Source organism: Panthera onca, chromosome D3 (genome assembly GCF_046562875.1).
Source record: "Panthera onca isolate mPanOnc1 chromosome D3, mPanOnc1 haplotype 2, whole genome shotgun sequence".
NCBI classification, from domain to species: domain Eukaryota; kingdom Metazoa; phylum Chordata; class Mammalia; order Carnivora; family Felidae; genus Panthera; species Panthera onca.
The window spans coordinates 88,979,064-89,048,904 of NC_138350.1; the positions used below are offsets into that span (position 1 = coordinate 88,979,064).

At 49.6% G+C, this 69,841-nt stretch overlaps 2 protein-coding genes, 1 long non-coding RNA gene and 1 other non-coding gene across 5 annotated transcripts in view; 2 read left to right on the forward strand and 2 right to left on the reverse strand.

Annotated features, from left to right (window-relative positions):
- Positions 1-9,357: 9,357 nt before the first annotated feature.
- LOC132665070 (uncharacterized) lies at positions 9,358-18,265 on the reverse strand. Its single transcript, XR_009603948.3, has 5 exons — positions 17,303-18,265; positions 14,988-15,133; positions 10,985-11,106; positions 9,787-10,107; positions 9,358-9,709 (listed from the first exon to the last, which is right to left on the reverse strand). It is a non-coding gene; the product is annotated as an uncharacterized LOC132665070 (long non-coding RNA).
- A 3,035-nt stretch (positions 18,266-21,300) lies between these two features.
- On the forward strand, positions 21,301-41,014 carry CNDP2 (carnosine dipeptidase 2). Of its 2 annotated transcripts, XM_078435131.1 has the most exons (12): positions 21,301-21,387; positions 23,715-23,805; positions 25,662-25,805; positions 29,311-29,473; positions 31,927-32,015; positions 33,603-33,803; positions 34,863-34,947; positions 36,131-36,291; positions 38,087-38,251; positions 39,177-39,318; positions 39,498-39,645; positions 40,462-41,014. In XM_078435131.1, exons 2-12 carry the CDS (start codon positions 23,746-23,748, stop codon positions 40,529-40,531), a joined length of 1,428 nt encoding a protein of 475 aa, XP_078291257.1. In that variant the 5' UTR covers positions 21,301-21,387; positions 23,715-23,745; the 3' UTR covers positions 40,532-41,014. The 2 variants fall into 2 exon arrangements, with proteins under 2 accessions (XP_078291257.1, XP_078291256.1); XM_078435130.2 differs by lacking the exon at positions 21,301-21,387 and having other exon boundaries at positions 23,378-23,805.
- On the reverse strand, positions 26,902-26,972 carry TRNAG-GCC (transfer RNA glycine (anticodon GCC)). The gene has a single exon. It is a non-coding gene; the product is annotated as a tRNA-Gly (tRNA).
- Positions 41,015-50,309: 9,295 nt separating the features above from the next.
- Positions 50,310-69,841, forward strand: part of CNDP1 (carnosine dipeptidase 1) — a 31,783-nt gene continuing 12,251 nt past the window's right edge. Inside the window, exons 1-7 of the mRNA XM_060611859.3 lie at positions 50,310-52,433; positions 55,790-55,915; positions 59,196-59,345; positions 60,068-60,230; positions 60,921-61,009; positions 66,032-66,232; positions 68,902-68,986. Of these exons, the coding sequence (XP_060467842.3) occupies positions 55,832-55,915; positions 59,196-59,345; positions 60,068-60,230; positions 60,921-61,009; positions 66,032-66,232; positions 68,902-68,986 (772 nt within the window). The 5' untranslated portion in view covers positions 50,310-52,433; positions 55,790-55,831. The remainder of the gene's footprint in view (positions 52,434-55,789; positions 55,916-59,195; positions 59,346-60,067; positions 60,231-60,920; positions 61,010-66,031; positions 66,233-68,901; positions 68,987-69,841) is intronic.

Below are 69,841 nucleotides of genomic sequence, written 5' to 3' on the forward strand. Positions count from 1 at the left end.
TGGAAGAGAGCCTTCTGATAAAGCATGGTTGCCTCTGTGAAATCAGAAAACGGACTCTCTATAAAGCATGGATTGCGTCTGTTCTCACTGCAACCAACAGAGACGAGCAATATATTTTTTTAATGTTGCAAAAGCTGTATTTTACACGTTTGCCAAGGTATAGCATTACTCAGGATGAAAATCTCATAGACAAGTGCCAGTCAATGCAAGCAATCAAGTAATTCTAGGCAAAAAAAAAAAAAAAAAAAAAAAGGTGCCTTTCATCCATGCAGGCCAATTAGCTCAACACGGTCCTCACCTAACTCCCTCCCAGCCAGCCTTCCTCCCACACCCACGTCTCCCTTTCCAATCTCGCTGCCAGGCTCTTCTCATTCCATCACGTAAGTTTTTCCCTTATTCACTCACTTCTCCTGCCAAACGCACTTATCCTTCTCCCTTTGCAGATTGCGGTTGTAACGGGAAAGGTTTGCTGAGTTGTCTATAAGCCTTAGGTGCCCTTTCACATCGCTGCCGCTGTAGATTGTAAATTTCAAGAAGGCACTGGTTTTGTCTCCGCGGAGCTGGGCTGTTGCCCGTGTTTCCTGCTCCTCTGACATGAGTGGAGGGTGTGCATGTGAGGAAGGGAATTATCAGGGCAGGGAAGTCTCAGAGCGGGTCCAGGCCCCCCACGGCTCTGCTTCTATCCTATCGGAGGGACCCTCTCTGATCAACATTAACATTATGCTTGTCCCCTTACCGCGCAGATGACAGATTTCCAGGTGTCTTCTTTCTGTTTTTTCACGGCATGTAGCGTTCTCAGTACTCCTGACATTTTTGGCCATTCTCACGGCTTAGTCACTTTCAGTGCTAAACAATAGCCTCCTTTCTAGGAGGTAAAGAGTCTAGTTCTGTTGAACATTAGAACTCCAGGGTTCCTTCACAAACTCCCTCCCTTCTTGGCTCAAGGCAGCCTCTGACCAGAACATCTGCACTGAGGAGGGGGGTGTGATCTCTTTTCTCTGTAGTTTTTCAGTCTCCCTCCTCTCCCACTTGCAAATCAGGGTGGTTTGATTACCTCCTTTGCAATCCTTTCCAATCTTTTGCAATCCTTGCAAATCTTTTCATGTTTTTTTTTTTTCTAAACCTCCAGTCATTCTTGTTTAGAAGTGGTAGTAATGGGTTACCCGCATCTTGTTCCCACTTATTTATTTCCTGTAACTAAATCAAATGTTTTATTTGTGTAACTGAAGAAACTGTACAACTGTTACTGGGAGCTATAAGATATCCGGCTACAAGGAGGGCCTTGCTGGTAGTTACTTTGTAAACAGCACAGGGAACATAGTCAATAACATTGTAACAACGCTGTGTGGTGACAGATGGTAACTAGACTTACTGTGGCTTCCATTTTTGTAATGTATATAAATATGGAATAATTATCTTATACACCTGAAGCTAATACAATATTTATGTCAGTTACTCTTCAATTAAAAATAAATAAATCCAGAAAGCGCATGATAAAAATCAACTGTATAAGTCCTAACTGATACTAGCTTCTACTATGTTATTTTACAGTAGAATTGACTCTTGTGTGGGCATGTGTACCATTCTATGAATTTCAGCACGTGTATAGATTCGTATAGCCATATGTAGAGAGTAGTCCTATCATCCAAATCCTCCCCCTTCCGCACTCACCTCTCCCTTCCCCCCATCCCCTGGTAATCACGAAATTTTGTTCTTTTGAGAATCACTGAATCTAGCAGTATAGATTCATCACCAGAGTTTTGACTTTTTGAGAATGTCGTAGAAATGGAATCGTACATTGTTGAGACTGGCTTCTTTCACCCAACGTAATGTTTTTGAGATTCATGGAAGTCTTTGCGTGTATCAATAATTTATTCCTTTTTAGTGTTACTCGGTCATATTCCATTGTATAAATGTACCACAATTTGAATTGTTTCCAGTTTGGGGTGATTATGAACTGAGCTACTGTGAATAATCGTGTCCAAGATTTTGTGTGAACATACATCTTTATTTCTCTAGGAATTTCATACCCAGCAATGGGATGACTTAACTTTATCATAAACTGCCAGAGTGCCTTCTAGAGTGGCTGTACCATTTTACGACCCCACCAGCAATGGTGAGAGTCCCAGTTGCTCTGTATCCTCAGTAGACACTGCTGTTGTAAGTATTCCTTTATTCTAGCCATTCTGACAGGGTAAATTCCTTGCCTTCTCGGGATTTACAGTGTAAGACAACACCGGGATGAAGGGACACGCGAGGGCTTATAGGCAACGCATTGTGGTTTTGATTGGCATTTCTCTAGCATCTAATGATGTCGAACATCTTATTGTGTGTCACCCACGGATCCTCCTTAGTAAAGTGTCTGTTCATGTCTTTTGCCCATATTTTATTTGATTTTCTTACTGTTGAAGTTGACAGTTCTTTACACATTCCGGGTAAAAGTTCTTTACTGGATATGTGGTATATAAATATTATCTTTCAATAAAGAGCTTGCCTTTTTATTCTCCTAACACCTGGTCTCACTCTTTGAGTTAATTTTTTTTGAATAAATCCCGAGGATGAAGATCCCTTTTCTGCATACAGACATCCAATTGTTCTAATCCCATTTGCTGCAAGAGGCTATCCTGTCTCCATTGAACTGCTTTTCTACCATTGTCAAAAATTCACTTGGCCATGTTTATGTAGGTCTACTTTTAGACTCTATTCTGTTCCATTGATCTATGTGTTTACCCCTTTGTCAGGATACATTGTTGCGATAACTGTCCTACAGTGAGACATAAATTAGGGCACTGTGATTCCTCCAACATTATTCTTCTTTTTGAAATTTGCCTGGACTATTCTAATTCTTTTGTTTTCCATATAAATTTTAAAATTAGATTGTCTATATCTACAAAATAATCCTGCTGGGCTCTTGTTTGGAACTGCATTAAATCTGCAGATCATTTTGGGAAGAACTGACATCTTTACTGTTCTGAGATTTCGAATCCATGAACACAACCTCTTCACCATTTATTTGGGCATTCTTTGATGTCTTTCATCACATTTTTTAGTTTGCAGTATACAGATTCTATATTTTCAAAACACAGGTCCTATTTGCAGATTCTGTTGTTTCTACCCTTAAAAGGAATACTTCTTTTTGTTTCCTTTTTATTTATTTTATTTATTATTATTTTTTTTTTTTCATTCTCAAGTTAGTTAACATATAGTGTAATCTCGGCTTCAGGAGTAGAATCCAGTGATTGCTTTCTTATGTGTGACACCCAGTGCTCATCCTGAAAAGTGCCCTCCTTGATAGCCACCACCCATTTAACCATCCCCCACCCCCATCAACCCCCAGTTTGTTCTTTGTATTTAAGAGTCTCTTATGGTTTGCCTCCCTCTCTGTTTTGATCTTAGTTTTCCTTCCCTTCTCCTCTGTCCATCTCTTAAGTTTCTCGAGTTTCACATAGTTTCCTTTTTACAATGATGTATGTTGTTTTTCACAGATATCATTTATCAACTTGAGGTGCTTTTTAAAAATCATGAATTGATGTTGGTTTTATCAAAGGCTTTTCTCTGCACCTATTGATATGGTCACATAGCTTATCTCATTTGATCTCTTAATGCAGTAAATCAAATGTATAGATATGCAAATATCAAAGAATCTTTGAATTCCTCTGACTCCAGCTTGGTACGTGATCATAGCCTTTTATCTTTTTTTATGCGCAGTTGAATTCAGTTTAATATTTTGTTAGAACTTTTCATCTATAGTCATGGGTAAAATAAGGTTCTCATTTCCCTCTTATAAGCTGTTTTTATCTGGTTGGTTATCAAAGTTATACTGGCCCCGTAGGATGACTTGGACAGCATTTCCTCTGGAAGAGTTTGTGTAAGATCGGAATGATCTGGTTCTTGAAAATTTAGAAGGCTTCTGTAAAATCTTCTGGACCTGGTGTCCTCTTGTGTGAAGATTTTTAATTACACCTACATTTGTGTAGTAGTTATAGGACTATTGGGGCTTTATTTCTTCCTGAGTCACATGTAGTAGTAAGAGTTTCTAACAGCCCCTCTATCTACTCATGTCTTTCTTCTTTATCATTTATGACATTATCTATTTATAACTGTTCTTTTTCTTTAAGCGATCTACCAGAAGTTTGAAAATACCAACTGTTGTGGCCCCTGGATGGCTTAGTCAGTTAAGCATCAAACTCTTGATTTCAGCTCAGGTCATGATCTTAAAGTTTCTGGGATCAAGTCCCGCTGTTGGGCTCTGCACTGACAGTGCAGAGCCTGCTTGGGATTCTCTCTCTCCCTCTCTCTCTGTGCCTGTTGCCCTGCTTGTGCACGCTCTCTCTCAAATAAATAAATAAATAAATAAATAAATAAATAAATAACAGACCAGCTTTTAACTTGGCGAGTCTTCCTATTGCTTTGTTTTCTATCTGGCAATAAGTGGTCTTTTGTTATTTCCTTTTTTAGACTTTAGGGAGCTCTCTGTTTTCTCCTAACTTCTGAAGTTGGAAACTTAGCTCACTGATTTTTTTTGCTTGCTTTTTAAAAAAGATACAAGTATTTAAGGCCATAAATATATATATTTATAAAAACATAATATAAATATAAAGGCTCTGAAGCATTCTGTTAACACTACCCACAACCTTGGTGGGATAAATCCCACAATATAATATAATATAATATAATATAATATAATATAATATAATACCTCAATTATAAATCCCATATAATTGGTTTTATATATTACTAGATTTCATTGGCTGTTCTTTTGAGCATTTTTGTGTTAATGTACCAGCAGGCATATTGGTCTATAGTTTTCTTGTGATCTGTGTCTGGTTTTGGTATCAGAATAATACTGACTTCATAGAACAATATTTGGAGTATCTCCCGTTCTTCTGTTTTTTGGAAGAGCCATGAAGGAAGGTGTTAGCTTTTCTTTTAATGTATGGTTGAGTTCGTCAGTGAAGCTAACTGGGCCTGGGATTTTCTTTGTGGAAAGTTTTCAGATTACTAATGAAATTTCTTTACTTGTTATTGGTATATTCAGATCCTTCTCAGTGGTCTCTATCTACTTAGGAATTTATCCATTTAATACAGTTTGTCTATTTTTTTGGCATATGCTTGTTCATAGTATTCCCTTATCATCTTGCTTATTTCTGTAGAGTTGTTAGTGGTGACCTCTCCTTTATTCTTGATTTTAATAATTTGTATCAACTCCCTTTTTATCTTGGTCAGTCTAGCTTAAGATCTGTTGATTTTTACTAATCTTTCCAAAGAAGCTACTTTTGGCTTTGTTAATTTTCTCTATTGTTATTCAATTATTTATTTAATGTTTTGCTGTCTATTATTTCCTTTCTTCTGCTTGCTTTGGATTTCTCTTCTTATCTCTTAAGGTGGAAGATCAGGTTATGGATTTGAGGTCTTTCTTCTTTTTTAATATGGGAATTTATAGCTATTAATTTCTCTACAGTTACTGCTTTAGTTGCATCAAAAGTTTTTTTTTAAATTTTTTAATGTATATTTATTTTTGAGACAGAGAGAGACAGAGCATGAGCGAGGGAGGGATAGAGAGAGAGGGAGACACAGAATCCTAAGCAGCTCCAGGCTCTGAGCTGTCAGCACAGAGCCCGATGAGGGTCTCGAACTCACGGACCATGAGATCATGACCTGAGCTGAAGTCGGACGCTTAACCGACTGAGCCACCCAGGCGCCCCCGCATCTCATAAGTTTTGACATATTGTGTTTTTGTTTTAGTTCATCTCAGTGTATTTTCTTTATTTATTTTCTTAATGTTTATTTATTTTTGAGAGACAGAGTGTGAGCGGGGAGGGGCAGAGAGAGAGAGAAAGACACAGAATCTGAAGAGGCTCCAGGCTCTGAGCTGTCAACACAGAGCCCAACGTGGGGCTCGAACTCACAAGCCATGAGATCATGACCCGAGCCGAAGTCGGATGCTTAACCGACTAAGCCACCCAGGCGCCCCTCAGTGTATTTTCTAACTCATGATTTCTTCTTTGGCCAATTGATTACTAAAGAGTTTTTTGTTTAATGTCCACAGATTTGTGAGTTTCCCGAATTACTTATTGATTTCTTCTTATTTCATTCCGCTGTGGTCAGAGAACATACTTTGTATGATTTAGTACTTTTAAATGTACTGAGTCTTGTTTTATGTGTAACATGTTATATCCTTGGAGGGTTATATCCTGGAGAGAGTTCCACGTGTAATTGAGAAGGATACATTTTCTGCTGTCATTGGAGGGAGAGATCTATACATGTCTGTTCAGTGTAGTTGTTTTTCGGTGATATTCAAGTCTATATTTCTTTATTGATCATCTAGTTGTTCATCTATTATTGAAAGTGAAGTATTTATTTATTTTTTTTAATTTTTTTAATGTTTTTATTTATTTTTGAGACAGAGAGAGATGGAGCATGAGCAGGGGAGAGGCAGAGAAAGAGAGGGAGACACAGAATCTGAAGCAGGCTCCAGGCTCCAAGCTGTCAGCACAGAGCCCGACGCGGGGCTCGAACTCATGGAGTGTGAGATCATGACCTGAGCCGAAGTCGGACGCTCAACCGACTGAGCCACCCAGGCGCCCCAAAAGTGAAGTATTTAAGCCTTCAATAATTACTATTGAATTGTCTGTTTTTCCCTTCAACTCTGTGAGTTTTTGCTTCATGTATTTGGGGGCTCTATTGTTAGGTACACATATTCTTATTATAGTAGCAACATCTTCCTGATCATTTACTTCTTTTTAAAAAAAAAAAAAATTTTAGTCTGTGGGAGAGTACAAGCGAGAGAGGGGCAGAGAGAGGGGGACAGAGGATCTGAACCAGGCTCTGTGCTGGCAGGCTGATAGCCACAAGCCTGATGTAGGGTTCGAACTCATGAACTGTGAGATCATGCCCTCAGTGGAAGTCAGACGCTCAACTGACTGAGTCACCCAGGTGCCCCCCGATCATTTACTTGTTATTATTAAAACATGCCCTTCTTTGTCTCTAGTAACAATTTAAAATCTATTTTATCTAATATTGGTACACCCACTCCATCTCTCATTTGGCTATTGTTTGCATAGCTTTTTCAGTTCTTTTACTTTCAAGCTATTTATGTCTTTGACTCTAAAGTGTGTCTCTAGTGGACAGCGTATAGTTGGATGATATTTACATAACCATTCTGCAAATCTCTGTCTTTTGACTAGAGTGGTTAGTTCATTCACCTCAGTCCTTGGACTTCCTGGTTCTATCTACACTTACTCCCCAGTGATATCATCCATTCTTATGGCTTTCAATATGATCTATGTGCTGGTGACTAGACCTGAACTCCTCACCTGTTTATCTGTGTCCAGAAGGATAACTAATAGGCATCTCGCTCTTAACCTGTCAGTTAAGTGAAACTGAGCTCCTAATATTCCCTAACTATTCCTTCTGCAGATCTCTTCAACTCAGTTAATAGCAACTTCATTCTTGCCACTGCTCAGGCTAAATTCCTTGGTGTCATCCTTGACTTATGTCTTTCTCTTACCCCCAAATCTCATCCATCATCAAATCCCGTTGGCTGTGCCTCAACATATATCCAAGATTCGCTCACTTAGCATCGTCCTACTGCCACCACCAGGTCCATCCATAGCTCTACCTGCCACAATCTGTTCACCCAGCCTCTCCCTTGCCCTCCTGCAGCTCATTCTCAAGAACAGAGAGATATTTCTTTTCTCAAGATCCTCAATGGCTTTCCAGCTTGCTTACATTAAAAACCAAAGCCTTACCATATTTCACATGATCTGCCTTAATTACATCTCTGACCCCATCTCTTGATTCTCTTTCCCTTATATGCTCCATGGTAGTCCCTCTGGCCTCCTGCCATTCTCTGGATTCACTTCCACCTAAGGACCTTTGCACTTGCTGCTTCCACTCCTGGGTGCATGAGGCATTTTCTGTTGTCATTGCTGTATCCAGTGTCCAGATTAGTGCTTGGCGCACAGAGGACACCTGGTAAATATTTGTCGAGTAAATGAGCAGATGCACTGAGTCCTCGCTCAGCATGGGCTTGGTCCTGCCCTGATTTGACTCCTATGGATGTCTACATCATAGGTCTTAGGCAGTGAGGATCCCAAGGCAATGGCTGGGGCAGAAGCAGAGCTTCCATAGCGTTTCCGCTCACTTGTTCTCCCCCAGCCAACACCAGTCACCCTCTGTTTCAGCTACAGCCACTCTCACCCTGCTCCAACCCACGTGGGACACCAGTCTCCCAGGGGAATTGCAGTTGCCTATGTGCTGTCGTTTTGATTCATATAGCTTTCTTTCTACAACCCAAGGTTTGTTTATGGTAAGAAAGCCAAAAGCCCATGCTCAGTCTCATATTAGCAGGAACCAGAAACCCTCCACCTGCTAGCTGGTGTTTCAAGCCCTTATGGTTGTGTTACAGGGGATGGGAAAGTGCCACAGGTGGTGCACTGCAAAAGTCCACAGGGTGACTTTCACATGCATATGGCAGCCTCAGGAGGGAAAGGTCTTACTTGAGGACGGTTGTGATTTGACATTGGAATCCTAGAGGTATGGCATATCTCAAACGCTGATTTCTGTCATCAAGAGAAGTTTTTGTGAGCTCTTCAGAGATAATGTTCTTAGGGCTAGTGTCTCTCACCTACAGTTTACTTGGTTGGCTGATGCTTCCTCTGACTGCTTACGCTTTATCCTCTGCCCTTGTTCCGGGATCCCCTTCTCCAGATGGTTCTCTTGGGTAGATTCTCAAGATGATCCAGGCTGGTTCCCGGCTGCAGGGTCCACATCTGGCCCACAGGAAACTTTGGAAGCAGACCGTTCCCATCCCAGCCACTTCCTCTAGCTCTGCTGGAGCAGCCAGGGCTGTGGTGATTCAGCTGAGGTCATTAGACTCATGACAAACTTTTCAAGTGGCTCAAGGTTGTCAAGCTCCCACTGGGAAGCACCAATATCCAGCACCCCAACAGCTTACTCGAAAGAGCTTTTCATCAACTCCCTCTTCAATCTTTCTGAACAGTCTTGGCTTTGCCAGTGGCCTGGAGGTGACAGGGGAGAAGGGCTAATCTTGTCGGGACCCCTTTGGACACCTCCTGCACCGAGTTCTGCTTGGCTGGTGGAGCCCCCGCACCGGGGTGTCAGAATATCTGGACCTATTGTATTGTTCTTGTCTTTGAGCTTTCTGTCACAACTTTGAAGACCATAGGAAGAGTCGCATTTAACATCTGGTCACACATCTGAAACAAGACAGTTACCAACAAAAGGAGGATGGAAAAGAAAGGCTGAGTGTTTTTACTGGTGTGAGCAAAGTGAAAAAGAAGCCCGTGGCTAAGCCAAAACTCACTGTGCAGGAGCACAGACCCCCAAGTGTTGGTCTAAGACACTGCGAGGTTGGACTTTTCCAGATGGGTTTTCGATCGGAGTTTGTTCATTTCCCAGGAGATGAACATCACACATGTGGGAAGCTGAATAATGACACCCCCCAACAACAACAAAAATGCATCCACTTCCTAATCCCTGAAGCTTGTGGTCTATCACCCTTTACAGCAAAGGGGACTTTGCAGGTGTGATTAAGGAAGGTTCTTGGAAAAGGAAGAAGGGTCCACGAGCCAAGGAGCACAGGGGGCCTCCAGAAGCTGGAAAAGGCAAGGATGTGCATCCTCCCCAGAGTGCCTGGAAGGAACCACCCTGCTGACTCCTTTGTTGTAGACTTCCGATCTAAGGCCTGTAAGAGAGGGAACAGCTGCTGTTTAAAGTCACTAAGTTTTTGTGAGTTACAATAGTGACAGCAAGCTAACGCACACGTGTTTTACTTGCATGAAGGTAGGAGTATTCTCCAGGCACCCCCAGAAGTCAGAGAATGGACTGTACAGGTAGGACAGTGTTGGCATGCGGGTGCTGGGTGCAGGTGGGGGTTCAGCTGTGTCCTACGGATTTCCAGCGGACATGGAGGGAAACCTGAAGCACTTGAGTGTTGAGCAGAAACTCCGCCACCGGCAGGTTTAAGGATGAGTTCCTCGCGTCCACAAAACCAGCCTCCAATCCCTTTTCGTTTCTTTTTACAACACAGTGAATGGCGACACTTGAATTGTGAGTGACAACAACTGTTTACAGTTTGAAAACCTGCACAATAACCCATGAACAGATTGCGTGTTTGAACTCAACGCTTCATTGATCTTACCCCGTTTGCCCAACAGGAAACAAATGTTTTAAAGCAGAGTAAAACTTTGGCGTTCCCGGTAGCGTTTAACAATTGAACCCCATCTGTTCAACAAAAGCTTTAATTGGAAACTTGTTGTCTTTGGTTGTATTGAGGGAATTCTTTATCCAGCCGAAAGAAGTTCACATTAATGTTGCCCTGTGTCTCAGGTCTTAGCAGACCAGGATTACAGAACAAGGGCACATGTCCTCTTCGTATTTATTGGTGTGGCACAATCCCCCTGGTCTGCTCGATGCTATAAATTTGCCCACCTCACGGTGCCCCCAGTTACTTTTCAGTGTTTCTGATGGGGGCCCCACTCTGTCCGCTGCAGGCAGCGCGTGGGCCCCTCAGATCCAATACCTGTTGCCCGTAGAGCTCCCTGGCAAACCCACACGCATCATGAAGACAAGGTCTCCTCTGGGAGCTGATGTTGGCGGCTCGGTGCCGAGGTGCTGCTGGCCTTAAGGTACAGGCAGGAGAGTGGCTCCCCCCACCCTGCTCTGCAGCAGCACCTGTCCCCCTCCCCACAGGTGCTCAGACCCCACCCTCAGCCACCCCGCTCCGAGTCCTCCCTGCATCCCTCTGCGGGAACCTCGTACATGGCCCGAAGGAAGTGTGGCAAGGACAACCCCCTGGGGCCCATCCCCCCACCGTGACAGCTCCTCCCGATGACCCAAGCACACCACGTGGAAGAACTTGGGTCACATCAGTGGCCCTTGACACAGGGGCCCTGGGAACTTCAGGAATCTTGATGCTCAGGCTGTATCCCAGACAGGTTCTGCCAGAACCACGAGAGACCTGCAGGGAGATGACGTGGTTTTCACAACCGCCCAGGGGATTTTTCCATGAGCTGAGGTAGATCTCGAAGATCAGCAAGAACATGGGATTTCTGGCACGGATGGTTTCTTCAATTTTCTTTTCTGTAAAATTAAGTATGGTGAAAAGCTATATATATATATATACATATATATATATATATACATATATATATATATATATACACATATATGTATATAGATATATATTTTAATTAGACAGCATGATATAAATCACAAGGAGACAGCAGAAGCCTCTGGAATGAAGCCCCCATGTCTTCACGGAATGATCTGAGGCAGCAGCCGGGGCCCAGGGCTGCGTGAACGTTTTGCCTGGTGGTTCTGGGCAGCCCTACCATCCCTCATTAGCCCAGGCTGGTCCCCGTTTGTCAGACCTGAAGGTTTTGGGATTTGGATGTTCTGCTTAAGAAGACAGACACAAAATGACAAATCAAAGTTAGGTGCAAAAGTGGATGCTTACTTAAAAGTGGGAGAGGAGGCCTGAACAGTAAATTCCACGGTAAAGAACTTCTCCGACTGGGCTGGAAGATCCCATCATCAGTGGGCTCCGGGCGGTGCCGCTCAGCTAGGCACACGCTGAATGTGCGTCCATCCCTGTGTCCTTGTGTGTGGACAGCCAGTACGCTGGCCTTAAACCCTCGAGGAGGGACTCGCACGCTCTACTTTCGCTGGGTTCTAGAAAGCTTCCCCTGCACTCGCACGCGGCAGGGGATGGGAACCGCGGGCTGTGTGCCCCTCCGATAGGGCAGCGTGCAACTCCATCCGAGCGAAGCCGCCTGTATGCCTGTGCTTCAAAGACGTGCCCACACGCCGTGGGTGGGCCAGTTGTGCTGACGCTGGCTCTCAGGCAGCAGGTGCTCAGCCCCTGGGAGCCAGCTTGACAGCCAGGGACTTGCTTGAGCTCTCCTTCCTCAGTGTCTCATGTCCGTCAGGAGTCTTCTCCCACAACCTCATTCTTCTATTTTCCTTCCTTTTTCTTCTGCTTCCTTCTGGAAGTACTAGTAGATGCCAGAAACCGCTTGGGCACTGATCATCGGGTGTCTGGCTGACTCAGTGGTTGGATGTGCCAGGGTGAAGGGACCCATCAGGTGTAGTCGGCAGCAGCTTCCTTGGCCGGGGGTTGGGGGGAGGGCTGGAGAATGGATTTCTGTACCGTGCGCACAGAAGGTGACTGTGAGGTACACGTTTACCCGGTTGAGTCGTGTCCCCCCAGATTCCTGTCCACCTGGAATCTCGGGGCAGGGCGTGCCCTTATTTAGAAGTGGGGTTTTGCAGACATAATTAGGGGGAGTTTGTACTGAGTGGGTGGCGGTGTCCTTACGAGAGAGGAAGGGACACACAGAGGTGCACGTGGGGGCACAGGCCCAAGTTGGAGAGGCGCAGCGGCAGGCCAAGGAATGCCGAGGAACACCTGGAGCCAGCAGATGCTGCAAGAGGCAGGAAGGATCCTCCCCTAGAACCTTCAGAAGGGCCACGTCCCTGCTGCCGATGCCTTGATTGCAGTCTCCTGGCCTCCAGACCTCGAGACAATACACTCCTGCTGCTTGCGATCCACCTGGTTGGGGCACTTTGTTACAGCAGCCCCGGGAGACTCATATACGCGTGAATAAATTATTTGAAAACAAGGCCAAGAGTGGCCGGGTGCACATATACACATGGTACTGAGAGAGGCCAAACCCCCAGCCTGAGAGTTGGCACCACATGCTTTTTGACGTGGCCTTCGCTCCGCGATCGGAGGCGAGACTTAAAAGCAAACGGACGCAGGTGCAGTGACACGCTGATTGACCTTAGACCACCTCAAAGGACGCTGCGAGCCAGCCACCGTCTTGAAAACCCTACCTGAGGCCCCAGGAGGTGATGGATGTCCAAGTGCAGAGAATGCCATCGCACAGCTGAGCATTTCTCTGCGCATTTGGTTGTGTTGCCGCGTCCAGAGAAGAAACCGAGGTTTCCCGGCTGTGTTCACAGCTTTTGTGCAGCAAACACACAACGCACAGAAGCGCTCAGTGCGTTTGTCTTCCTCCGGGCTCGCCTAGCCTGCAGCCCGTGGACAGATTGCTATCACCTAAAACACACGGAACTCTTGATGTGTGCCGGAACGCCCAGCGGTCTCAGCTTTCCTTTGCTCAGCCAAGGGTTTTAACGCTGTTTATATTCTGAAACAGGATAGTTTTCTTTCCCCCACCTCTCTCTCTGTCACATAAAAGACCAGCCAGGAAAATAGCTGCAAACTGCCAGGGAAATGTAAACAAATGATGAATTTTTAAAGTCCCCCAATATACACTTTCCTCCTCAAATGAGAAAAGGAAAGGTACCAGGGGAGTCTGCTGATCACAGAAACGAAAATTGAAAACCTTCTCTCCTAGCCATCCTTAAGAAGAAACTGTACTGGCTTAGAAACAGGCGGAGACGTAAAGATCATCGACCACTAAATGCAACGTGTGAGAGTTCTTCTGGCAGAAACCTGCTGTGAGGTATCGGTAAATGGGTATAATTTTGGTGACCACACGTGTTTCTGTTATGTTTTTTACCCTTTATTTTAAATCTGCAGTAAGCCGCAACAAGTGTTGTATGCTTTTAATTAAACTCAGCATTTGGATCCTTTCTAAATAAGCAGTGCAAGATGAGGGGCGGGGAAGCAGGCTTAAACATTAAAAAGTTTTTTCTTGATTAATTATTAAATATAACCCTTAAATACTTGGGCACTTTTAAGTATCGGTGAGAGATGAATAGCGGTATTCTTGCAGCCGAGAGAGGCGATAAACCCTGAAGGCTCGTCGCCAGCTCAGAGGTGAGTCCTGACAAACTGTCCTCTTATAAAGGATGACAAATCCCAGTTAGCATTATTCATTGGCAAGCTCCGAGATCAGTTTGAAATTCTCACAGCACTTGGAAATTCACACACATTAGTCGAGTGGAAAAGATGTCAAGGACTAAAATGAAAAATAAATCATTTTTGTCCACGTCAGTGTTGTAGTAAAGGTGTTCGTGTAAGCAGAACCCCGGCCAGTGCACTTGATAACCAGTCCTCCTCGTCCCTTATTCCAGACCTTTCTACTGTGGTGTAATGTGACTGAGAGCCTCAGGCTGCCAAACCTCCCCTCTGGGCTGGCGTGGGGGTGGGCTGGCCCCGCCCAGGATCCATCTTACAGATCTCCAAACATTCTTCAGATTTCCCTTCAGATGATGGCTCATTGTGTGACCTCGACTCCCATTCCACGTTTTCAGACTTACCTACTTATAGTAAATACAGTAAGTACAGCTACAGTTTCCCTTTCTTGGACAAGTTAATGTTTTTCTCTGAAGTACAGAGAATGAAGGACTTTGTGAAGTCTGGAGTTAATAATACAAAGGCAATTAAAATACTTTTTGGACTGTTTCCACATCACTGCTATTGTGAATAATGTCCCATAAAAACATGGGAGCATAGGTATCTTTTCAAGATTCTGACTCCAATTCTTTTGGATAAATACCCAGAAGTCAGATTGCTGAATCCTATGGCGGTTCTATTTTTAATTTTTTGAAACAGCCTGAATATCCGTGGACAGAGGAGTAGATAGAGAGAATGTGGTACATACATACAATGGGATTAAACAAGGGAATCCTGCCATCTGCAACAACGTGGCTGAATCTTGAGGACATTATGCCGAGTGACGTAAGCCAGTCGCAGAAGGACAGGCACTGCCCAATTCCACTTACGTGAGCTGTCTAAAATAGTCGAACTCCCAGAAACAGAGGGGAGGCTGGTGGTTACCAGGGGCGAGGGGACAGGAGACGAGGGCACTGCCATCCGGTGGGTACGGGGTTTCCGTCACACAAGGTGAATGAGCTCTACAGGTCTGTCGTACGATACCACCCAGGGTTAACAGGGCTGGAGAGTGCACTGAATTTGTCAAGAGAGTGGGTCTTACGTTAAGTGTTCTTACCACAATAAAAAAAAAAAGTGGAAATTCTGTCAAAGTTACCTTTTTTTGTAACTGAGTCATAGCTGTTGTTTCAAAAACAGGCAAGAAATGCATGGCATCCGTTGTCTTTGAGCGTTTTGGTAAGAAACAAGGTGGTCCATCACAACCGTAGACGGAAGATACTTGTCTTCTTTGCTATCCCCACTCTACTCTCATAGCACATGATACATGTTGAAAAAAAGAAACAGAAAGGTAGCAGGACACAGAGGGCAAAGAAATTCTGTTCAGTGTTTGCTCTGAGGATCATACGGAAGCCTACTCTGTGGATGATTAAACATCACAAGTTTGGGGAATAGTCCTTTCTAATGAGGGTTTCTGCATTTTCCCCATATTTAATTAATGCAAGTAACCCAAAGGGAAGGTACCACGATTCAGTTTCCGACTAAATCTAAAGATCTGATCCAAAGATACCTGGAAACACAAAACCATTTGGAGGCTATGTGAATGCTGTCACACACCCAGTTGGTAACTGGCCATAGCATCTTAAAACCTGTTAAGGAATTGATAAGGGGGCTTCCCCCAACCCCCATTCTGTCCAAGGACCATGTGTAGGGCAAGAATTTTGTTTCTTTGAAATTTTGCAGGGACGGGAGGAGCTTGGTTTTTTTTTTTTTTTTTGGCTTGGATGGAATTGCCATGGCCTTAGATTGCCTACCAACACTTGTAACTTGCAAACGTAGAATTTTATGCATTTATTCAGAGGTCCAGCCTCAGATGTTGAGTAAGCAACTGTGAGATTGAGGCTCCAGCCTTTCCAGTAAACATACAATTTTGCTTGATGATGCAGGACTAGGGGGAGGGAGAGCATTTTCACTTTTCTTCCAAATCACTACAGCTGAAAACTACACCTGTTGGACAGCAACCCGAGGCAGGGGAGGAAAGAACAGAAGAAAGCAAGAATAGCTCTATCCATCCATTCGTCTCTTCACTCATCAAGTTCTTAGTGAGTGCCTACTGTGTGCCAGGTACTGGGCTTGTCAGTACCTGAAGCTCAAGTCCAACGCGCTTAGTTACGGCTTTGTGTTGGTATGACACAACCACGACTCCCAAAACACTTTTTTTTTTTTAATTTTTTTTTAACGTTTATTTATTTTTGAGACAGAGACAGAGCATGAACGGGGGAGGGTCAGAGAGAGGGAGACACAGAATCTGAAACAGGCTCCAGGCTCTGAGCAGTCGGCACAGAGCCCGACACGGGGCTCAAACTCACGGACTGCGAGATCATGACCTGAGCCGAAGTCGGTCGCTCAACCGACTGAGCCACCCAGGCGCCCCTCAAAACGTTCTTTCTGAAAGAGTTCTATGGCAAAGGTCTATGTGCTACTCTGACACGTTAACAAAATGTATCTCTGAAACACCAAGTATTAAAAAAGAAAATCTAGCATTAAGCTGACAAGGCTCCCTTTGCAGACACATGGCTGCCTAACCACATCTTTAGTAAAATAAATAAATAAATAAATAAATAAATAAGGCTAAAAATGCCTGCAGTAAAAGAGAGAACGCACTGTCCATGTTGCCCAGACACAACAGCAAAAGACAAAAAGCCAGAACTACAGAACTGTTAACCCCAGGCAGGGGTTACTTAGAGTCCCAGTCCCTACTAACTGTATGCCCCCCTGGGATCAGAGACAGCGAGACAGAAGCCGAATTATGAGAGAAACCGAACACTTCGCTCTCAGCCTTTCTGTCTCCTCGGCTCCCTGGTTCTTGTCACAAACAATGGGGTGTGGTACATGACAGACATACTAATCCTGAACGTGTCTTGCAGGGAATACAAGCATTTAGGGCTGGAAAAACAGACTGGCTGAGGCCAAGGGAATGAAAGCAGGGCGGGAGAGAGACTCTCGGAGGCCAGTTCTGGGGGAGGTTAGACTTGACCAGCTGCTTAGGGCTAAGGAAGTGGGAAGCCGTGTGGGTCATTTGTAGCTGCTCGCTGCTGGTCCCCTAGGATTCTACGTTCTTCTTTATGCCGTCCTGCGTGGCAGGTTCTCTCTTAATGCAGTTACCTTCTCCCAAGTGGCCTCCGTGCCCAGGAAAATCTCCGTTTTCTGGGGTGACGGGTGCTCCCACGGCTGTGTGTTTAGTTAAGCTTGGTTCCACAGAATCGAGTGAGGAGAACTATTCTGGAGAATAGGCTGTGACTCGTGCCGGGAACTGGAGCTTGTAGTAGTTGAAAGTAGCATCTAAAGCTTTTATGAGTGGGTCTGTAATCAATAGTAACTTTCAACATCTTGTATTCCCTAAATTCTCAGATAAGGCACAACATCATTTATCTTTCGGAAGTACACCCCACCTCTGGTCAACCGTCCACATACCTCTTTCCTTGTTTTTGTTTCACGGTGCCCCTGTTCCCCAAAAAATCCAGCAGAGAAGAAGAGAAAATTTATTTGCTTAGATCCTTGAGCTAAAATCAGATTCCTTGCTACAAAGCGATCTGCAAAGCATCCTTCACCCGAAAACAAATGGATTGCAGGGCCACCTGCTGGGCATTCCGAGCTGCGCACACCCTGGGTTCAAAGACCAGCTCATTTACTTAACAGCGAGCCAGGTAGTGGTCCTCAGACTGAGACACCCGGGGTCACAGGAGGACTTTTCAAGGAGGCCTCAGAGTTTTGAGGGCACCAATCCCCAGCTGCTCAAATTCTACACGTCCTCTCTCTTAGGGCGGATAGGACGGGACATTCCGGCAGGGAGCTGCCTGCTGTCCTGCTTCCCGCCTTTCCGCGCTCCTTTTAAGACAGTGTTGTAGACTGACTGTGTCCTCCCAAAACTCCTATATTGAGACCTAATCACCAGGGTGATTAGGTCATGAACGGGATTTGTGCCATCGTAAAAGAAGCCCACGAGGCTGCCTTACCCCTGCTACCGTGTGAGGACAGGGCGAGAAGACAGCTCTCTGTACAGAACCAGGAAGCAGGCTCTCGACCAGTCCCCAAATCTGACAGCACCGTGGTCTTGGACTTCCAGCCTCCCCAGCTGTGAGAAATAAATCTCTGTCATTTATAAGCCACCTAGTCTATGGTACTTGTAGCAGCCTGAACACCCCAAGACATTCAGTGCCAGGCATCATTCTAAGTGCTGTACGTTTAATTTTTAAAATTTTGTTAATGTTTATTTATATTTGAGAGAGAGAAAGGGAGAGAAAGACCCTGAGCAGGGGAGGGGCAGAGAGAGAGGAAGGCACAAAATTAGAAGCAGGCTCCAGGCTCGGAGCTGCCAGCACAGAGCCCGACACGAGGCTTGAACTCACAAGCTGTGAGATCATGACCTGAGCTGAAGTCGATGCTTAACCGACTGGGCCACGCAGGTGTCCCTAAGTGCTGTACATTTAACTCAAAAAGCCTCAAATGTCCCAAACTATGGGGCAATTTGAAATACCACCATATATTATTATTGGAGAATGCCTCCTTCATCAAGGATGCCTGTTGGCTACATAATTTGTATTATTTCAAGGGGAAGAAAATAGAAGGTCCACCTTCTGACAATTAACATTATATTTCCAAGTAAAAGAATTCCATATCAAGAGTAAATTCTGTATTTTCCTGACTTTTATTCAGATTTGTAAGAGAAACATTTTCATCAACGAACTTTGCCAAATGATTAGTAGGTACATAAATAATATTCACTTTTTACTTGGACTCAAACCCCTTCCTGGCTCTCATTTACCAATAGCTTTTTTTTTCTTTTATTTATCATGACCACATACCTATAAAAACTTTATGAACTTAATGTGTTTATATATTCTACTCTAAGTCCCCTTTTTGTTCTTTTTTTCACTGAACCCTGTCTCATTCAAGCAATAATCTCACTTATAGACACCTGAACTAATTTTTTAAAAGCCAAATAGATATGCTTAAATGATACATTTCTAATAAATTGCTTTTAATATCTAAAAATTCTTTGTCAAATGTATACAGCTGACCCTTGAAAAACATGGGTTTGAACTACATGGGTCCACTCATATGTGGACTTTTTCACATAAATACAGTATAGTTCTGTAAGTATATTTTTTTCTCTTCCTTATAATTTGCTTAACATTTTCTTTCTTCTTGATTACTTTATAGAATATATATACTTTACAGAATATAGATAGAGTATATAATACAAATAACATACAAAATGTTAACCAACTGTTTATGTTATCAGTAAGGCATCCGGTCAACAGTAGGCTATTAGTAATTAAGTATTTGGGGAGTCAAAACTTTTAAATGCGTTTTTGACTGCAAGGGGCATCAGTACCCCTAACACCTGTATTGTTCAAGGGTGAACTGTAATATATTTCCATGGTTTTTATGAGTCTATATGAATAATGATTGTAATGAGAATTTAATCCAGAAAAAAACTTTAACACTTAGAGATTTCTAGCTATAGAAAAGTAAATATTAATTTAAATTTCTATACATATTCTCTTGCAGAGAAGTGTAATAGGATCATCAATAAAAGACTATCAAATGTAAAAATGTTAGTTTGATGGTTAATATAAGAAATAACAAGTGTTGGTAAGGATTCAGAGGACAAGGAACCCAGCATGCACTATTGGTGGGAATATAAACTGGTGTAACATTGGTTAAAAAAAAAAAAAAAATTGGTGACATTGGTAAATTGGTACAAATTGGAAAACAGTATGGCGGTTCCTCAAAAAATGAAAAATAGACATGCCATACAATCCAGTAATTGCACTTCTGGGTATTTACCCAAAGAAAACAAAAACACTAACTTGAAGATATATATGCACCCCTTTGTTTATCGGAGCATTATCTACAATAGCCAAGATATGGAGGCAATCTAAGGGTCCATTGATAGATGAATGGATAAAAATGTGAGATATATACACAATGGGATATTCCCCAGCCATAAAAAAAAAAAAAAAAAGAATAAAATCTTGACATTCACAACAAACTGGATGGATCTATAGAGTATTATGCAAAGACAAAAACCTTATAATTTCACCTATACGTGGACAAACGAGCCAACAACAACAGCAAAAGAGTAACAGACTCATAAATATAGACACCAGAGTAGCGGTTGTGGGAGCACAAATTAGGTAAAGGGGATTAAGAGGCACAGACCTATAAACAAAATGAGTCATAGAGATGTAACCTACAGCTGAGTCAATAATATTGTAATAATTTTATATGATGACAGATGGTAATTACACACTGAGTATTTCGTAATGATTATAACTGTTGAATCACTGGTACACCTGAAACGAATCCATTATATGTCAAGACTGTACTTCAATTAAAAATGTTTTTAAGAAACACAAAGATTCAAGAAAAAAGAAATAGTTAAAAATAAATAATAGACTACCGAATATGGAAAAAATTTCCTCTTAAGATAAAAGCTGTTTGTACAGTATGACTGGACTGGGGGAGGAAGTGGAATCGGGACTTCTCAGTATTTAATTTTCCCTCATTTTTCGAACTTTAATCGACAAGAAGTTACAATTTGACAACACTCTGAGAGAGGATATAGACGGAAAATTTAAGGGAGAGGTCATTTTTTTTTTTTTTTAAGTATTTACATCTTTTGCAACTACTAAACTTGCTATTAAAAACAAGGGCACCTGGGTGGCTCAGTGGGCTCAGCCGGCAACTCTTGCTTTCTGCTGAGGTCTTGATCTAAGTAGTTAGTGGGCTGAGGCCCCGGGTTGGGCTCTGCTTGGGATTCTCTCTCTCTCTCCCAGAATAAATAAACTTTATAAACGGCAGACAAAATGTGGGAGGGTAGATTCTTTGCCAAGTTCTTGTGGGACCGCTCTCACGGAGACGATCACCACCACCTAGGGTCTCGGTATTTCAAAGGTAAGCACAGAAAAAGGGTGGGTCCTCCTGCGTCCACAGTCCCGAGACCACTGGATTTAAACACTGATACACCCCCCTCCCCCAGAAACAGGGCCGCTGGGGCCCTGCGGACCCAGGGCCCGGAGGCATCAAACGGCACCGCGTGTGACCGGGCACAGGCGCGCCGCCCCGAGCCTGAGCGTGGGGTGTACGCCGCTCCCGGGGCCTCAGAACCTCACCATCCACGCACCCGACCCCAGCCCAGCGGGCCCAAGCAAGGAGCAGGCAAGGAGTCGACCGCACGGCCGCAGCCCTCAGGGTCACAGCTCAGGAATTCCCCGCAGGTCTCCCAAATTGGGAGGCGGGGAGGGGCGGGGCGAAGCCGGTTCTCCAACAAGCCCGGTGATTGGTGGGTGGAGAGGCGTGGGGCGGGGCGACGCCAGCTCCCCTAGGAGCTCGGAGGTTGGTGGGCGGGACGGTGGAGGGGCGGGGCGACGCCGGCACTCCGGAAGAGGCCGGGGATTGGTGGGCGGGGCGGCGGGGCGGCGGGAGGCGGTTCCGCGCCGGGGGCGTGACTGGGCACGTGGTACGGAACCGGCGCTGCTGCAGCTGAGGGGGTAAGCGGTCTGGACGGGCCGGGCCGGGCGGTCCTCGGAGGGGGCGGATGGGTCGCGCCTCGGCGTGTGGGAGCAGGGACCGAGGTCCCCGGGGGAGTGGTGGCCGGGAGCCCCGGCTTGGAGAGGCCTGGCCCACCGCCTGGTGCGCGTGGCCAGTAGGGACCGGGAGAGAGGGTACCGCGGTTAAAAGAAGGCCCTCGCGGGGACCCGGCGCGCTGCGGGCGGCGGGCAAGACGCGCAGAAGACCGCTCAATCACTTCCTCCTGACGAGGCCCCCAAAAAACTCAAGGCTCTCTTTCTCCCCTGGAGCCTTTAGGTCGATGTTGCTGGCCGGCCGGGGCCCGGGGTCAGGGGTCCTTAGGGTCAGACTTTCAGGCGGGTGTGAGGCGGTCGGCTCAGTCTTGCTCTCGGCTTCAATTTCCCCATGTGCAAACTGGGGGTGGTCCTGTCCTCGGGCGGCCCCCCGCGGCATGGGCGGGGTCCCGGACGGTCATCCTCGTGCTGACCTGGTGTCACGAGCTGGAGAACATGAGAGACAAGGACTGGGACACATGTAGGTGTTGCCGGGTGGTTCCAGCTGCCACTAGCTTCATTGTTTAAGTGATGGCACTCCCCAGGAAAGTTAGAGATCCTGGCATTTATTTTGAAAGCATAATATTTTCTCTTGTTCACTCCCACACACAGCGCTTTTACCTTCACAAGTGGGGTTCAGCAGGGCATGTCAAAGGGGTCCCATCTTTAATGGTTTCCGGTCTGGATGGGGAAGAGGGGCAGGTTGGGACAGGAGCTCCTAGAACTGTGAGCGGGAGCGAGAAAATGGCCCTGGCCTGACCTCCTTTGACCAGATTGGGAATTCAGAGAAGCATTTGCTTTTCAGGCAGCCCTGGTGACTTGGCATGGAGAGCTGAACAATCTGATCTCTGTTCCGTCTTGGGTAAAAGTGCGACTTAGGCAGATGTATCTCTGCCTTAGCTGGAAGGTGGTTGTTCATTTTGACCGCAAAGAATATTAGTGAGAAGATCCCACAGTGAGCTTGGGGTTTCTGGTATTTCATAACCAGGAACCCAAATGAAAAGCACCCAGTGTAGCATATGGTCCTAGATAGCTTCCCAGTTTACATGATTGGTGACAGATAGATGGGAATTTCACTTGTTTATGCTCATGAAATGCCTCTCCAGCATTTGTGGACTGACTTGTGTTTCAGATCAAAGCCTCAGGGGCAGCAGTCTTAGGTGGCTGGGAGGTGTGTAAATATTTTATGTGCTGAGAACTACGTAGCTGGAGCTGGCCGTTCTGAAATCATAGAAATCATACAGCACAGCTGGGGCATCTTTCTGTTTGCTAAGCAGCCGCCAGGCCTCATGTCACGGTATAGAGTCACTGCCGTGTTTAGCAATCACTTTGGAATCCTCTACCAAGAAAAAACTACTCTTCGACTGCAGTGTGTCAGTACACAGGCATTTAGAACTACCTGGATGTGACAGGACCTCGTCACTACTGCTGCATTTCTGAGATATGTGGTGTGACTTGTGATGCTTCTGGCCAGTCTTGCCACTTGATGGAATTTGAAATGTCAGTTGAGGGAAGGCGAGGGAACCGATTTTGAAAGTCCCCAAACCAGAATCCTTTTGTTCCCTGCTCATTCCCATCTTTAGACGGCTGGTCAAGTGAGTTCCTTTCCCCTTTATGTGTTTGCGTGGCAGAGCAGGATGTGTTGGGTCTCACACATGAGAAGCTGGGTGTTGGAAAATGCACTCTGGAGGGGGGCTGAGTTCCATGGACGTTTCTTCATCAGGCCCGTGTGGAGGTTTCACATGTTGCCTTTGACCGTTTCTGGGCTCAGATTATCAACTTTTTAAATCGGACTTTCTTTGCCTTGGGTTTTGATTGTTGTGTTGTGGCTTTGTGACAGTAACAGGATGTGACACTTCTGCTGCAGTCTTTGGAGTGATTATTTTGTCTGTTGGTGGTAGTAAGTGGGAAGTTCAGTGCGTGCGTTAGAAAAATCTTAAGTGCTGATAAATCAGTGTTACTGGCAGCTGCCTACTTTTAATTTTCATCAGATTGTCTTCAACTCAGGCCCTTCCTTCAGTTAACTATCTGTTTTGGCCCACAATCTTGTGCACACGTTCCTTCTGAGAAAGGAACTGGGAGATCACCCCGAGCCTCTCACTGCTTGTGTGTGCACTGCAATCACTTCCTGGAGGCCTCGTGATGGCTGCGAGGGTGGAGTAGAACTTTATTGCCTCTTCGACCAGTGCCGTCCTGGCCCACTGCTCAGTCAGACCCGTCTACAGGCAGGACGGACAGGTTGTGCTTCCTTCCAGGAACCTGTAAGGCCCACGATTCGGTTGAAAGATGTCGGCCCTCACTACCCTGTTTAAGTATGTTGATGAAAATCAGGATCGCTACATTAAGGTGAGAGAATATTTATTGCAGTAAACGTTAAAATTAGGTTTAATCCAGTGGGGCTCAGAGAAACTGTCAAGAAGCAAATATAAGCTATGCCTTTTATTTATTTATTTACTTATTTATTTTGGTTTGTTTATTGAGGGAGAGAGAGAGCAAGCATGAGTGGGGGAGGGACAGAGAGAGGGAGAGAGAATCCCAAGCAGGCTCTGCACTGACAGCAAAGAGCCCACCTGACATGGGGCTTGAGCTCATGAGCCATGAGATCATGAGCTGAGCTGAAATCAAGAGTCGGATGCTTAACTGACTGAGCCCCCCAGGCACCCCGGAGCCATGCCATTTATATCAAGTATTAAAAATATATGTAGACACAGGTGCCTGGGGGGCTCAGTCAGTTAAGTGTCCAACTTCAGTTCAGGTCATGATCTCGCAGTTTGTGTGTTCGAACCCTGTGTCGGGCTGACAGCTCCCAGCCTGGAGCCTGCTTCAGATTCTGTGTCTCCCTCTCTGTCTGCCCCTCCCCTGCTTATGCTCTGTCTCTCAAAAATAAATGTTAAAAAAAAAATTTTTTTTTTTAAATTTTGTGTAGACAGAGTGAGACAAATACTGTGTGATCTCACATATATGTGGAATCTTAAAAAGTAGAATGTGGGGGCGCCTGGGTGGCGCAGTCGGTTAAGCGTCCGACTTCAGCCAGGTCACGATCTCGCGGTCCGTGAGTTCGAGCCCCGCGTCAGGCTCTGGGCTGATGGCTCGGAGCCTGGAGCCTGTTTCCGATTCTGTGTCTCCCTCTCTCTCTGCCCCTCCCCCATTCATGCTATGTCTCTCTCTGTCCCAAAAATAAATTAAAAAAAAAAAAAAAAAAAAAAAAAAAAAAAAAAGTAGAATGTGGAGAAACAAAGTGGAATGGTGGTTGCTGGGAGTTGGGGGGGGGGGGGGCGGGAATGGGGAGATACCAGTCAAAGGGATCAGGCTTCCAGTTATGAGATAAGTGGTTCCAGGGACTGAATGTACAGCAGGGTGACTGTAGTTAATAATACTGTGTTCTGTACTGAAAATTTGCTGGGAGCTTCCAGAGTTCTTGACACACACACACACACACACACACACACACAAATGGTAACCTAAAATGTATTATTTAGAGGTCTTCTCCTCTACCTTCTCATCACAGTATGCAAGTTACCCTTTAGTGTTTGACAGAAAGTCTTTATATATATATATGTTCGTAGAAGTAGAAGAGCTCATCCGACATTTTTGTTCAATCTCTACATGCAAATTCTTGTAGTAGATACAGACTAAAGAACTTTAACTTTTTTTTTTTGCATTTAGTCTGTTTTAAATGATTCAGTAATGTTATAAGTTCATCTGTTTCTTGACATGAATTTAAAGAATTGTGCTTTAAACTTATTCTTGGAAGACACATTTCAGATGAAATCTGTGGTTCTCATTCTAAAAATTATACTTTAAAGAATTTGGCCGTTGTCAGCGTGGATAATAAGCTGACCTGGACTGTGAAGATGTTGTTTCTGTATGTTTCAGCTTTAATTTTGTTAGACTCGGACATAAACTTACTTATGGAACTTTGTGCATTTTACATTCATCTCGTGCTTAATGGTTAAAAATACACATTCTGACATTTTTCTGCTATTAAGCTGTAGTTCGTGAAACAATACAGTTTTTAAAAATCTTAAACAAAAAACCAGTGAGGTAGCTCTTCTCTTTTACATGTAGCCGTCACGTTTAAATGGAGCGGCCACAGGTAGGAAGTCAACTTGGCGTCCTCGAAACCTGGCAAATCACGACTAACCTTTCTTCCTTAAGGGGCACCTTTTCACAGTCCCTTTTTGCTGATCGTCCCCAAACAGAAACTCGCGGAATGGGTGGCCATCCAGAGTGTATCTGCGTGGCCCGAGAAGAGAGGTGAAATCAGGCGGATGCTGGAGGTCGCTGCGGCGGACATCAAGCAGCTGGGGGGCTCTGTGGAACTGGCAGATATTGGGAAACAGAAGGTAAGGGGCCGGCACCTGGGAGTTACAGAACCCTGGGGAGCAGGTCTGCCTGAGGGGTTGGTAGGACTCAGCACATTCTGAAGCCATCTTGCTTCAGGTAATCTGCTTGTCTTTAAAACAAACGGGAAAGGCCCGATTTGGGTACTAAACTGTGTGATTCCCTCAGTTGGACTGGGGCAAAGCTTTTGTAACACTCGGCATTTCTCTCCAGGTGGCAGAGCTGTTGAGGTTACTTAGAAATACATTAATGTAATGGCCACTCTTAGAAGACAGTGGGGACCCCCCCCCCCGCAGCAGAAAGCAGCCTCCATTCAAACCAGGCAGTCACATGCTACCCACGTAGGTGTAGAAGTAACGAAGCTTCCCGCTCACCACACTGTGTCCCCTGGCATCCCAGGGGGTAGAAATGGCACTTTTTTAATGACTCGGTTCCTGAAAACGAGCACCTTTGTGTGGGGGCTGGGGGCCCGGCTGCATTTTTGTCAGGATTCTGACAGATGAAATCGGTTCGTTTTCTTCCTAACTTGAACAAACAGTCTCACTTCGTGGAACATTATTCCACTTTTTAGTTTCAGGTGATTTCAAGTCCCATGGTAATGCCATATTTCATAAGTTTGTAATATTCTTTTTTTTTTTATTTTTTTTTTTTACATTTTATTTTTGCTTTTTTTTTTACATTTATTTATTTTTAATAGACATAGAGAGACAGAGCACAAGTGGGGGAGGGGCAGAGAGAGAAGGAGACATAGAATCTGAAGCAGGCTCCAGGCTCCAAGCTGTCAGCACAGAGCCCGACGCGGGGCTTGAACTCACCAGCCGTGAGATGATGACCCGAGCCAAAGTCAGATGCCTAACAGACTGAGCCACCCAGGCGCCCCAGCATTTTATTTATTTTTGAGAGAGAGACAGACAGAGCACAAGTGGGGGAGGGGCAGAGAGAGAGAGGGAGACACACAATCCGAAGCGGGCCCCAGGCTCCGAACTGTCAGCACAGAGCCTGATGCGGGGCTCTAACCCGTGAACCGTGAGATCATGACCTGAGCTGAAGTCAGTTGCTTAACCAACTGAGCCACCCAGGTGCCCCAAAGATGAAGGCTGCATTGGCCGGGAATCGAACCTGGGCTTCCTGTGTGGCAGGCAAGAATTCTACCACTGAACCACCAATGCCCCGTTGTCATATTCTTTTATATTGCACAGTGTGACAGGGTTGGCTTTTCTCGGTTCTCTTGCTTGATGATCTAAGTGTCCAGTGGTATCATAATCTCGGGGTTTTGTGTGGACATTCAGCCCCGTCCGGTCTTTTCACAAATGGAAGAACCCAGAGGCCCAGATGGGCTGTGTCTCTTCAGGGAACCCGCAGTCAGGTCATGACAAAGGAGATTCACACGTGGGCCTCCTGATTCCCAGTCCAGTATCGTATCTTTGAGATTTCTTTTGACAACAGATGTAATAGTTGATTTAAGATACACTGCATCTTCCCAGCACTTTTCCCCACTTGTGAGAGGATAAATCAAGTTTCTTTGTGTTATTTTCTTTTAGAAGCATAATTGACCGCTCCCTTACCTTTTTTCCCAACATGTTAAAAAAAAATCTAGGTGGTGAATACTTTGTAAGGGTTGTTTCATTACAATAGATTGATTCTATTTAATGTTGGTGTTACAGCGCATTCCTAAAGAAAGGGTGTCCACAAAACACAAATGACTGCTACGCTCTTGAATTACATAAGACCTGTTTTTATCAAGGAACTGACAGATTGCACCACTGTTAGAAAAGTTCTCCATAGATTCTGGGGGCTTCTCTCCCCATGAGTCCACTGGGCAGCAGCGTTCTGTTTCTTAGGAAGCCAGGAGGCTTGGGGCGGGTCTGAAGGCGGAGTTGGATGTCTTGCGTACGTGCAGAAGCTGGAGCGTCCCCAGGCTTCTGGGGGAGAGGCGACGTTTGGAGGGAGCCCGGGTCCTAGTGCCGGACCTCAGAGCACGGGTCCCTGGCGGGTGAGGCTTGAGGGCGGGCACGGACGGTGGGAAGGGCCGACGTGGGGCTCTTTGGCATGGGGCTCGCTGCTGAGGCTGGCTCAGGCCACGTCACGTCGGGCCCGTCTGCTGCCTGGGCGGTAGGATGGGAAGGGTGCCTGGCCGGTAGCTGTGGGGGACCTGGTCACCGAGGGCCTGACCTCCCGACAGAAGTGCTCAGGAAATGGGACAGTCGTGGTCCCTGAGCAAGAAGTGGCGTGAGGGAAGAAGTGAACAAAGTGCACAGCACGGCGTGCGACCCGCTGGGTGCCGGTGCGGTGAGCCTGAGGGCTGGGAGCTGGACCCACGTGGTGGCTGTGGGGCTGGGGCAGGAGTGGGGAGACACGTGCGGTCCTTGTCGAAGCCTTCTGCCCAGGCAGGTTCTCTGGTAGAGGATAACGTGGTATCCCCGTAAACCCTGGACTGTGTTTCTCAGCCAGACTTTATTCTTTCACGTTCTGGGAAGTTAGGGACATCCCGACAGAGTTTGCAACTTGCAACATGAATTTCGGTATAAATTTATCTATGGGCCCAAATGGCATCCTTGAGAATGGTAAACTATTGAGCATTTCAGCTATACTGAGTAGAAATTTATTTAGAGAAAATTTGTCATTTGAAAGTCATTATTTTTCTGAGGCCAGCTGAGGGCCGGATGCAACTAGTGTCACACGTCACGTGTGACCAGGGTGGTGAGTCTGAGGAACGATTCTTTGCCTCTCAGGGCTGTGGCTGTCCTTCCGTACTGGTGCGTGAACCCGGCCCTGGGGGCGGTTCATGTGGGTGAGCGACCTTGGTTCCCAGGCTGCGCATGGGTACTGCAGGGTCGCCAAGAGTTACGAGTTGAGAGTTGAGTATTTATGAGCGGGGTGCACTGGAAAGACAAAAAGACAAATCGTACAAGAATTCCAGCAGCCTGGCATGGTCCCCAAGGGATGTGTCCACTTAGTGCCGTGACTGATACCCTGTCCCCCGTTCTTGCGAGGCTGTGGGACACCGATTAGGCTTGGGAGGAAGCCGAGAGGGGGCTCCAGCTCCCACTGCCCGCGTTAATATGACTTGCTGTGAATTCCGTTCCCTTCTGTCCTGGTCTGCATCCTTTCCCGTGCATAACTGTGACCCACGTGCGGAATTTCAAACCTGTCTCCTGCTTGAAGATGGTAGTAGTTTTCATCCTTATTTTGGAAAATGATGAGCAAAGTTGTATCCCAAGCATGGCCTTCATAATATGTTTTGTCAATATAGACGTTTAAAAAAGTCAGCTTTGAAAAATTCACCAAACTCCCTGCGGTTGGTAAACATTATGTGGCCTAAGTGCTGTGGATTATGGGAAAGTAATTTGTTGTTAACTGATGCAGTTGAACAAGGTGTTCTTAAACTCTATAATGAAGGTTGATAAGAACAGGTAAAAATTCTCACGGTACTTTAATGGTATCTCCCATAAGCACCGAATTTTTGAAACAATGGCTGTCCTCTGTTGCTTCCTTCTCGTCTCTTAGCTCCCTGATGGGTCCGAGATACCACTTCCTCCCATTCTACTCGGCAAGCTGGGCTCCGACCCCCGGAAGAAAACCGTGTGTATTTATGGACATCTGGACGTGCAGCCGGCAGCCCTCGAGGACGGCTGGGATAGCGAACCCTTCACCCTGGTGGAACGCGACGGTGAGGGACGCTTTCCTCTAGCAGGGGAAGGGGAAGCATCTGGAGAAGCCTCTCTACTCTCTTGCCTCAGAAAGTAACTTGTTTTCTTTCCAGAGCAAGTCGTGTTCACATCACCTAGCAATTGGGTTCTGGAAGTTCCACACATGTGCACCAGTCATTGAAACATCAGAAAGCTTACCTGTCCTCGTGGAGAGGAGTATTTGTAGCCTGGGGTCTGTCGGACTTCTTCCCTTGCTGATATTTTCTCAGAAAACGTGTTCTGAATTCAGGCTTGCAGCCCTCAAAACCTGCAGTCTGATACCTAACCCGGCATGCGGCTGCTTCCCGGGTGTGTTTCAGCAGCTGTGCGCCGGGACAGTAGGGAAGCACTGGTCTCTGCCCAAGCCCTGCCTCCCGTGGCAAGGGACATAACAGTCACTCAGTGATAGTCAGTGGCTGCCGCCCCGGCCACGTGCCCACAGGCACTTGACCGTCTTTACCGAGGACCCACCTCAGGCCGGCCTCTTTCTTCTTGTCCCTGTCCAGTATAAAGGTTGTTCGTGCACTCATTCCTGAGCTTCCCTGTCTCCATACTTGGCCATCTCTGGCCAGAGGAAAAAGCCCTTTCGTTTGTACCTGGCCCCCTGGGGCCAAGTCCAGACCGTCTTTCATCAGAGCCCTTCTCACTGGATGCGTTAAGTTTCTGTTCAGACCTTTCCCCGGCTCAGCGTCAGCCGTGTTCATTACTGTGCACACTTGAGGAACCTTTTCACTTAGAGCAGCATCTCTGAGGGGACCCAGTTCCGCACGGCCGTCGCTCTCGCGGTGCAGTTGTGACTTGCTGTTCGGCTTCCCTCGAGCGTCAGACCCACACGTCTGCGGGCCGTTCCGCTTGCCACTGTCCGGAACACAATTCCGTGTCTTTGCTCTCCGGCCTGCCCTTCCCCCTTGTTCCCTCTGTCACCGTCTCCCCCGCCACACGCACCGGAAACCTGGCCAGTCCCCCCCCTGCTCGCACACGCCCCGGTGCCTGCTGGGCCTTCTCCCCGGCCACCGCTCTTCCCCTGTTGCACGCTCTCCCGTGGCTTGTTGACGTTGTGGGTCCTGCCCCCCTCTTCTTCCTGCCACGTGATGACCGCAGCGTGATGTGTCTGTCCCGACACCTCTCCGGAGACTCCGTGGCTCTTCGGCCTCCCCCCCGCCCCCCCCCCCCCCCCCCCCGTCTGCCCCTCATGGCTCCTCACCTGCGCCACGGGAACACCTGCTTGTGCATCGGCGCTGGCGTGTGAGGCCTCCCACTCGGCCTGTCCCCGGTTCTGACACACAGAGCGGCGCCCTCGGCGGAGTCCCGGGCGTGGGTGAAGCTGCACCAGCTCCTCACCTTGTGGTCAGCTGGTGGTGACCTGTGTCGCCTCGTCGGGGCCGGGGCCTGGAGGGAGGGAGCACGGCGCCTCCGTGCACCTCTGTCCAGCGCATTCTGGCTCGTCGGAGTGATGCAGTCAGTGCTTGTCGCGGGAACAAGGATGCTTTTCAGGAGGGCTCTGCGGCTGTTGCGAAAAGCCGGTTTAGTTGATAAAAAGAAATTCCCAGGGTGGTGATGGCTTGAAGCCTCACACCGCTTCGGGGTGGTCACGTTGAACGTGTCCAACATTAAAAGCAAGCCGAGGATGAGGAAGTCAGAGAACTGACTGCTCACCACAGACCAGGCCAGAGAGGGGCTGAGCCTCAGCCCGCCCTCGCTGGACTGCCGTCCTTCCTCTGTCCTGGTCTCCCTGTGCCGAGCTCTACACCGTGTGACAGGGGCAGGAGGAGGGTCTGAGCTTGATTCCCCAGTGTCCGTGGTGGCAGGCAGTGCCCAGCCCAGCCACCTCCCTCTGTAAGGGGTCCCAGGAGCGAGTGTGCAGTGGGGGGGGTGGGAGGTGGGGGGGGGGGGTGGGTCCTGTGACTGATTTCACGGAGGAGAGGCAATACTGTGTCCTCTGGTTTTCCAAGTGATGGCCTGGAGAAGTGAAGAGTAAACATGTTCCTTCCTTTACCAAATGAGGTTGAGGGAGACAGCTCTCTCTCGATGACGGTGCACCATGGGTCCTACATATGACCACTTCGCCTACCCTTACTGCTGCCCGGTGGTCGTGGAAGTAGATTTTAAGTAGCTGGCCGGCTGGTAGTGACCTCCTGGGGCTGGGCCCGCAGTCCACGCCCCGGGTCAGGAGGAACGTGAGCGCTAACTGCTGTGTCTGCGGAAGAAGGGGAGGGGAGCGTGGGGGCGTCCACGTGGCTTGCTCTTAGATCATAGCGAATCCTAATCTAATTTCGGATGGAGACGTGGGGCTCTTGATAGAACGAAAACAGGGCGCCTGGTTTGAAGAGGGGCTGCGTGTGGCGCGCGAAGATGGTATCGGATGAGCTCCAGAAACGCACTTTCTTTTCTACTTCATTGTGATTGTAACCGAATTTGCTGATTGCTGTTCTAGGCAAATTGTATGGGAGAGGCGCAACCGATGATAAGGGGCCGGTGGCCGGCTGGCTGAATGCCCTGGAAGCCTTCCAGAAAACGAATCAGGTACTTGAGCCATGTCTCACTGGCTCCGTCAGAGCGGTACAAAGCAGGGCTGTCTGTTTCTAGAACCGCCTGTGAAGATCAAAGGTCACCGGGATCGGAGAAAGCAAGGTTCCCCGAGACCGTATTAGCAGTTGGATCAGATTTAAGATTATAATTGTTTTCCAGCTTTAGGAATTGTTAATGGTTTTACAGTTGTTCAGAGGTCATACTCCTGATGACTCGGCAGGAATCCAGCCAGCACCTGAACTTTGAGTTTTCAGCTGTAGGTTCCATCTCTGAGAGGGCTCACCGACGGGCCGTGACTTGGGCTCCGTGGTCGTGGGCAACCCCTGTCTCTCTCAGGGTGGTTTTTATCTTCCTGAGAAATTTTTAGCTTTTGAAATATATTCCCTTAACTGTGAAATACCTTCTCCTTGTCTAAAGTTTAGAAAAGTAGAGAGGAAAAAGGTCCTAGAATCTCAGCTGTCCGAAGTTGTTTTTTTTGTTACTTTTTGATCTTTTCAGCTATTTTTAACCTAATCTCGATCAGTGTGTATAGAGCGTTCTTGCGGCTTGGTCTATCCCGTGTCATGATAAAACGAGAATAATGAGACAAGCATTTTTGTCAGAGGGTACAGTGGTAGATCTGGGAAGGGTCTGGGACTCCCCGGTCCCAGGTGTCATTTTGCACAGGAGGGAGCTGAGGCCCAGAGCCTCGGACTGGCTGGGCTCAGGGACTGGAAAGGCTCTCCTTCCTCCGGGGTCCTTCGGGATCTGGGGGTGACCGCGGGGAGCGTGGCCGTGTGCGGCCGCCGGAGCAGCGCCACTTAACAGTCGTTCCACCTGCCAACGTCCCAGGAAAGATTTCACTTGAGAGACAGAAGCAGGGGAAGCGAGGTAGCTGGTGCCGAGTGCTGTTTGGGGGCAGTTCTGAACCAGGACTCCACGGATTTGCATCCACGTGGGGCTCTGCCTTTTGTAGCCTGTGTGACCTTTGGCAGGTCACGTCACTCGGATGCCGCTTCATTTTCCCATCTGTGGAAGGGCCGCCTTCCTCACTGCACAGCGCTGGGGAGACCTGGAAAACTGGAGAGCAGGCGTCAGGGAGGCCACGTCTTACGGTTACCGTCCGCTCTTCGGGGAAAGGGCCTGTCAGCGTGTGGGGAGTGGGGGTCCTAGTGCAGAGCACCTGTGAATGGGAACAGCGCGTGGGTGGTGACTGGTGACTGACGCCGTGGAGACTGGTTTTCTGTGTGTCACGGCCTGTGTTGTAGAGAGCGCAGCTCAGGCTTCCCTGGAGACGCCTGCTTCACGCTGGGTGAGCGCAGACGTCCCCGGGAATAGGAAGTGTGGTCGCACTGTGGCATCCTCGGAAGGAGTCCTCCGGGTGGGGGTGGCTGGGTCCATGCTTGTCCCCCGACGGCCCGGCACCTGAGGGCGGAGGGTGGCTGCAGGGCACACACAGCCTGCCCGAGTGGTGGGTCTGGGGGAAGTTGAGTATTTGAGATTTGTGATTTCAAAGCGCTCGGTGACTTCGGCCTTTTGTGTCTAAGAAGAAACAGCGCCTGAGAGCTGAATGCCTCCTAGTGCTCGTTTTCCCGTCCACAGGAGATCCCGGTCAACGTCCGATTCTGTCTAGAGGGCATGGAGGAGTCGGGCTCGGAAGGCCTGGATGAGCTGATATTTTCGCGGAAGGACACATTCTTTAAAGACGTGGACTACGTGTGCATTTCTGACAACTACTGGCTGGGAAAGAAGAAGCCGTGCATCACATACGGTCTCAGGGGCATTTGCTACTTTTTCATTGAGGTATCGTGTAGAGCTCTACGTGTTCGTGGTGTTTCCTCCCAACCCGTAGGCCCCCTTGCCCTTGCGTAGCCCCCGGTGCGCGGGTCCCAGGAAGGGAGCCATGCGCGTGATGGAGGAGCACAGAGCCTTCTCGGCGTCTGGTGGTTAACGTGACGCGACTTGGCGCTTCTCCGGGCGCGGACGGCGCTCAGAAGTCAGTTTCACCCAGCTTGCAGCTAGGGGGTGTTTGCAGGATCGCCTCGGAGCGGTCGAGGAAAGATAACTGGTAGGTCGTTTAGGAAGATTGGCTCGTGCAGAGCATTTTAGAAAGACTTTGAAAAGTCAAGATGTCCCCTCAGGCCCTGCCTGGAACGGAGGTCTTGAGGGAACTGGGTCGTTTCACTAGACGCCGAAGCCGCCGAGGCCGCCGGGCGCAGGGGCGGGGCGGGCAGGCCCGGGCGGCTGAGCCCGGGTCCCATCGGCGGATGAGGTGCCTGGCACGCGGGGTGAACCGGTTCCCGTGAGGGAGCGTTTTGTGGGCCGAAGATGCCAGAGCGGCCGTCACCGCTGCCCTGAGCGCTTGGTCTCCCCAGACTGCTCCCCGGGCGGCCGGAGCAAGAACCCTCTGGCCGACAGCCAGATGCTCCCACCTCACCGCTTTACAGGTGTGGAGGCGCGGGCCTGGCGAGGCCTGAAACCTGCCCCTGCCCGCACGTTAGTGGGGGGGCGGGGGGGCGGCGGGCGGGGTCTGGTCCCGGTCCTCAGGCTCAAGGTCCTTGCCGCTGCCGTTCGTGTTGCTGTTCCCTTTCAGCAGAAAGGCGCGGGGTCCCCGCGAAGCCTCGGGAGAGGGCTCTGGGTGCTCAGGGAGCCGGCCGGCGGCGCTTCCCCCCACCCGTGGCCGACGTGGCCCGGAGCGCCGTCTTGTCCCGCTGCCGGAGGGTTGTCATTTGGGAAATGCCTTGCTTTGCCCCTGGCGGGAGCAGATCGCAGTCTTGAAAACTGTCGGGTCTCGTGACTGTCGCGGGCTGAGGATGAGCTCCCACCGAGCCGCAAGTGGAGGGGTCTCTGGTGTCCGTGCAGGTGGAGTGCAGCGACAAAGACCTGCATTCTGGCGTGTACGGAGGCTCGGTGCACGAGGCCATGACGGATCTCATCTTGCTGATGGGTGAGCACGGTTCCCGCCACTCCCTGCGGACGTGGGAGAGAAGTTGGAGGGGCCTTGTTTCCAGGCTGTCCCCAGCATTTGGGGCTTGTCACCACCCTTTATGGTCCACTCTCCTCTCTTTCCCTCTTGCTCCCTCCCGCTGCTCCCTGTTCCTTTAAAAGATGGACACGCTTCATTTCTGCCCCTGTCTCCCTTGACCCCCTCGAGTGTTGCCTGCCTGGCCCCTGAGACCCGACTGGGGCAGACCCTGGCTTCGCCAGGCCCTGCGGGAGCCGTCCCTGAGGATCACTTGACCATCCTTCCGCTGGACACGGCTGTGTTTCCCGCCCCTCGGAGGGCACCCCCTCAGCGTGTTTTGTATCTTAGCGGCCCAGCGAGGGCTCCTGTGCGCTCAGCTCTGTGGGAGCGGGGCCCAGCCCAGTCCTGGTGTCCTGCCAGTTTGAGGCTGGATGTGGCTTTGCCTCACCCATGATTCGGTTAAGTTCTGTCTCCTTCCCTGTCAGCCTCTCCTTCCTGGGACTAGAGTCTACTCTGTTCTACTTGTCTTCCTCCTCCTTTTTTATATACAATTTTTTTTAAGTTTTTAAATTTATTTTGAGAGGGAGAGACAGTGTGAGCAGGGGAGGGGCAGAGGAGAGGGGGAGAGAGGGAGAATCTTAAGCAGGTTCTGAGCTGTCAGCGCAGAGCCTAACGTGGGGCTCGAACTCACAAACCATGAGATCAGACCTGAGCTGAAGCCCAGAGTCGGACGTTCACCCGCCTGAGCCCCCCAGGCGCCCCTGCTTGTCTTCCTCCTTAGCTTGGGAGCAGCTAGTTTCTTGTGTAACATGTATTAAAAAAGAAATGTTGGCTAGCGTAGTGGCTTTTACAGGGAGCCTGCTGGAGGCAGTCTGCTCCGTGTGTATCCTGGTCTGTGACTGTGGACGCGTCACCTGCCCTTCGGCGTCTCGGTGTCCTTGTGTTAAAATGGGAAGGTGATGCTGCTCACCTCACTGGGTTGTTGAGCTATTTAAACTATCGATGATCACACGTGCCTAGATGGTGCTTGAGCGCTCCCTCATACGTGCCCGGAAGACGGTCCTCCTCGGCCCGTGGCTGGGCGGACAGGCTCCCGCGGCGAGCACCGCCCTGTGGGAGCTGCCTGCCTGCCTGCCGAGCGCTCCTCCTCTGTGTGCCCTTCCAGGCTCTCTGATGGACAAGAAGGGAAAGATCCTCATCCCCGGCATCAGTGAGGCGGTGGCCCCCGTGACCGAGGAGGAGCTGGCACTCTACGACAAGATCGACTTTGACCTGGACGAGTACACCAGGGACGTGGGGGCAGAGACTCTGCTGCATGGGTGCAAGGTGCTGCCCCCAACCCCCCGCCGCCTCAGCCCATCCGTCCACAAGGCCTCCCGACATGCCCTGCCCAGGGGACCCCGGTGGGAAGGAGCCCGAGGTGCTGGCAAAGACCTGGACAGGTCCTTGTGTCCTGGAGCCCTCGGTTGGTGCAGATGCTGGAAAGCGGCACATTTTCGGGCTTGGAATTAGGAGGTTTTTAAAAAAGTCACACGATGGCTTTTGACGACTTAGGAGCTAGAGAATGTGCAGGGAGAACACATAGTGGCAGGGCTTTTGCCTTATTTGCATTTGTTGGATAATTTTTACCTCTGGGCCCAGGGATGACCCAAGGCATACCTGATAGCCGGGTGCCATGGTGGAAACCGTTTGCACAGAATGGTCACTTAACTCTTAGGAGAAAACCGTGTTACCATATTTCTTCTTAGTCGGGGTACGTCTGATTTAGCCAACGTGAGTTGGACTGCAGCAACAGACCCCGGGTTGTATGAGGAGTGTGGCCAGGCTCAGCCCATGAGTTTCACCTCTCCAGGAGACAGATGGGCGAGGGAGCGTCAAAGGGTGTGGAGGCCACTCCGAGGTCTGCAGCGTGGTGCGCCTGGGAGGGGTGAGGCCCGAGGGGTGAGCGGCAGAGCAGGGCACGGGCGAGGCAAGCTGTCTGGGGGGAGGGCTGACCAGAGGAGGATGGAGAAGGCCGGGCGAGCAGGCCTGTGATGTGCTGAGGAGCTCACTTGCTCTCCGGGAAGATGACGGACGCGGTGGTTTTGGGCAGAGGGACGGGCTGATCAGACCTCACTTGAGGGCAGACCGTGGCAGAGGCTCTATGGGTTTGGAGCTGGGGCCGTGGGGTGGGGAGACCAGTCGTGCTGCTGCAGGGGGGAGCCTGTAGCTGGTGTCGTGGGGACGGGAGGGGCGCAGAGGCACCTTGGGCACAGGCACCCCAGAGTCAGTGGGTCGGAGCGGAGGCGGGGCAGCTGGCGGTTGGGTCCTGAGGCCAGGGGACATTAGTCTGGGGGGGGGGGGGTGGTGAGCCTGGAAAAGTGGGGCTCTGAGCAGATTTCTGTTTCCTCCTGCCGCCTTCCGGTTAGTGTCTGTGTTTACGGAAGCGGTTTCCCTTAGGGCCAGGTATCACCTGGTCACAAACAGGAAGTCCACGCATTAGGTGGCTGTCACTGAGGAGCCCCGGGGACCCTGTCAGGTTCCTCTCTGCCAGGTGCTTGTTCAGGTGGCTGCGTGTCTGTGGTACCCGTCATACGTTTGGGAGATGGGGGCTGCTTTGTGCCAGTCCCCTTGGCAGAGGGACGATGTTTGTCTGTGGTCACTGGGCCCAGGAGACAGTGGACGGTCCTGGCTTTGCTCTCCAGTAGGAACCACAGCCGCATTCTGTGCCCTGTGGGCCCAGGGCCTCGGGGCTCACAGGTGGCCTGCGTCGTGCTGCCCTCCTCCTCCCGGTTCCTGATGCTTCTGATGTCTGTGGGACTACGGCTTACCCCTGAATTCTGCGGGGCTGGCGGGAACCCCGTGGCTCTTCTAGTCTGCGGCAGCACAGAGCCACGAGGAGGCATGGAGATGGCACCCTCGAGGCCGTTCAGAGTGGCACAGTCCCCTTGTGCTGTGTCACAGCGGGTACCAGAGCGCACTGGGGCGGGCTCACCCGTCAGCCCTCTAGGGTCTGTACCTCCCGCCTGTGATCGTGCCCACCCCAGGCTGGCCGGTGACTATGGGCGACTTCCAGATGACATTGGCGTTTCCTTCGTAAGTAGGCAGTGCTGTCACCTGCCCCACTTTGCTGTTTTTGCAGAAAGACATCCTGATGCACAGATGGCGGTACCCGTCCCTCTCCCTCCACGGGATTGAAGGCGCCTTTTCTGGGTCGGGGGCCAAGACTGTGATCCCTAGGAAAGTGGTGGGCAAGTTCTCCATCAGGCTCGTGCCGAACATGACTCCTGAAGTTGTGAGCGAGCAGGCATGTGAGGGAGCTGGGACGCCGGGAGGGGGGCTTCTGCCTCCGTGGACACTCTGGGGGTGAAGATTCCCAGTAGGGCGCTGAGCAGCTAAAGATACAAACTCCAGACCCACACTTCCTGCTTCTTGACTCTTGCCAGCTCTGTAATTACTGAATAAGCAGTTCAGAAACTGATGAAAGATTAAAGGCCATATAAAAAGCATCACGTGTGACCTTTGTCACTGCTGAGGCGTGCTAAAACCTGACCTCTGACCTCATCCTAAGGCTTCAGATCCGATGCCGACTGGGCCGAGTATGTTGGGTGAGGGATCCTCAGGAGCTGTGTCTGGGCTGTGGTGAGGAGCGGAAGGGCAAGATTCTGGAAGGGGAGAATTCCAGAGGGGGGCAGATTTGGGGAGTAGCGGCCCCACCTCATCCAGGAAGATTTCCTGCAGGTAATCTGTAGGAGGACTGAGGACTCCTCAGGACTGAGGACTGAGATTGCCATCGGGTGTTCCGCGGTCTCCACTTTTGGTCTAGATGTGATTATTATCATAAAGCAAACCAAGAGACTTCCTAAAGCCTTGATTTAAGTGTTATCATGTGGGAACATCTATGTAAAGGGTGAATTGCTTGAAATTAAAGCTTACCTTTTACCTTCAAATGGCTGGGTTTTGTTTCTTGATAAAATCCATTTTTTGCTATCACAGTTATGCTCAGCATTTAGCAGCAGAAAATGAGACCCACTGAGGCTCTTCGTAGACTAGTAGAGTCTACAGACTCTAGCACTGTAGACGTGTGCTAGGCTTATGTAGCCTAGCTGTGGACCTCTGTAGGCTTGTCATCGGCCCATCGTAGATTCACTGTAGACCACTGTAGAGTAAATCTCTAGCACCGGATCAGACGCCAGGCTAATAATACGTTGTGTCTCTCACTTGTGGTTCAGGTTACGAGCTACCTGACGAAGAAATTTGCTGAACTGCACAGCCCCAACAAGTTCAAGGTGTACATGGGCCACGGTGGGAAACCCTGGGTGTCGGACTTCAATCACCCTCATTACATGGCTGGGAGAAGAGCCCTGAAAACAGGTCAGACTTCTCTCTGGGGACGAAAGTAAGGGCCCCGAGGGGAGGCCGCGTGTGGGCGGGGCCCTGCCACCAGCCCACCTTGAGAGCGGGGCTGCCGGCTGCAGGCCGCACACAGGGTCCGGACCCTGCATCTGCGGTGGGCGCCCAGCCTCACCATCTCTCCTTCTGTTCTCCCCCAGTGTTTGGTGTCGAGCCGGACTTGACCAGGGAAGGTGGCAGTATTCCTGTGACTTTGACCTTTCAGGAAGCCACAGGGAAGAATGTTATGCTGCTGCCTGTGGGCTCAGCCGATGATGGCGCCCACTCCCAGAACGAGAAACTCAACAGGTGAGGCTCTGGGTCCTCGTCCTGAATCTGGGTTCGTGTCCTCATGGCTGCCTCCTCGCTCCCCGCCTCCTCCTGTCTTGTAGCAGAGCGGGAGGGGGCGGTTTCTGTGGCCCCCCGCCTGCAGGGGAGTGAATGCTTTGGGGGAGAGGCCGGGGGGGGGGGGGGGGGCGGGTTGCTCCTGGAGGTGGTGGGTCTTCCCCAGGAGGCTCAGCCAGTGGTGTGTGTTGATCTCAGGACTTCATCTCTGGCTCCTAAAGAACCTCCGCCCTTTTCCTGTTTGGAAAATCCCAGTGTCGTTGCCGGCTGTGCTCCTGAGCCCCTTTTATGTGTTCCTGGCTTATGCAGACGTGCCGGGGGCTCTTTTAGCCAACAGGGATGGAAGGTGGTCTCTGGGTTAGCGGCAGTGAGGAGCGCTCCAGGCAGGGATGACCCGTGGGCATTTCGGGGTAACGGGGGTGGGCTAGTCAGGGGCGAAAACAGAGGCGAGACCCTGCTCGGAGGGCAGAAGGAGGGGCCAGAGACCTGGGTGTCAGGGCACAAGTTGGAAGCCTCTTATCCAACACACAAAAGGAGGGGCTGTGATCAAAGTAAGGCTTTTCTTATCAAGTCCTGGGTGAGGCCCCCTATACTCTGTGAGGCCGGGCCAGGACTGGTCCCTAGAGGAGCGGTTGGACTGGACCCTGCACTCGAGAACCAGGTTCTAGAGGCCAGCGGAACTAAAAACCAGGGCAGGACGGTGGGCGTCCCAGAAAATGCCGTGTGCGCGCCTGGACCTCTGGACACCAGCCGACACGATGGCTTGTTCTTCTCCGTTAGGCTTAACTACATAGAAGGAACCAAGATGCTGGCTGCGTACCTGTATGAGGTGTCTCAGCTGGAGAAGTGAGACGGCCCGTCTTCCCCGGAGCACTGCCGGAAGAGTCCCACCCTCTGCCCCCGCCCCGTGCTCTCTTCTGATCGCTCAGGAGAGCAAAGCCCATCTCTCTCCTTTCCCTCTTGTCAGTAACAGACTGGATGACAGCTGAGTTCTCAGAGGTGGTCAGCGTGAGGGGCTCTGGAAAATAGCCAAGATCTGAAAGCACACGTTCTGTGGGAGGTTCTGGTTGGCATCCAGTTGGGCTGAACAGAGGTCTGGGTGCTTTCTGTCCCATCTCTGCTTCCTGACTCAGGCTCGTGCACACTCAGGATATTAATCGGGGGGCCACCCTTTCCGATCCCTCGCTGTTGTGCGGTTCTGTCCTTTCTCGAGACCTTAAACCGTGACTAGTGTTTCCTGTCTTCTCTTCATTATGATTCCTCAAAACCTAAGCCTAAGTGGAAGGATTCGTTGTTCTCAGTATGTGCTGCTAAATAAAAAGTAAAAACGAAACGTCTGGGAGAGTCCCTGCCCCTGCCCTCACTCGCAGAGCACGCCGTCCTGTGCAGGGGGTGTGGGTGGCTATGTGGGCTCATGGTGGGGGGAGGGGCTCCTCGCCCACCCACACGAGGAGAGCGGACTGGTGACACCAGATATGGTTCGTTGAGCCCCGCGGCCTCTCTCACCCTCACTCCTTGGGTTCTCCTCCACAGAGCCCTCGGGTCCGGGCCCCCCCCGCCCCCCTGTTCATCTTCTCCCGGCCCACCCATAGCCCTCTGCGAGGCTTGTCCGAGGACAGCCTCTGAGGCCACTCACTCACCGTGGACACTTGTGCGGCTCGGCCCTCTGAGCCACCTCGCTCCGGGCCTTTGCGCTTTAGCTCTGGTTTCTAGTCGGGGGGTAGAGCCCCATGTGGTGCGGAGGGGATGGCGTTCATCAGTGAGCATTCCAGAAGTTGTTCTGCATCTGGGGAGGCCTCTGAACTGCAGAAATCCAAAGCTTGTCCGTACTGTCTTACTCTACCAACAAAAACACAACCGCCTGGCTGGTCTCCCATAGAAAAAGCTAGCACTTACAGGGCCCCATCCTTGACCCGGAAGGCCACGAGCTGAGAGGAGCTCCTCAGACCTGAACCTGAAGGGACTGGAGCGTCTCCGCGTCACGGAGGGAAGGTCAAGTTCAGTCTGCCCGTTCCTTGCAGTAACAGTGTCAGGAGAAGATGACAGACGTGTCAGAATCCTTACCACGTGTATTAGTGAGGACATAGGCCGGGCAACTGGGACCAGAGGCTTCGCCACGACGACCGTGTCCACGTTTGTCCTCGTAAGGTCTGCGCGGGTAGGCCGGGCTGCTGGCAGCTCTTCTGTCATTGGGGGCCCGCTTCCCGCGGCTCTGTCCCGTCACTGCCCCTGGTGGCTGCTCCGGTGCCCCCCGCACTTCAGCCTGGGCTTTCAGGCACAATCCAGAGTTCGCCCGTGTTCCTTCCACGTGCCTCTGACTCTCGGGAGGGGTCACGTGGCCACTTGTAACTGCACCAGGGCCGGGAAATGTGCCTGCTGAAATTCCCGTCACTCCGTAGGCGTGCCATCACATTTGTCCCAAGGAAATCAGAAAAATAGACTGCGTGGCATCAGATAGAGGAAGGATCCGTGGGGCACACTTTGTTAACTCAGTTCTCTGAGGGGACTTTAACATCTGCATCAGTCCCTGCGGCTTCAGGGAGCCTGCTGTGTGGGCATCCTGTGGATGAAGCAAGCCTCATCCAACGTTGTTCACGCCTTCCTTTCTTTTCCTTTGCACCGTTTCCCATCAACACGTGACTGTGGGCCGACTCGGACAGTCAGTGGAGCCTGGTACCGTCCGTGACCAGGTTCACAGTCAGCATCATAAATCACCTGCATCTAGGAGAACCTGTCAATCTGTCGTAAGACAACAGCCCCTATATGGAGTGATGCATAGAAAGATGGTTTGCAGAATTCCACTGACCTGTGTTTGAAATGGCCTTGGTGGACAGGCTGCTTCAATGTGCAGCTTGAACAGTTATTTAGTAAGAAGAGAAGTTCCTTGGAGTAACAGATGCTCATGGCCAAAGCCTGCTTGAAAGGGAACAGTGTGGACGTTGAGCCAGATGTGTGGTGCAGATGGTCCTGTGGCCCCAACCGTGCGTGGGGAGAGATCAGGGACCAACCTTGGCCAGGACAACCCTTGGAGATTTGGATTCACGGTCTGGTGTGTTTGGAAAGATCTCTCAGGGCGCCTGGGTGGCTCAGTCCGCTAAGCGTCCGACTTCGACTCAGGTCATGATCTCACGGTCCGTGAATGTGAGGCCCATATCAGGCTCTGTGCTGACAGCTCAGAGCCTGGAGCCTGCTTTGGATTCTGTGTCTCCCTTTCTCTTTGCCCCTCCCTTGCTCACGCTCTGTCTCTCTCTCTCAAAAATAAATAAACATTAAAAAAATAAAAAGAAAGATCTCTTGAGGTGGTTTGGAGACATAGCCTGTTAGCGGTTGTATTGTGTCCCCCTGCAAAATTCTTACAGTGGAGTCCTAATTCCCATTACCTCAGAACTTGACCTTATTAGGAAATAGGGTCTTCGCAGATGCAATTATGACAATGCCATACTGGAGTAGGCGGGCCCTAATCCCATGGGACTGATGACCTTATGAAAGAGGGACATTTGGACACAGACACGCACACAGGGAGAAGGGCATGTGCAGGTAAGGGCAGAGATTGGATGATGTGTTTGCAAGATGAGGAACACCAGCCACCAGCAAGGAGCAGAAGCTGAGAGGCCGGGAAGATTTTCTCCCTTCCAGCCCTTAGAAGGAACCGACTGTGCCCACACCTTGATCTTGGACTCCCAACCTCTGGAACTGGGGGAGAACAGGTTTCTCTTGTTGCATCCACCGGCCTATGGAACCTCCTTGTGGCAGCCCGAGCAGGCTACCTCGGGGCCCGCGATGCTGGTCTAGCTCATATGTAACATTCCTCCTGGGGGCCTGTGATGACAGAGCAGGGGCTCCCATACCTGCCCAACGTCGTAGGATGTGTTCCCTGCCTCTGTGTCAGCTCTGCTGGCCTTGGGCACACGCACTTGCTCCCGCTCACAGGTCAGCCCCTCCACACGTACGCGGTGAAGCACCTGTTTTGTCATGCTGCCTGAGCTGCCCTGATGGCCTTCAGGAACGTCAGATGACTTCCGGGCCCCTACTTCATCCCTTTATCTGTGCGCATGAGATGCCTTGTTCCTTCCTCTGCCTTCGGATTGAATGAATATCTCTGAAGCATCTTTGTTTTCCAAATGTGAATCGGTCCACTATGCCAGCCTTGTCTTTTATGGGGGTGGTGGTGGGAGCACAGCCAGGCAGTTTGCAGAGAGATCGCTAGTTTGGGCAGCTGAGGGCCTTGAGGAGACCTTCTCTTCCCCTTTCCTTTGAGGTCCAGGGGAATTTCTAGAGGCTGCGGAACTCCAGCCCAATGGATCCCAAACTAGGAAGAATGGAGAGTAGACCTCCGACATCCGGAGTCTAGGGGACAGGGTGCCGGACTGCGTTTGTCTAAGGAGAGCGTGTGCCGTGCCGGTGTGCCAGGTGGGCAGGGCAGATGCCCGGGTGGCCCTTGAGATGAGCCACTTCAGGTGTGCTAGACGCTCATCGTCTCCACCTGACGGGGGTGAGATCTGCAGGATTTTCCAGTAGTTTCTGCAGTGCCTGGAATGCAGTTGTGCTGCGTGAGTGGTGGAGTCGGGTGTGGACTTGAGGCCCCCACGGCTGCTCCGGGCAGGCGAGCTAGGACATACGACAGCGTGCTTGTCCATATTCGCTTTTTCTTCCACAAAAACCAATATTTGTAATAAAACCACAGAGCAGAACTTCTGTTGAATGCAGAAAGCAAGGTACAACTTCGAGGGAGGATGTGGATAATCCTCACCAAACCCTGACATTTGGTGACATCTGGTGACATTTCTCACCAAACCCTGAACTCTCCCGCACCCCACCAACATTCGTGTGCATAGTTCTGGGGCGGAGGCCCAGGAATCTGCATTTCAGGTGGTAATTCAGTGATTTTTGGTATATTCACAGATATGTGCAAATATCACCACAGCTGATTTTAGGATATTTTCATGACCTCATAAAAGAAATCCTGTACCCTTATCAATCTCTTCCTATTCCCCAGTGCCCACCTCCAGCCCCAAGGAACCCTTCATCTATTCACATCTCTTCTAGGGCTCCCTGTGGTGCAGGCAGTCAGCTACTTAACAAGAAGCATTTCTAAGGAAAGAAAAGTTTATGATTAGGACAAACTCCAGACTCTGTTTTTTAGTCTAGAGGGAGATCAGTTGAGATTTTTCTGGATGTTGGGTTTGGAGCATCTTTAGATGGTGGAGTGGGTGTGAGTCTAGTGAATTCCTGCCTTGTGGTTGGTGTGACCGGTGATGGCCTTGGGTGTTCTGGTGAAGTTCCTGAGTGGCCCACCCGGCAGCAGACAAGAAAAGCTGTCCGTACATGAACCGGTGTAGTGATTTCTCTGAAGTTTGTATCAAGTTGTCCAGCTTCAGTTTCTAGGGCGTTGGGAAGAGAGGGAAGTTTTCCTTTTTAGCAATTCCAAGTCAGAAGGGTGGGAGAAAATTGGAAACATTAGTTTGGAGAGTTGTCGCCAGCTATCGGAGGAAACTGAAAAATTCAGGACCCAGCCTAGTTTATAGGTGGATAACAGAACCTCAAAGACAATGACTGGGTCTAGGATCTGATAATGAATGTGTTGCAGTTCTGTACTGAAACACAATATTCTCTCTACAGTCGCCCCCATTTCGGTCAAATGTGATCACAGTAGGATTAATGTGTTTGCAAAATGAGTCTAGTCCCATTACACTTGGCCGGATAATTTACGTAAGTGCAACAAGAATACTGACTGGTCACATAGGCTCTTTTTAAGTCTGCTTTACCGGAACTTTCAATGAAGAATCTCAGATTAGACTTTTGAAGTCTCTCTATACCGGGAAGCTAAGCCAAGGACTTGTCATCATTCTTTGCCTGTAATACCAACAGATCTGGGTGAATTCCTCTCTTCTGTGGTCCCCAATATATATTCTTATTAATTAATTTTTTTATTGAATTATAATTAACATACGGTGTTATTTTCAGGTCTACAACATAGTGATTCCCCAGTTCTAGACGTTACTCGTTGCTCATCGTAAGTGTGGTCACCAGACAACGTTATCGCGGTAATATTGGCTATATTCCCTATGCTGTACTTTTTCAACTCTGTCACTTACTTATTTTGTGCCTGGAAGTTTTTACCTCTTAATCCTCTTTATTTCACCCATCCCCTCCCAGCCTCTGGCAGCCACAAGTTCTCTGATTTTTAAGACTCTGTTTGTTTGTGCCTTTGTTTTACTTTTTAGATCCCACATGTAAGTGAAATCACATGGCACTCATATCTTAAGTTTCCTAAAATCTGCCAGAAAATATCCCTCCTTACTTACATGTACTTACATGTAAGGTTGGAAACCCTGTAAGCAAGGTACCAGGCTGGTTTTGGGGGGGCTTTATTGGTTAGATAAAGTCGACTTTAGTTCCTTAAAAGTGGTCATATCTGATTCTATATGCATATTATTCTCCAGTATGACATTCCAGTCAAGGCTTTGGTAATCAATGTTTTAAATTATATTTTCTTATAAGGACAATGCATTACTATTTAACATATGAGTTAGCATATATATATATGTATTATATAGAAATATTATATACATTGCATATGTGTGTGTGTGTGTGTGTGTGTGTGTATACAATTAAATTATATTGCCATGGAAATAAGAACACTCAATAAGAGTTTACAGATTCCAGAGGGATCAGGCAGGGAGAAAAGCATAAATGTTTTAATTCCTGTTTACAAAGATAATTTATCAGATTACTCTAAGTTATAGATAGCTTAAGAAGAGAAAAAAGGGGGCACCTGGGTGGCTCAGTCAGTTAAGCATTCAGCTTTGGCTCAGGTCACGATCTCACAGTTCGTGAGTTTGAGCCCCCAGGTTGGGCTCTGTGCTGACAGCTCAGAGCCTGGAGCCTGCTTCGGATTCTATGTTTCCTTCTCAGTCTGCCCCTCCCCTGCTCATGCTCTGTCTCTCTGTCTCAAAAATAAATAAAACATTAAAAAAAACCTTTTTTTAAGGAGAAAAAAAGGGCTTCCTTAAATCTTAAAGGAGCCAGTGATATTTCAAACAAAAAGTTTAAAAAATGACTATCATCATCATCGGTTTGTTCAGACCCATGTAGTTAACTTTTTGTTTTGCTTGATTCTGGGTTAGAGGTTTTGTGACCCCATCAGCCTTCTCTTATTCTGGAAATCCTTGCGCAATCACGTGGCAGGGTCTCAGGGCTCGAGGGACGCCACTGTGGAGTGTCCTTGCTACGGCAGATCACAGGTGTTCTGGGAGAAGGATCAGAGTGAGACAGCAACTTGTCTGAGGATGACAGAGACTTAAAAATGACCATGGGTAAACATGTGTTGAAAGCTCATTTTAAAATGAGTGAATTGACAAGGAAATTTGGTTATTTCTGAGGCACACAGCATTTTAAAGTAAACGTTGGAGGGGCTCCTGGGTAGCTCAGTCCATTAAGCCTCCTATCTCATGGTTCATGAGATTGAGCCCCGCATCAGGCTTTGCACTGACAGTGTGGAGCCTGCTTGGGATTCTCTTTCTCCCTCTCTCCCTGCTCCTCGCCTACTTGTTTTCTATCTCTCTCTCAAATCGATAAGCATGAAAAAAAAAAGTAAACATTGGTATTATGATGGATTATACATACAGTAAGAACATTGATAAATTTCTAGAAATCGTATACAACTTCTGAAATACTTGTATTAGTAACACACACCTGTACAAATACAACTTAAAGAAGGTTAAACATCACTTGTTTGACACTGCTTCTCCTGGAATCCAACATGTCCAGTGGGCCTAATTATAATTCAGTATCACTCCCAAATTTTTGATATTTTCCAGAGACCCTCTGGAAAAATTCCAATATTGGTTCTAGATCAAAAAGACTTCATGTAGAATTTGACTTTTGGAAGTTGTCAAAAATGTCCAAAGGTTTAAAACTTGATTAAATATGATCAGAGGTCACTGTGAAATAATACTTGGTTATCTATTCAACCAGAGTGACCGTTTAAAAATGTCAAGGGCAGACCATAAAGTTGCCTGGTTTGAAAAACAAAACAAAACCTTTAGTTCTTTTACTGTTGAGAAGATTCAACCTTCTTAAGTCATCAAAGACCTGATTATGACACCAGAAAGTACAGGGGGTTATTTTGACAAGGCACATAATCTTCATTTTGTAGGCAGATTATTCAACACGTAAAGAACAGTCTTCTGCAATAATCCAAGATAATTTTGTCCTTTTAATAGAGAAGGAATAATACATTCTAGTTTTATATAGGCACACTCTTGATATTAAAGCTCTTAAAAAAAACCCTTGTAATCAATTCATTTAATTTTAGCCAGTTTCCACACAACATAAGATTTTCTCTGTTACTCTCTTTTTCCCCCAGCTTTTGATACGTGTTTTCTTTTTATGTATTATTCTCCTGTGTTCTTTTTAAACATTTTTATTTATTTTTGAGAGACAGAGAGAGACAGAGCCAAGCGGGGTAGGGGTAGAAAGAGGGGGAGACACAGAATCCAAAGCAGGATCCAGGCTCTGAGCTGTCAGCACAGAGCCCGACGCGGGGCTTGAACCCACAAACCGTGAGATCATGACCTGAGCTGAAGTCGGATGCTTAACCAACTGAGCCACCCACGTGCCCAATTCTCCTGTTCTTTACATTTTGAAATAGCTTTTAGATAACCCCTAAACTAGGACAAAATTACTCTTTTCTTTTAATAAGGGCACATTTTCATTCGTTAAATACATTTTCTTACCCAAAACACGTAATACTTTCCTGTGTACTTTATGTACGGAGTTTATTTCTTTACCCTAATTATTCTTAGTTTCCCTTACCTACGTAGATTAGAACCTTTAAGCCTTGTAACTGTAATATCTAGGGAACACCAGGAAGTAAGCAGTTGTGAACTAGTTGTTACACACACATTCTGCAGTGGATTAACAACTTTGTGAAGACACCACTTCATAATTTCTACAGGCATATGCTCCCTCATAGTACAGGTTCCCTCCCAAATGTAGAACATATTTGCCAACGGACTCACACATCTTTTGTCTCTTTTGTCTGTAATAAGAAGCCAAAATAGATAAATTTATGTTTATAAGTGTTTCAGTATTCTATCTTAGAAATGGTCTGGATATTTAATGAATATCCATCATTTAACTTAGTATAACTTTAAGGTTTCCAGTTTCCAAAAAGATTTTGGAAACTTTGTAACCGGTCATATTTTATAAAACCTAGGCACTGTTTGGGTCACAGTGTGAGGACAGTGTGTGTGGGGGGGAGTGGACCGGTCTGACACTGTAGGGGCGCCTGCCCCGAGCTCCTGCCTGGGGGGGCCTGCTGGGGGCTTGCTTCTGGGGTAGAGCCTGAGCCCCCACCAGCTGTTCTAGTTCAGTCTCACTAATTCTGGGGAGGAGGCAGTGAAGGACAGGGACAGTCCCATTCCACCTCTCCAGCTCTGTGCACAGGACAGTAGGTAATTCCTACACTGCCGGGTGCAAGGGCCTCCTGTCCCCAGAGCACCTCTCCCTGCCACCCTGTAAGTCCTCAAGTGTCCTGTGTCTCAACTGCACTTTCAAGTGATTACAATCCTTCCCGTTCAGAAGAGTTCTGGTTGGAACAGAGGCGCCTTTTGGAATATGCGTGGCCCTGAAAAGGACCACATTCGGCTTTGGCAGCCACGGGCACATAAAGCTGGGGGTGCTGGTCCCTGTGTCCCCCTGAAGGAATGGGAGGCAGAGCACCCTGAGGAAGTGGGGAGCTTGTGAAAGAGAAGTAAGGGGGAGTGCACACGTTGGGGGGGAATGTGCACAGGTGGAGGGAGGTGGGGGGTGCACCCAGGTGGAGGGGGGAAGTTCGCACAGGTGGGGGGGGGGAGTGCACACAGATGGGGGGAGTGTGCACAGCTCGGGGGGAGTGAGCACGGGTGCGAGGGGTGCACACAGTCGGGGGAGTGACACAGGTGGAGGATGGGAGCGTACAAAGGTGCAGGGGGGGGGAGCGCACGCAGGTGGGGGAAGGACACGGGGGTGTACACGGGTGGTGGGGAGTGAGCACGGGTTGGGGGAGTGAGCACGGGTGTGGGGGGAGTGCACACAGGCGGAGCTTCCAAAGACAGTGAGGAGCTCCTTGAGTCGGCCGGCCGTACTAACAGACTCCAGCTTTACAGTTTACATCTTGTTGCCTGACTACACCCCTTGTGCTGCAGCCACCGGCCTCTGCAGGAGCTCTGGCCTGTGGCAATGACGGAGCCCAAAGCCCCTACTGACACTGCACCTTGATTTATGTCCCGAGCTCACGGTGCTGGGCCCACAGTTATTAATGTATCCCGTGTACTGGGCTTGGAGGCTGAGGGTAGGTAGGATATGGATGTTCATGCCTTTTAAGGCGCAGTGATCAGAGCACAGGGCTTTTCAGGGAGCTTTCTCTCCACGTTAACCCCGCCCTCCCCGGATTTGGGAAAGTTTCTGGTGAGTCTGCGGGGGGACACGCTGCATGTGAGGCTGGCATGGGGCCAGGCTGGGGAGATCTTCCTTCCGGGACGTGAAATCACTTAGGGACTTCTGATCAAGATTCATTATGCGTTCATTTTTCCTGTTTTTTTTTTTTTTTTTTTTAATGTTTATTTATTCTTGAGAGAGAGAGAGAGACAGAGTGTGCGCAGGGGAGGGGCAGAGAGAGAGGCAGACACAGAATCCGAAGCAGGCTCCATGCTCTGAGCCGTCGGCACAGAGCCGGAAGCGGGGCTCGAAGTCACGAACCTGTGAGACCATGACCTGAGCTGAAGTCAGATGCTGAACTGACTGAATCACGCAGGTTCCCCTCACTTTTTAAGCTCTCCCGTCCACTTCAAATACCCCAATTATATGTGCTTTAAAATTTAATTAATAGACTCAGAAATGTAATAAATATCCCTACTGAACAAAAACAAAACAAAACTTATAGTGGGGAGCAGGGGCTGAAGCTGCTGCTTTGCTGGACTCTGGGTCCCAAACAGGCTGCGGCATCTAAAAATGAGACTCCCGGGGAGTGACAGGGTCCCGAAGTGCCCAGGCACAGAGGGCAACCGGAGCCGGTGTCGTTGCAGAAGTCGAGGGACCGGCTGGGTGTCGCTGCTGGTGGCACACCCCAGCCCCACTGCACCCTGTCTGGGAATGCCGAGCCACCCCCGTAAGAGCTGGTCCTGGACCAGGCATCCCGAGCACCATGTGGGGGCCACCACAGCATCCCTAGGCAGAAATACTACAGAGAAGGAGGACGAAACAGCTGCCACTCAAGGCGAGCCTGCAGGTGAAAAGTCCTCAGGTGGCTAAGACTCATAATAAGAAAGATAGCCCACAGAATCTACTGGGAAGTGAGTTTATATCCTCAGAAATGGAAATAGTAGAACATGTTTAAAATGGATACAAACGATGTCTGTTTAAATTCTTCAAGAACTCAATGATCTCATGTGGGAGGCACCTAGGAGTCAAGAACAGATGGAGAGGAAGGAAGCACAACCTATTGGAGGTCCTGAAAATGAAAACTCGTCCTTGGAAAAACTCAGTGGTTCACGGAAGTGCATAAAGGGCCACAAAGAGGGAACCAGTCACCTGGAAAGCATGGCAGGGCTTTGTCCAAGAAGCTGAGCCAAGAGAAAAGAAGTAAAGAAGAAAAAAGAAAAGCTGAGAGAGCTTTTGGATGTACGACAGAGTGAAAGACTCCAACGCTAGTCCTTCTAGAAAAGGAATAACGGGAACGGCGGAGATGCGGAATCGGGGGGAGAGAAGAAGGGCTGGGTCTCCAGCTAAGGACGCCGAAGACTGAGCAGGTGAAGCCTTCCTTGTCTGGGAGAAGCCACTCTGCAGCTCCATACGGTGCAGAGTCACCGCACCGTGACTTCCGTCGTGGGACTTCCACGGGTACCTGCCTGTGGGAGAAACAGCCTCACCGTCTCTGTCCGCGGCGTCTGCCCTCGTGCTGTAAATGGCTGGCGTGTCTGCAGGTGTCGGCGGGCTTCTGGAAGCCGCGCAGAGCGGGCCTTCCTTCTGGCTGGTGCTTGGAGAGGCCCAGATCCCTGGCCAACCTGGAGGGAATAAGAAGGGTGACAAGAGTCCTGTCTGAAGTGACATCACAGGCGGGCGATGCCTGCTTTCTCCTTCCCTGCGGCCCACGTGGGGCGAAGACGGGAGGGAAGGAGAAAACACGCGCCCTTGGTGTCGGGAGCTCGGTTATCGGACAGGCTGTCTGCCATCCAGGAGGGAGCACTGTGCACAGAGCCTTGGGGCCGAAGAGGGCTGGATGCTGTGTACAGGAGCTCAGGCCTCCTGAGAGCACGGGGTCAGGGGCCCGCTTCCTGTTTGTCTCTGAGCCCTTGCTGTCTGCGATTACGCAGCTCCCCCTCGGGCGGTCTCTGGCCGAGGAACCCCAGTTCTTGGGACTTGCTGGGGAGTTCTGCTCCTTGAAACCAATTCCTTCCTCTTGGAGGGCCTCCAGGCTGCCCTCTGAAGGCCACGCCCCCTTCCAGCTCATTCCTCAAGGGACAATTGCTGTCAGAGTTAGTTAATCTCTGCCGGGATCACTTGGCTCAGTTCAATGCCGGCAGCGGCAGAAAAACCTGGGTTTTTGGTGGTTTTTTTTTTTTGGTGTGGGGGTTTATTTTTAATCCTGTCATGGTAAGACAAACTAGGTGAATAAAGCCTTCTTTTCTGTGTTGTAACAAATCCATCCAAGCAGACCCGGGGCAGAGGCAGGCCCTATAGAGCAATCGCGCGGGACGCCAGGAGACGTGGTGAGTAGAGTGCGTGTGTGCACGTTGGCCCCGCACTGAAGTTGCTCACAAGGGGAAGTAGGCCCTGCTGATGGGCCTTTGTGTCGTGGGAGGAAGCAAGCTTGGCCCAGGCTCTGTGGGCGGCAACAGTTTCCTTTTCTATCGTTTATTCTGTTCAACAGTCAGAATCAAACAAGGACAGCAAATGGGGAGGGGGTGGGTTTTATCCACATCCGCCCCCTCCCCAGCCCCCTCTCAGGGCTCCTGCTGCTTTTGAGGCAGGTGGGGGGGAGGGCCCTTGGTGAAGGCAGCCCTCGGCGATTTCCAGGCTGCCGTCGGCTAAGCGCACGATGACCCGGCTTTGTCCACTTGTTGGCGGAGCTGAGAGAGAGGAGAGTAGAAACAGGCCTGTGTCCTGTCCGGTGGGAAGCCAGGCCACAGCCTGGGAGGGGAGACATTCAGGAGGTGGGGCTGGATTGGGGCTGGGGGTGGTTACACCACAGACATGGGCATGACTTTGAGAAGTCTTAAAGGTAAAGTGTTTAAAAATAAGAGCACCGGGGTACTTGGAAATTTGTTCTAAGTCAAGGAACAACTAGCTGGAATCAGCAAGCAAGGCTTCCTCTGTGACGGGCCCCCGCAGCCCAGGGCTGGGCTACCTGCTCCCCGAAAGAAAACACCCCAGGGCTTTCCCAGCTCTACCCCCGACCCCATTCTTCAACTTCTCCTTCTCTAGCAACTTTTGTCCTTCTGCCAAGGCCAAAGTCAGGAATAGCCTTTCTAAATCTCCAGAATTTTGTTGGGTGATTAGTTCAAGGTCAAGCTTGACTATAACACAGGGAAGCAAACAGATAAAGGAACGTGAGAGACTCCAGAGAGGGGCAGAGGTACAGCCTGGGGTCGGCCCCAGATCTTAAAGGCAGGGTTGGTGCCCCGAGCCACTCCGTGGGCCTGATAGCAAAGGACAGCAGTGCTCCATGTGCTCCGCGGGGAGGGGGAGTGAAAGTGAAGTGGTGTAGACCCCTGTTGTCCGGGCCACATCACCAGGAGCAGTCTTTTGGGAAGGTCAGTCCTTGGCATACGGCTCCCATTGGGAAGGGGGTAGTTCCCCCTGGAAATGGAGATGTTCTCAGGCCTTACGGTCACAGTTCTCCCTCTTTGCCTGTGGCTCCCTTTTCTTCTTCAAAAATCCCTTTTTGTTTTTCATCAGAGAGGAGCATCGGATAATTTTTAATGGAAATTGAGTGGATAATAAAAGCTCAAATATTGGTTTAGGTGGAAAAAATAGCCTACTCCATTTCAAAGGGCTTTTCCTGGGTGCTCAGAGCTCCATCTTCCTGCCACTGTGGGTCTCAAGGAGTCCCTTCCTCCTGATTTATTTGCACCCTTCAGCTTTTGGCTCTGCCCCACAAGAGCCTAGCTGGATCCAGCTGTGTTCCCACCAGAATAGGAGGCAAAGGGAGCCCATGAACGGCCCACTGGCGCCACCTACTGGACAAAGTTCTTAATCCGTTCTTGACCGAGGACGGCTCACTGTCCCCTTGTTACCCACTACCTTGCTTCCTTTATGGACAATTCTCCTACTCAGTGGTATGCTGAATGAGTGCTTATACTTGTTGTTTCTACAACAGCTGTACTGTTTTGCACTATAACTTAATATCTTGCAATTCGCCCATTTAAATGGTGCAGTTACGTGGCTTTTGCATATTGACTTGTGCAGTCATTGTCACAATCCCAGAACCTGTTGTCATCACCCCAACAGAACCCTGCCCGTGAGCAGTCACTTCCCATCTCCCCTCATCCCCCCAGCCCTAGGCAGCCGGCAACGTGCTTTCTGTCTCAGGATTTGCCTATTCTGGACAATCTGTAGCGTTTTGCGTCTGGTTTCACCTAGCAAGGTGTTAAAGGCTCGTTCCTGTAGTAGCAGGTATCAGTACTCCATTTGTTTTTAGGGCTGAGCAACATATCTTGTCTGTATCACCCATCGATGGCCATTGGGATTATCTCCACCTTTCAGCTGTTACGGATAATGTTGCTATAAATGGTCATGTACGGGTTTTTGTGTGGACGTGTATTTTCATCTCTCCTGAGTGTATACCTAGGAGTGCAGTTGCTGGGTCATATGGCAACTGTTTAATCATCTGAGGGCCTGCCAGACTGCTTTCCACAGCAGCTGCCTCATTTTACGCCCCCACCGGCAGCACATGAAGGGTCTGGTTTCTTCACATTCTCCCCAACGCTTGTCATCATCTGACTTCTTGGGTTTAACCATCCTTGTGGGTGTGAATTGTGTTGCTATGGTTTGATTTGATTTTCATTTCCCCGATGGCTAATGATGGTGAGCATCTTTTCATGTGCTTGTTGGCCATTTGTGTATTTTCCTTGGAGAAATGTTTATTCAGATTCTTTGCCCATTTGTAAACCGGGTTAATCTGTATTTTATTACTGAGTTGTAGTTTCTTATATCGTAGACACAAGTCCTCACCTTGGCTGTGCTGGTGCCTGGAACCGTAGGCCGAGGATCTATTGTAAAAATGTACAAAAGTCCAGAAGGAAGAGCTGGTTTGGAAGAAGATGATTAGTTTAGTTCTGACCTGGTAGTCCTACCCTCATCCAGACCAGTCTTTCTGCTCTGTGCCCAGCCTGGAGCCCACCATCCGGGTGGAGGGACGGCTGCGGAGGGAGGAGGGGGGAGACTGGGGTCTCTAGCAGGTCCCACATTTACAGGCAAGGGAAGGAGGGACCCCTCATGGCTGGAAACAGAGAGGCCAGAGCAGTTCGCGGGGAAGACAAGAGATAGGGCCGGGGGGGCCTCCCAGGTGGAGGGTGGGGCTGACGGTGTCTAAGTGACGGCCAGGCCTTCGATGTCCTTACCGCATGGCTTGTAAGTTTCTTTTTAAGGGACTCTAACCTCAGGAGCGGATGGAAGGAACCCACAATGCCACACAGGATTTTAAAGAGTCCTTACAAAATTTTTTTTTTTCTAATAAACTGGTTGATCACACAAAAATGTTTTGTTTTTTTTTTTAAACTGAGTCACACTTCTCTCTCACACAAACACTGCCCTTGGCTGCTGCCTGGGATGCGGAGCACTGACTTGCCTTCACGGGAAGAGGGCCAACAGGGAAGACGGCATGTTACCGAACGTGTTCACTTGGTTTCTGTCTTATTAAAATTCTTCAGCGTTGAAAATGAAGTGATTTGGTGAAGATACAGCAAAAACTCTTCTTTCCTGTTCTACTACCTTTTGTTATTTTAGTCCAAATGACCGGGAGTAGCTGTGTTGGATAACATAAGCTTTCTTGAAGTATTTGAAAGGTCGAAGGTTCAAAATCTGGTATTTATCTTTGATGTCCCTCCCCTGTCGCCCGCTGCAGGTGACCTCTCTCCTGGCTTACGTGCTGCTGCTCGAGGGAGGCATGTTCTCTCCGTCCCCACCACCCTCCGGGCTGTTGGAGAGGGTCTTCCAGTTCATCGATCTCCACCAGAATGAGTTTGTACAGGTAGGAGGAACCACACACACGAAACGCTTAAATGGCATACCCTTTGGGTATCTGGGTGAGTGGTTATTTGCTGGGAGGTGTGGAATTTTCTTTTTTTTTTTTTTTTGCCTGACAACTTAATTCCATTTGAAATGCCCTTGAGTCTTCACTGAATTAAACTAAGAAATATTTGTGGGGCGCCTGCATGGCCCCGTTGGGTAATCATCCAACTTTGGCTCAGGTCACGACCTCACGGTCTGTGGGTCTGAGCCCCGTGTCGGGCTCTCCGCTGTCAGCGCGGAGCCTGGAGTCGGCTTCAGATCCTCTGTCCCCCTCCCTCTCTGCCCCTTCCCAGCTCGTGCTATCTCTCTCTCTCACGGCTGTCCGCGTAGTGCTGACACCTGCTGAACCCACGCTGACCCTGGACCGTCACCAGAGTGCCCATTCCTCCCTTACTGGGGCCCTTGCTGAGGTCCCTCCTCCTGCAGAGCCTCCCTGAGACTCATCCCCCCGTGACGCCATGCCAGGGTAATACCACCTGGCTGCAGCAAGCTTTAGGTCCAGAGTTCTGCCGAGGTCAATGTCAAAGCTGTTTTGTAGACCTTGTGCAATGTGCACTTTATCTTCTCCCTTAGAATCCTCTGCTCCATTCCTAACCCAGTACACGTGGTGCAGGGCATACATCTCGCGGAGAAGAGATGGAGTGGGAGGGGTGGAGAAAGGGGAGAGGGGGCCTGGGAGCAGAGAGGGTGGGGGCAGGCAAGGGCTGTAGCCACTGTCTCCCTGAAAGTCCCCTCCTCCTCCGCTGGGCCTCTGGCCCCTTGACGCGTGACAGCGTCCACCACGGCCCGGGAACTCTGTGACATCTCACGGGACTTTGTACCCGAGCCCGCACGCCATGTCTGACACACGACTCACGTTCAGTGTACGTATGCTGGATCCACCAGCCGGCGTTGGCCATATTCATGGGCGGACGGATGGGAAAAGCTCGTGTCTCGTGCCGACACGAAGGCTGAATGGCCAGGCCGCTGGCCCTACACTTGACCTTCATGGAATCCTTCCTCATACTCGTGTGTGTCTTTACTTCACATGAGGCCTCTTGGGTGTTTGAAACCCAACTGGGGACTCCGGTGTCGTTTGGAATTAACGGGGGGCAACGTGTGGTGGTTGACTTGGGTGTTTCAGCCCAAACTCTCCTTTCTGCAGCCTCCTCACACGTTCCCAGCCTGTCGCCTTTAGGGATTACTTGGCGGCCTCTGCTCTATAAATGTCAGTTTAAGAGTGCAAAACACGATATTCCTTCAGGTCCAGTTAATGTCTTCATACTAAAAATAAAAGTGCCACAACCGGGAAAGAGATCAAACTAAAATAAGGTGGGGAGTCCAAGAGCAGGCACCTAAAATACGCGTGGTTTTTGACAAAAACGGTGGCTGTCCCAATATCAGCAGCTCGGGCCCCAAGAGTGGAATGTGATTGATTATTATTTTTTTTAATTTTTAAAAATATTTGTTTATTTTAGAGAGAGATAGAGCATGAGTGGGGGAGGGGCAGAGAGGGAGGGAGACACCGAATCCGAAGCAGGCTCCAGGCTCCGAGCTGTCAGCACAGAGCCCGACGCGGGGCTCGAGCTCACGAGCCGTGAGATCATGACCTGAGCCGAAGTCGGACGCCCGGCTGAGCCACCCAGGCGCCCCTGTGATTGATTATTATTGATAATTCGATACTAGTTGGTATTGATTGGGTGCCTGTTAGGGCCCGGGCGCTGAGATAAGTCATGTGTCGTCATCTTCTCTGATCCTCGCGGAAAGGAATGCTTGTTGTCTTTTCGGCTTCCCTCTCTTGTGTGGCCAGATGTGTGCGTTTCCCACATGTCAAGCAACTATATAGCTCTCTGGACACCAAGGGCATCCACAGTCCAGCTCCCTCCCGACCCACCTGCCTGGCACGAGCATCACCCCCCTACCCCCACCGCCGACTGTGGGTGCCAGTCACGGGTAGTGAGCCCCCAGTTACCCACAGGTTCCATGTAGCTCCCGTGACTCCCGCTCGGGTCCCGTGGTTTGCTATAACAGCTCCAGAACTGAGGGAGACAGTTACTTACGGTTGCCGTATGTTATGTAATAAAGGACATGATAAAGGCTATGTGTGAGCAGCCAGGTGAAGAGGCACAGAGGGCACGGTCTGGAAGCACCTTCTGTCCCCCTGAGGTTGGGGTGCGCCTCGTTCCCGGGCCGCGGATGCAGTCGCCAACCTGGAAGACGTCTGAACCCTGTACTTTCAGGGACGCTTGCAGAGGCTTCTTCACGAAGGCAGGATCGATTGTGAACCAATGTCCAGCCCCTCCCTCCCCAGAGGATGTGGCTGGGGTCGGAAGCCCCAAGCTTCTAAACACAGCGTGGTCTTTCTGGGGACCAGCCCCATCCAGAAGCCCATTAGGACTGCCTCATTAGAACAAAATATGCTCCTGCCTCCCGAGAAATTCCAAGGGGGTTGGGAGCTCTCTTTCAGGAGCCCAGTCTCTGAACAAAAGATACTCCTGCACCGTCATCTCATAGGAAATTACCAAGGTTTTAGAGGCTCTGGTCAAGAGCCCAGGACAAAGGTCAAAATGTACATTTCTTATTGTGTGATGGTATCACATGCACAACTGCCCGCAGGTGGAGAGCACTGCCCTCCTCATGGGGATGAGGGCCATGTGCTGTCCCTCCAGCTCGAATGGGCAGAACCCGGTGCAGGAGGCAAGGCTGTCCGCCTGCGGAGGCCTGAGTTTAGGCCCCGGGATACACTGCCTACTGGGTTCCGGAGGTGCCGGGGGCTGACCACAACACCTATATGCCAAGGGTGCTCAGGGAGCCCTGCAGCCCAGCCGAGGCCACCGTGTGCTTGATCAGAGTGAGCAGCGAGGGCCGGGCGCCTCCGGGGCCTTGTGGGAGGCCCGGCGTCCTAGAGCAGAGTCACCAGACAGCTGCTCCAGGCTCTTACTAAACCAGAAGTGGTGGCTCAGGAGCCCTGCCGTGCACCCTGTGGATCCAAGGAGGACAGGTGCAGCTGTCTAGGAAGGCAACCCTGTGCCCAAGCTGTCCTGGCCTGTTCTTCCTTACACAGCAAACGTCTCTACCGGCCCGTCTGGCGGTTCATCTTGGGTGTTGCCTGTTTGCCAGCTCAGTGTGCAGGTCAGATGAAGAGTGCTAGAGATTTGGTGTCCCCTACAGCTGAGTGACGTCTCAGTGAGGAGCACCCCACCCAGAGCGGGTGTGGGTGACACTCCCCAGGCAAATCACCTTGTCGCCTTTCCTCACAGATACTTAAGGAGTGGGTGGCCGTAGAGAGTGACTCCGTTCAGCCCGTGCCCCACCTCAGGCAAGAGCTCTTCCGAATGATGGCCCTGGCTGCAGACAAGCTTCGGTGCCTGGGTGCCAGCGTGGACCCCGTGGACACGGGCTTTCAGCAGGTTGGATGGCCCCTCCCCCACCACGAGCGAGGCCACCTCCCTGGGCGTCAGCCATGGCTTCCCGCGGGGGTGGCAAGACTGGACCTGGCTTCGATCCTCCAGAAAAACACCCCTATAATCTTCAGGTCCGGTAAAGATGAAGAATTACATCTTGTCCCCGATGAGATGGTGTTACCGATCTCTCGTTGTGTCAGGACTGGGAAGGCCCCCCTCCGTATTCTATTCACATCCTTCACGTGTGGTTCCAGTTACTCCCAAACCGTCCTTTCCCTTACATCCAAATGTACCTTTCTCAAAGGACCCAGTCTTTCATCAGAGTTACGGCTTTTTGCTGCATCTCGGTCACAAATGGCAGTCCTCCCTCTAAGTGCCGTTGCACCCGCGTCAGCACTGACGAATCCCTGAATGGTCTGTTTTCCAGAACCATGTCCACTGGATTTAAGCCTTTGGAGTCTGAGTTCATACTGAAGAGCATGTTCGATTCAGCTGGCTGTCACCATGCATCTAAAAAAGTATTTTTCATTACGTTTTAGGTTTTAATTAAGTGGCTCATGGTACCCTTTTTTAAATGTAGATAAAGTGATGATCAGAAAAACTGTGTGGGCTCTACAGGAGACCATGGGTAGAAACAAAACAGGACTCCTACTCTCATGTCTGAATTTTCTGGACGAACTAGACAACATTTATTTATTTTTTTTATGTGACCTGTTTTTCTTCTGCAGCTGCCTGACGGTCAGACTCTCCCGATACCCCCCATCATCCTGGCCGAACTGGGAAATGATCCAAAAAAGCCCACCGTGTGCTTCTATGGCCACTTGGACGTGCAGCCTGCTAGACAGGAAGATGGCTGGCTCACAGACCCTTACACGCTGACGGAAGTGGATGGTCAGTGATGCATCAGTGTTGGGTTCTTTGTGGATAAGGGATTGCCTACAAGGCTTGGGGACTAAAGATGTGACTCCTATCCCCTGTCACCGTTAAGGATCAACAAAATGCTGCCAGTCTTATAGTCTACCAGTTGTCCAACAAGGCTGGCTGTTAGTCATTTGTGAAATAAACTACAGCTGTTCGTGTGATGCATGCTCTTGGGCGAGTTAACTCCCAAGATGGGGGTTCTTGGGAGGAAGGTAGTCGTCCGGGTCACACAGTTTCCTTTGTTAAAGTACTGAGTGAAATTATGTTTTTTAAAGAAAAGAAGAAAGGTTAACGGAGATACACACATACCCTGTTTTCATTCTCATGCGAATTATAAACTCTTGAAAGGAGAGGCTGTGTTACATGGCATTCCACAACAGGTCTGCAGGTTCTTTCCAGCAAGCTTGGATAAAATGGCTAATTCCTATTAAGGCCAGAGGGATTTGTATATTGCAAATTAGTTTGTATTATCTGACTAGCTGATGGCCATACTGTTTGTACAGAAGAAATCGGACATGGTGATCTCAAAGCAAGATTTGTGCCTGGAAAAATAGAAAGTACAGTTAAAATGATTACCCATAAAACTACCTTTGTTTTTAACTTGCTCAACTTGGCAGGGGCGTCTGTGCCTTTCTCAAAGTCCTTCCCCTATTTTTAAAGGAAAACTTTATGGTCGTGGAGCAACAGACAACAAGGGCCCCGTTTTAGCGTGGATTAATGCTGTGAGCGCCTTCAGAGCCCTGGAAGAAGTAGGTAACCAGCTGTGTTTGGGAGGGGATGTTGTCGGCATTGGTCACTATGATCACGATGATGATGATGACAAGGACGATCATGGCAGTGAAGGTGACAGTGTTGATGATGAGGACCATTATGACGATGGTGATGATGACAGTGCAGGTGGTGGTGATGGTGAAGATGGCAATGACGAGGATGGTGATTGGCAACAATGACAATGATGATGACGATGTGGACATTGATGATGACGATGACAGTGATGATGACATGATGATGACGACAGTAATGATGACATGATGATGACAATGACAGTGATGATGACATGATGACAATGACGATGATGTGGACATTGATGTTGACAGTGATGACAATGACAATGACGATGTGGACACTGACAATGACGATGATGATGACAATGATGATGATGTAGACATTGATGATGACGATGACAGTGATGACGACGTGATGATGACGACGATGGCGATGACATGATGATGACAATGACAATGATGTGGACATTGATGATGACGATGACAATGATGATGACATGATGATGACAATGACAATGATGTGGACATCGATGTTGACAGTGATGACAATGACGATGTGGACACTGACGATGACGGCGATGATGGTGATGACGATGGTGAGGACATAATGATGACAATGACGATCACGATGATGACGAGGACAAGGGTGATAGTGATGACGAGGGCAGTGATGACCACAAGGATGACAAAGATGAGGATGACGATGACACTAAAGGCAGCGTGCTTTGTGTCACGGTGCTCCGAGCTTAAAATTGCGCTGTGTCCTCTTCTGTTCCCAGCAGTCTCCAGGGGTGTGGGTTACCGTCACACCCGCTTCACAGATGAGGAACTTGAGGCCTGGGAAAACAAAGGGACTTTCTGAGGCTGCCCGCTGGTCTGGGGCAGGGGTGGTGCTGATGCTTTGAGCCTGCGCTGTTGACCGCAGTTAAAAACAAAACACCAAGCACAGGAGGAGCCTGCACTCGTCTTTTTTATCTTTCTCTTGTCTGGTCTCCTATCTTTATCTTGTCTCTTTTATCTTTATCTTACTTTAGCTTGTCTTTTTTGTCTTCTCCTCCTCCTTAACACAAGATATGGCTTCATTAATAGAGACAGACATGCACTTTAAAGAACATATTAGCTGCTTTACAGATTATCAAGCTAGAACTCTCTGGTATGTGACATTCTGTCTGAATCCTCAGATCTCTTTCCATTTGTGTGAAAAGTGGTTTCAATAGGTGTCCAAGTCAGGGCATGGAAAGGTAGGAGTGCAGCTCTGAGGAGGGGGACCTCCTCTTTCAGGCCACCGGAGGATGGCATTGGTGGACCCAAGCTTGCATCTAACTGTCTCATGCGATGTTCTTCAAGGGTGGTTTCATCTCACACCACCCTCCTCCTACTAACGAATGTGGTTAGACTCCAAACCGAGGATTCAATCTAGCCGTGTGGCCACGGGCAAGAGAGTTCATCTCTCTGGGCCTCAGATTCTGCTCTGTAAAAATGAGGGCATTGATTTGGGTGGTCAGCTTTCCAACACTGTTTAGTTGATGGCGTATTTCCATTTGGCACCGAGTTAGCCCGTCGAGTTGGTGAGCATGATGGCAGGGAGAGCCTGGCCCTTGGCTCCTAGCCCCTGTCCGTGCTCCCTGTTCTGGGGAAGGCTGGGAAATCCCCGCACCGAGCCCGCGCCAGCTGCAAATTCAGGGAATCTTCCCGGAGAGGAGGCAGCTCTGGGGCTAGACGTGGTGGGAGGGGCCGTTTCCAATGGAGACGGAAGAGAGGAGAGGAAGGAGGGGAGGCACCACCGTCACACCCCGACTCCTAAGGCACTTCCCAAGGAAAGCCGCCTGCCGGCTTCTCCCTGTGCATGAAGTTCAGAGCACCTGCTGTGCTCCAGACACCCGAGAGGTCCAGGGGCTGCAAATACAGGTCCCCACGGTCCTGGCCTCATTCCCTAGCTCGCACCGGACCTGCTTCATGGCCCTGGGGTCTCTGGGTACACTGAGATGGCCTCGGAGTTTTAGGAAGTTCTTCAAGGCCCTTTGAGCCAGAGCTTCCCTTCTTCTCAGGACTTACTTATGAGGCGTCCATTGTGGAATATTCCTTGAAGTGCAGTTTGGAATGGGGCGCCTAAGTTAAGTCATAGGGTTGACATTTTGCACCTATCTTGTTCGATGCGGTATTACAAGAAGAAGGAAGCTTGGGTTGGCTCTGTTGGTTCCGGGACATGCACATTTATTACACTCGGTTCCTGTCTGGGCTCCACAAAGCATTAGCTCTGTGCCTCTGGAGTGCAGAAGGATTTTGTGGGACCGAAATGTGTAACCTTTCTACCTTCCTCTCCTCTTCCTCACATGACTTCATTGAATTAACCATTTGAAGATTGGATATTTAAAAAGGAAATGGGGCCCATCGGGTGACTTCATGGGCAAAAAGGAAGGTGTTACCAGTCACAGAGGAAGCAGACCCTCTGCCCGTCGTCCCCACCCCAGCCCCAGCCAAAGGCTCTGAGAGCAGCACACCCTGTCTAGGACAGAGGAGGCTCGAGGTAGGGGTCCCGCTGTGTGGGTCTCCATCCAGCCTGTTCCAAGGAGACCTGGGGAAGTAGGGGTCTGTGTCCAGGTGCCAGGCAGAGCGAGCCAGCCCACCCTCCTGGATGGCCTCTTCCAAATCCTGTCCGTCAGACCAGGTCCTGACTTTGCCCCATGTTTTCCTAGAGGAAATTTCATCAGCAGCCAGGGCCTTCTCTTTCAGGAGTTCATTTTCTCCTGAGACAGAGCAGAAGAGAGGGATGTAACCGCTCTTGACTCCACTGCTTTATCTCACTGAGAAAGATGGGCTTCCTAAGTGAGCCCATTGTTCTGGCTGGGTCCCACTGACCCCCTACAAAGCTGCCTCCCGAGTTGTCATACCTGCTTAAATAAGCCCTGAGTGTTTAACATGATCTTGGTTTCTCTTTCTTTTTCTCTTTCTTTAGTTCTTTCTACATTCTTTCTGTGTCTTCTTCCTTATTTCCTTTCTTCCTTCCCTCCTCCCTCCCTCCTTCTCTCTCTTGTCTCTTTCTTTCTTTCTTTCTTTCTTTCTTTCTTTCTTTCTCTCTCTCTCTTCCTTCCTTCCTTCCTTCCTTCCTTCCAAGGGAGAAAGAAATATTTATAATAAAGTTCCTATATATAAAGGCCAAAGTTTGCTTTGCTTTTTAAATTTCAACTCTGAAATGCACACGATCACAAACAAAACAGAAGAGGGGCGCCTGGGTGGCTCAGTCGGTTGGGCGTCCGACTTTGGCTTGGGTCATGATCTCATGGTTCACAGGTTTGAGCCCCACATCGGGCTCTGTGCTGACAGCTCAGAGCCTGGAGTCTGCTTTGTGGATTCTTTCTCCCTGTCTCTCTGCCCCTGCCCAGATCATACTCTGTCTCTGTCTCTGTCTCTGTCTCTCTCTCAAAAATAAATAAAACATTAAAAAAATTAAAAAACAAAACAAAAACAGAGGAGATGTTCACTGCCCTTGGACAAATCAGTTAATCTCTTGGAGCCTCATTTACCTGACGTGTGAATAGGAATAGTCCCCTCGACCTCAGGAACCTAGAGTGGAGTAGATGAAGTCCCAGGTAGGAGGAGCTCCGAGCCCGGGAGTGTGAGGCCCTTTGCAGTGTGCTTTCTTCCTTGCTGGTGCCCTCCTGTTCTTCTGCCCTCCCGTCCTCTCTCTTGTCTTGCTTATCGAGGGCGCAAATGCACCTCACCTCAGTGGCTAACTTCACCGAGAGGCAGACAACTGTTAACACCCATACCGCATAGGTGGGTGGGTGAGTGGCCGAGGAGTGGAGCAGCTCGTCTCGGGCGCCTTGGGTGTCAGTGACAGAGCAGACAGCTGTGCCGTCTGCCTCCCCCAACACGTAGCAGCTACTGGCTTGTGTTGTGTTAATCACATTTTGCCAGAAAATTCTTAAGCTTTCCAACTACTTCTCAGCAATTGTTTTCTAGTTAAATGTTAATAAAGAGCTTTCAAATATTAATATTTCAGAACTTCAGCTTAACTTCTTAAGACACATAGAAATAAATGTACCCAAGGGATACATTTGAACAAATCGTCATCCCCAAATGCCCTTAACCAACTGAATGACCGAAGGTCACTTAATTTCTAATATATAATCCTCCGCTCATCCTGCCTTTGTTAATCTTTGGTGAGTCAATCCCACTCGTTAAAACTAATTAGTATGTTTGTGCCATCGATTATCTGCATGGAATTACTTCTAGAGTTCTCCTGTGCATGTTTTATGCTCCAGGAAAAGACTTTGACCTCTCCTCTTCATGTGGCTCTCAAAGATATGAAGTTATAAATTATAAAGATACAAAAAGATCAAAACCGAATGGGGGAAAGGCACATTGTAAAAATTTTAAAGGAGCTATTCTGTGCCCTAATATTAGCTAGAGAAAAACCTGAGTTCCATTTTGCTGCAAGATCAAAGCCTTTGAATAAGTTAAAAGGCAGATTGAACTCAAAGCTGAAAAATAACAGATACTTGAAATAAAAATTATCCTGAGGCTTAAACATTAGACAGTCGTTCAAAGGAAGGAGTTCTCATTTATCACGCTCAGAATTACGAGAACAGAAAAAGATTTGTAATCGAGTGACCTTTCTTGAAAGGTTCCTTTTGGGGAGAAGGAGGAAGGTGCCCATCTCTGTGGCGGCCCAGCCGAGCCCTGAAGTGTAGACGTTGCTTTTTCGGTAGGAATTCCTTCCCCGAGTCCTTTGTGGTCCACGCTGAATCGATGGGTCATGCTGGAGGCCGTACGCTGGGCCTTCCCTTGAATTCTGCTTCCTGGTCTTAGGTCTGACCCCTTTGTTATAAATGGAGCCGTTGGGTATGTGGACAACCCGTACGTTGAATGCGTGTGGTGATGGATTTATGTCACACGCGAACTACTTCTGGATCCGAAAAGATGAATGGGCATGTTGTGCAAGTTTTTGACAGAATGGTTTGTTCTGTTGTTAATCTGATTCAGGATCTTCCCGTGAATATCAAATTCATCATCGAAGGCATGGAAGAAGCCGGTTCTGTTGCCCTGGAGGAACTGGTCAGAAAAGAAAAGGACCGGTTCTTTTCCAGTGTAGACTACATCGTAATTTCAGATAACCTGTGGATCAACCAGGGGAAGCCGGCCCTCACCTACGGCACGAGAGGGAACAGCTACTTCAGGGTGGAGGTATTTGCAAGCTCCAGGAGGGCGAGGGAGGAGTCCGTCCTGGGATCTTGGAGGGAAGAGAGAAAGCTCTTGAGAGAGGAGAGTTCTGACCTGGAGGCTTGGCCGGGTCACAGAGGTCACGGAGGTCTCAGGACGGGGGATTCAGGAAGCCCCCCAAACAGAGTGGCTGTGCTGTGTGCATTTTTCTGGAGAGAGGATACAGGGGTTTGTGACTCACAAAACCAAAAGGTTTAGGAAGCACAGCTGTGGAGTTTGGAGGTGAGAAGAGCAGTGCAGGGGGTAAGGAGACTGCCTGATGGGGCCCAGGCTGCCGAAAGGAGGGGCAGGAGCCCCACGGCAGGGGGAGGAGGGGGGGGCCGCATGGCTGAGGCTGATGGGAATTCTGGCTCACTCCCTGTGCAGCCTTGTGCAGGCTCCTTCACTCGGAGCCTCCATTTCCTTACCTGTAAAGTGGGTCCAGTGATCCCTTCCCAGGCTCGTTGGGATCCCTGAGTAGGTGGTCCAGTTCGGCTTCCTTTAACTTTTCTAGTCATACGATAGCACTTTAGAGCCAGACGGCCCTCCCTGGGAGATCAGTAGGTTTTCAGCCACTTCGTGTTTCCTCGTGCAACAGTGTGCACACTAGCCACACGTGCCCTGTCCACACCCGACGGCTGTGAGCATGAGAGGGTGTAGAGAAGGTGGAAACGCTCACGCGCTCGCAGGCGCTTAAATGGCAGCGTGTGCCTTCTGCTCACCAGATGTGAGGATGCCGAATCCCAGGCCAGACAGCCTGACTGAAACAGCCCCTGCCCTCGAGGAGTTTACTGCCCGGAGACCCAGATGCTTGAAGACATGGGAGGGAGAAGCAGCGAGGTCCTTGAGGAAACCTCTCTCAAAGACTTGGCCTTGAGAAGGCGTGACATGAGAGAACGTCTAGAGGGGCACAGGGTCTGGGCACCTTCAGGAGGCAACCGAAAAGCTCTGAGGGAGCAGGGGGTTTATGAGAGCAAAGGCACGGGGGCGGCGGCGGGGCGGGGGGTCCTGAGCTCTTCTGAGCAGGTGCAGGATGACACTGCCGAGGGAGAACGTGCAGGACATCTGTCCCACTGCGTCTCTGGGTCTCTGCTGAGTAGGAAGTACGTCTGCCTGCCACAGGGTGACTGGGGACTGGGTGGGAGAACGGACCGGATCATGATCAAGTGTCGGGGAGGCTTGGGCAGGGAGAGTCCCCTGCCCTGCAGTTGGGTCATTGTTAGCAGCCGAGCTCAGTAGCCAGGGTAGGAGAAGGCCCAAGTGGGCAGGGCTGACCCAGGGCTGAGGTCGTTCCAGGCGGTGTGATGGAGGGACGAGGGAACGGCCAAGAGCACCACTGGCCACAGACAGTTAGAAGTGATGGGCGATGCAGGGCTGAGGGGAGACAGGAGGACAACAGGTGCGGAGATCTTGGCTTGGTCAAGGGAGGCCACGAGCAGGTGCAGGAAGTGACAGGAGAATCGGGGGTGGGGGGAAGTTGGCAAAGACTTTGGAGGTGGGACTCTGCAGGCCCCACAGTGCTTTAGTTAGTGTGACTGCCTCATAAAGTAAAGGTTTGAAGCTTAAGTGACTCAACGGAAGATGCGTCTGGCAGTGCTTTGAAGATGGACCGGAGGAGGGGAAGACCAACCCGGCGGGAGAGATGGGGGGAACGAACCAGAGAGACATTTCAACGCAACTCATTAGGAGCTGGTAGCAGATTGGGTGTGGGGTGCACTGAAGTCAAAGATAACTTTAAGGTGACAGGTTTACAGGACCCGTGTCTGTTCTTCTTTTGGAAATGGGTGAGCTGGTAGGAGGTAGCTGTGGGAGCAGAGGCGCAGCTCCCCTCCACATCTACGGGATTTCAGAAACTGGGAGCACACCAAAGTATTATGCACCAGAAGCAACCAACATTTTGAGGTCAGGTGAGTGGTAGGTGAAAGGCCAGACCTCCAGGGATGGACACTGAAGGGTGTGGAGGTGGTAAATGAAGCACAGAGAGGCGGTTCTTTTTTTATTTTTGTTATGTTTTTAATGGTTATTTTTGACAGAAAGAGAGAGGGAGAGAGAGCACAAGCCAGGGAGGGGAAGAGAGAGGGGGAGACACAGAAGCTGAAGCAGGTGCCAGACTCTGAGCTGTCAGCACAGAAACCGACGCGGGGCTCGAACCCATGAACGGCGAGATGGTGACCTGAGCCAGGGTTGGGTGCTTAACCGACTGAGCCCCCCGGGCACCTCCAAGGGAAGGGGTTCTTGAAGTTCTGTGTGTAGAGGGAGTAGGAGCCAGGGACGGAGCTCCAGGGCGGGAGGCAGGGAAGAAGTTACCAATGGAGACACCAGTGGAGTTGTAAGAAAAGGACAAAGAGGAGGTTTCTGGAAGGAGGGCTGAGCAACAGGCAGGGTTGGGCTACAGAGACGTCAGCCCCTTGGGGAAGGGGCTGCTGGCCTCAGACAGAGCCATGTTGGAGGGACAGTTGGGGACTGAAATCAGCTTCAGAGGATGCAGGAAAGAACGGGAAACGAAGACGCGGGAGGTGTCCCACGCACTGTGACCGGGAAGTATCCCCCGGAGTCCTGAGGGACAGCACGTGGGGTGTGTCCGACCACGTGATAGCTGCTGCCAGAGCTACCACAGGGGTAAGCGCCTGTCTTCTCTCCTACCTGCCTTCCAGGTGAAATGCCGAGATCAAGATTTTCATTCAGGAACCTTCGGTGGCATCCTCCATGAGCCGATGGCTGATTTGGTTGCACTTCTTGGTAATGTCTTATTTCATTTCACTTTTTAACCACTGGGGAACCTACTGGAATACAGTTCCGTCTGGTTCAGTGCATCTCTCCTCCCTTGGCTTCCGAGCCAGTTCTGAGTAAGGGTCGAGTAGAAGAAGAACCGTATTCCTAGCTTCCCCCGTGTTGGCTAACTGTTCCTTGGGCTTATTGAGTCCACATTACTTTTGTTCACAGACTGAAGCTCTTCCTCAATTCAGCCCCTTTTCTTTTACTGGATATTGTGACACAACTGGCCGTGCTCAGGGTCACTAGCAGAGAGACCCTTCTGGAGAAGCATCCAGAGGTGATGCCAAATACATCAGCACCACTTGGCTCCTCTTGTCCAGGTTGCTGTGGCCCCCAGTGGCACAAGGACTCCCGTGGGTCTGCCCGTGGCTGCCTGCCCCTGACCTTGCAGCGTGTCTGGGGTACGGAAGCGGAGGTCATGTGTACGTGTGCGTGTTTCCAGAGAGCCAGAGTGCCCACCCTGATCACCTTGATTCTTCCTGTAGCTCTTGCTTCTGTCGGCCTGCCCAGCATCCGGCTGGATCCCGGGAGTTCAAGGAAGCTTCATATTCAGGGGCCTCACTTGGATGAGCCCCTTTTGCAGGCTTGGCAGGGACTCTGTGCTTTTGTGTTCATAATTGGGTGTTCTTTTAAAAGAAGAGGTTCTCGGGGAAGCATCAGACCCCACAATACTTGGATCTGTCTTCACTTGGCACAAAGGGTACTTCTGTGAAAGTTTTGCAACGTGTCCCTTTTGGGCCAGACATGTCCCAAAAAGCATGTCCGCTATGGGAGTCAGCTAGAAAAAGTCTCTTTTCTTTGTGTGTGGACACAGCATCA

What these genes read in the sequence shown, in the direction of transcription:
- CNDP2 (XM_078435131.1), top strand. Translation starts at nt 23,746, where the DNA reads ATGTCGGCCCTCACTACCCTGTTTAAGTATGTTGATGAAAATCAGGAT. An exon ending in ATCAGGATCGCTACATTAAG is followed by an intron (nt 23,806 to 25,661) that starts GTGAGAGAATAT and finishes GTCCCCAAACAG; the next exon opens with AAACTCGCGGAATGGGTGGC. An exon ending in CACCCTGGTGGAACGCGACG is followed by an intron (nt 29,474 to 31,926) that starts GTGAGGGACGCT and finishes TTGCTGTTCTAG; the next exon opens with GCAAATTGTATGGGAGAGGC.